The 60948-nt window shown below is 38.7% G+C and overlaps 2 protein-coding genes across 4 annotated transcripts; one reads left to right on the top strand and one right to left on the bottom strand.

Annotated features, from left to right (window-relative positions):
• Positions 1 to 36700: 36700 nt before the first annotated feature.
• LOC114355115 (protein kinase C, brain isozyme-like) lies at positions 36701 to 38476 on the bottom strand. The gene is made up of 2 exons (XM_028307794.1): positions 38161 to 38476; positions 36701 to 36812 (listed from the first exon to the last, which is right to left on the bottom strand). Coding segments are annotated over exons 1-2 (186 nt in total). The 5' UTR covers positions 38346 to 38476; the 3' UTR covers positions 36701 to 36811.
• A 534-nt stretch (positions 38477 to 39010) lies between these two features.
• Positions 39011 to 60589, top strand: LOC114355116 (rac GTPase-activating protein 1). Of its 3 annotated transcripts, none has more exons than XM_028307795.1 (13): positions 39011 to 39300; positions 40303 to 40505; positions 40713 to 40866; positions 41684 to 41862; positions 43328 to 43429; positions 44414 to 44534; positions 48499 to 48658; positions 49931 to 50060; positions 54466 to 54615; positions 55224 to 55474; positions 58058 to 58187; positions 59606 to 59730; positions 60205 to 60589. In XM_028307795.1, exons 1-13 carry the CDS (start codon positions 39189 to 39191, stop codon positions 60236 to 60238), a joined length of 1851 nt encoding a protein of 616 aa, XP_028163596.1. In that variant the 5' UTR covers positions 39011 to 39188; the 3' UTR covers positions 60239 to 60589. The 3 variants fall into 3 exon arrangements, with proteins under 3 accessions (XP_028163596.1, XP_028163598.1, XP_028163597.1); XM_028307797.1 differs by having other exon boundaries at positions 41684 to 41844; XM_028307796.1 differs by lacking the exons at positions 43328 to 43429; positions 44414 to 44534 and adding exons at positions 46223 to 46324; positions 47244 to 47364 and having other exon boundaries at positions 41684 to 41844; positions 60205 to 60588.
• The last annotated feature ends 359 nt before the right edge of the window (positions 60590 to 60948 follow it).

Below are 60948 nucleotides of genomic sequence, written 5' to 3' on the forward strand. Positions count from 1 at the left end.
TTTATTGCTTTGCACGGCTAATTTTGAAATACAGTTTGTGAACGTGTAAAATTTTAAGCGTGGTGGAAAGAGCAAATTAGTTTAAGACTCAGCTTGTTAATACATTCACAGAGATATTAGATTTTATGTTGAATGTAAATAAATGTATTCGGTGTTAGTCATTCTGTTTAATCTTTGCCTTATTTACAGAATAAATTCATTTTCAAATAACTACTATTTCAGTATAACTACTATCCCAACTATAATATTATAAATGCGAAAGTAACTCTGTCTGTCTGTCTGTCTGTCTGTCTGTCTGTCTATGTGTCTGTTACGCTTTCCCGCTTAAACCTCGCAACCGATTTTGATGAAATTTGGCATAGAGATAGTTTGAGTCCCGGGAAAGAATATAGGATAGTTTTTATCCCGGTTTTTGAAACAGGGACGCGCGCGATAAAGTTTTTCTGTGACAGACAAAATTCCACGCGGGCGAAGCCGCGGGCGGAAAGCTAGTTTCAGTATAAAATAAAATTTAATTTAAAAGTAAGTTATTAAAATTATCCTACTAATATTATAAATGCAAGAGTTTGGATGTCTAGATGTCTGGATGGGTGTTTGTTACTCTTTCACGCAAAAACTACTGAACGGATTTTTATTGAAACCTTTAAAGGTAGGTATTACTCATTATAACGCAGAATAACACATAGGCTATAATTTATGACGGTCTGTAACAAACTAAGTTCACGCGGGTGAAGCCGCGGGCAAAAGCTAGTACTTTCATAAAATAGGTGTGCTTTTTAAAACCCACTGTAGCAGCGTTACCTGCTACGAGCTACGCCGTAGTTTGCACTACGAAACGAAACTACGAGCTACGAAACGCTACAGGCAGAGCGGTTTTTACTACGAACTTTGTTGCGGACCATTTTATTACTTTTTAGATGCTTCGTTTTTAGTTTCAGAGCTTTTATGAAAGTTCAGGTTTTTTGCATTTTTATAAATTCTTAAGTTATACAGGGTGTTAGGTAAATGGGTATATGAGCCGAGACCAGCCCATGTTAACATACTCATATAAATACTATAGTGGTGTCAGAAAGTCTGGGAAAGGTACCATTATTGAGTAATCAGCTGATTCAGTTTTTGTCGCCAAATTGCGTCGTGACACCCCTGAAAATTAATAGTACGACAAACTAGCGTAGATAAAACAAATAACAGAATTCATTATAATTTTCTGCCTAAAAATTTGTCTCTGAGAGGCAAAAACCTTAAGCAATCCCCCAGGAAAATCAGTCCATCTAAAAAGATTTAGCACAAGTCAAATACCCCCTTACCTTATTTGATTCGATTTGGATTTTGGATAAGTAAAAGTAAACAAAGTGGTCAAGAATTAATTTTACTTCATAGACTTACTTATTAAAATAAACTGAATAATCAGGACCGTTCATTGTGGACGTCATTCGGCTGAAATGAATGAACGAACGAATCATTAAACTTGATAACTTTGATTAAGGAAAATGAGACATTGTAGGTAATCATTTAAATTTTATCATCGTAAATCACGATATTGTGTACTAAAAATACCTTAACTAAAAATAAGACACCATTGAAAAAAAACCTTAGGCATTAAAGAAATGTGTCCAACGCACTGTTTAATCTTTGAAGGACAACGAAATGTCTTTTGTTGACGAACAACGGAACCGGCACGTGTAGTGCGAGTGAGACGCAAGACGTATCGCACGGCGGCTTTCACTTGCAAGAAAGAGTCGGAAGATCATCGCGGCGCAGGAGTAGGGATGTGTAAGGAGGTGACATTGAAGGCAAAAAATCGATTAAGATTTTTCACGTGTTCAATAATAAATCGTTGAAGGATTTTTTTTCTACAAATAATCAATTTAGGTGCCATTAATTCATTTCCAATCATTAATGGAGACGACATGTGGTTGGGGTTAAGTTTTCATTTCATGATTGACTAATGAAGGTCGAGGTGCCGTAATTACAATCCAGTTGGTCAGTACAGTAGTCTTGCCGATTGTCTATCAATAGCCTATCGAAAGGCCACCCAATCACTCATACTATCGTTAATAAAATATCATATTTTCTAAGAAAAATAACAGCGTTTATCGCAAATTTAGCTAAAACATTTCCAAAAGCATGGCAGATTACGGTTTTCTTAATTTACCAAATAAAACTGTGTTGTTTTTTTTTTCAATGTCTTCTATCAATGCAATGGTATCGTTAAACTAATTTAGACCCATCGATAGTATGAGCGATTTCAGGTAGGTAGGATCTATCAATTAATCGATAATTGATTTTAAGACATTCCTATTGATTACTCAGATGGTTTTCAAACAATTTGATATTTTAATCGATTTTTTGTAATATCAATATCGATTACCGATTTTATGGAAAAAATAATGACCCCGCACTAGTTGCACCGCGCCATGCGGCCATGTTTATTTGTTTACATTATTTTGTCAGTAAATAATTTGCGTTCGTTGCGATGTTTTGTTGTTGACGTTCTGGATAATTAGATATTCAAATAGCTAAGTAATACAGTGAAATTATGGTGATGTGTGTTGAGTGGTGTTGGTGCAATAGGACTTTGTGTCTTCTTTAGTGTGATGAACGATTTATTTCCGGGAGACCTTCCGTTCCACGATGCCTTGTAAATGTTTTCGCGGGTGGGTGAATCGACACCACCATACCACCGAAGGGAGACCCGGAGATCCCGTTCTTGAAAATAGGATTTCACTACAAGAACCTACCCGGTCACTTGAAAGCGTGGGAAGGTGAATTAAGTGAGTGGATGGATGTGATAGATGTGTTGCGATTCGTTTTGTGAATTAGAGTGAAGTGTTACCCCCTGAATACCTTGGATTGCTTGCAGAGTCAATAAAAAGAGGTAAGTGAAGAATTGGTTCAAAAGTAATAATAAAAGTGGGCGGTGCCGACTCGCGTCAAAATTTGTGAATGAAATACCGTTTGACCACGTTTGACCTAGGAGGGAGTTGCGCGATCGTAGGGCTGTCCAAAAATTTAAATAATAATAATTTATTTAGTTTTGTATGGGAAAATATTTTTTATTAAATATTACGATATCCACTTTCTGACACCACTATAGTATTTATATGAGTATGTTAACATGGGCTAGTCTCGGCTCATATACCCATTTACCTAACACCCTGTATAATGTTTTATCTTTTGCTCTCTAAAATCTTCTTAGGTTTTCCTGCATGTAAAATGTGGATGAAATATAATTTTGCCTCTAATTTACATTGATTATAGGTAAGTTTAAGCTAATCAGTTTTTTTCTATCCACAACGAGGAACTTTTGGCCTCACCTGATTGTACCTCAGTTGTAGTAATTATGTTTTTGATTGTTACAAACATTAAATAAAACTAGCAAAAAGGCTTAGTTATCTTTAAATAATTAATTTCATCAGATCTTAAAACAACGTCAAATAAAATAAAAGAAATCTACAAAGTTGCCAATTTGAACGGTAATTTTCTTTAATGTACCTTTTATCTATGGATTACATTCACCCTATCGTTCCATCGTCTGCCATTGTGCGGGGCTCATCAATCTTCCATTTGGAGACTAAGTATCCTCGTCATCATGACCGGAGTTCATACTGTCCATAACATTTGTTTAGTTTGTTTTCTTTTTATCATCGTCACGCTAACGTTCACTAATTGCATCCCCAATATAGCCTAGACCTACAGTTTAGCTATAAATAAATCGACCAGTTGGATCCTGCAAAGTATTTAATCGGAAGAATAAGGAGTTTCAAGGTCACGCCTACAGCAGAATCTAACCGCCTACGATGGTTCGGTCATGTCACGAGACACCCCGAAGGCCATGTCGTAAAACCTTAGCACTGCCAATGATAGGAAAGGTAGAGGACGCCCACTAGCCACCTGGTGGTCCACAGTGAGGACTTAGAGCTTGTTCAAATAACCCAGGACAGACTGTCATGGCGCCGCAGTACGAGGAGAGCTGACCCCAAATAATGGGAAATGGCTAGGACAAAGAAGAATATAGGAGTTTGAAATATAATATCGACTACACGCTCTGCTACTGAAATCGACTAAATTGACTGTAACAATAACAAATATTCGAGCTAGAAATTAGCTCGGTTGCCGTCTGCGGTCTCACCACATTCAAGCCACAGCTATTATGGCAGACGTACAGGAACAACGCCTGGTTATCTACATCACACTCTGCCCGTGAAATCGACTAAATTGATGTAACAATAACAAATATTGGAGCTAGAAATTAGCTCTACCGTCTGCGGTCTCCCTGCCACATTCAGGCCACCACCTATTATGGCAGACGTTACAGGAACAACGCTTGGTTATCGACTACACGCTCTGCCCCTGAAATAGATGAAATTGAATGTAACAATAAAAAATATTGGAGCTAGAAATTAGCTCTGTTGCCGTCTGCGGTCGCCCTGCCACATTGCTTCTTCTCAGCACTAGCCCATTTATTGTCCCGAAGCAGTGGTAGGGTTAATACTTACTTACTTACTTCGTCGGCCGTTTGGTGTAGTGGTTCAGAACGGACTACTATGCCGAGAGGTCCCGGGTTCGATTCCCGGCCGGGCAGAAATTGAAATGATGAATTTTAATTTCTGTGACGGGTCTGGGTGTTACTATTTATAATATGTATGTATTTAAAAAAAAAAGTATATAAGTAGTATATCCGTTAAGCTAGCACCCATAACACAAGCATATTAATTGCTTACTTTGGGGCTAGATGGCGCTGTGTGAGATTGTCCAAAGATATTTATTTATTTATTTTATTTATTTATACTGGGACGTGTAAATGTGCTTTTTAAAAGCCTATTTGCAAAAATAAATGAGTTTTTTATTCAGGTCACAGCTATTATGGCAGACGTACAGGAACAAAGCCTGGTTATCTACATCACACTCTACCCGTGAAATCGACTAAATTGATGTGACAATAACAAATATTGGAGCTAGAAATTAGCTCTGCCGTCTGCGGTCTCCCCGCCACATTCAGGTCACAGCCCATTATAACAGACGTACAGGAACAACGCTTGGTTATCGACTACACGCTCTGCCCCTGAAATAGACGAAATTGAATGTAATAATAACAAATATTGGAGCTAGAAATTATAGGTGTACCAGAATCTCATGGCAAATAGGGAAAATAAACTTTGTTGAGAGCAATACTGGGGAAATTGGAATAAACGATCTTGATACTATTTAATTTTTTACTTTTATTACTTTAATATTAATGAACATGAAGTACGAATATACATTTTAGGTAGGTATGTGTATGAAGAATGTTGTTAGACATCAGATTTTTAACATAGGTAAATGTTTTGGAAATTGAATAAATCGTATATTACTTTAAGTAACTAATTTTATTATGCATCATACTTCTAACTTATCACTTCATTCAGAACTAGAAAACGATTCTTAAAACTCCACTTGCATTTCTTGTTTTTCAATAAACAGATGATCAAGATAAAGAGGTACTGTAAATAAATTGCTCTTCCAGCATTTCAATGGAGAAGTTCCTGATGTTAAAACACTATATTTCGCTGAATGGGATTAAAATATATACCAAAACTAAAAAGACGGTGAAGTTTTTATTTAAATCGATCAAGAAATGTCTGAGAAATAAATTATTTATATTACCTACATATTTTCGCGTGGAACTGAAACATAGGCGGTGCCGTTCTTTTTGTATATGGCTTGGTCTGGGATATTTTAAAAAAAGGTTACAAAATTTTACTAAGAAAGAATCTTGAGTGACCCTAGCTGAAAAATTAAAAACTGCTAGATTTAAAAAAAATAACCTGTCAACAGCACTGGCTGGATCAGGGGTGATTTACTGTTTGTACTCCGAATGACTGTCGTGAATACACCGATCAAAATGGCGTGAATAGTTATGCGCAACTTTAGGGCCCTGTAACTTATTTATTTGTAGAGATATTTTCATGATTATTTTACAATTATTATTAGTTTTACTTATATTTATTTCAAGTTTATTTAAAAGAAAAAAATTGGAAACTTCTTCATTATTCAATCTTGCTTTGATGAAATCTTTTTCAATTTTCTTTACATGGTCATAACATCTGCACCAATTTGTGAGATATACCTGAAAACCCCGATAAAGCAGCTATTAAGTAAGAATAATATAAAAAAACCCAACCCTCCTTCTGACGCAGTTGGGTAATAAACTAAATGTATCAAAACATTTCAGTCCAACTTACTGTCAACTCGACGACGCGCTTTAGAATCAAAGATTGACTTTGAATTATGCCTTATTTTACAATTCACATTGAAAACAATATGCTTTGCTTGAACTTTTTCGACTTTTTCAGAAAAATAACAAATAGTCAAGAAGAGATTACAAAAATTTTGCAGCGGCTGACAGATTTCATAATTTTCTTTGACAGGTGACAGTTAAACCATAGACAATTGCCATATGAAAAACACACTTTTCCAATATTTTTGTTTGCCATGAGATTCTGGTACACCTATAGCTCGAACACCGTCTGCGGTCTCCCCGCCACATTCAAGCCACAGCTATTATGGCAGACGTACAGGAACAACGCCTGGTTATCTAGCGCTGCACCGCGTTGTCGCCCGACAGGCTTTGTCTTGCGGCTGACGCGGCAACAAACGCTGCTAGTTTCGTTCCGAGTTGCCGTATTGAAATTATTATTGTCACGTGGCGGTGAAAGAGTTAATAAAATTATGAATGTGTCGTGTAACGTCTTGTCTTGGGACTCGGTATAGGCATGTGGTTTTATGTGGAAGGAAACGTGTCTTATGAGTTGAATGGTCATTGGTCATGAATGTGGAAAGTCAGCCTATGTTTTTAATTGACTAGTTCCTAGTTATTTTGTTTAGATGGTATTAATAGATACATTTGCCAGATTATTTTTTTTAATTTAAATCCAATGATTGATTTGATAGTGAGATTGTATTACACCTTTTATGAAAACCATTTTTTAAATGGAAAAATATGGTAAGCTCTATGAGAAATAGCGCGCGTTCATACAAAAACAGAGACAATTTTCAAAAATGACGCCCTGATTCGCCTAGCACTTGTCTATGCAAAAACAATTTCTGTTGATTAACATAATCTGCTCAAATCTTGGCTTTGTTTACTGTAGCTGATGAAAGAGCTACTTACTCTCATTCCTCGAGAACACAACGAGTAAACACGTAGTCGCCTCAATCAAATACGAGACGCGTTCAGGCTGAGTGGGATCAGTTCGCGACGCGTGCCACACATACAAGCGAGCAATCGTGTACGATTTACGATTNAGGGAATTTAAGTAAAAAATCGATGTCCCGTATTTATTTTTTTAATCCAAAACAAAGAGACGTAGCGAAAATTCAAACGTCACAAATGTAGTCCTTGAACTGTTGTATAACATATATTTTTTTCAACTATTTCTATGCAGCAGCAAAAGAGGAGTAGGCTTTACAAAATGCCCATTTGGCGCGGATTGAGGACACTAATCGCCTTAAAGCGCTTTCACATTTAGGCGATTTAGCAGCGTGACAAACGCGACAGACGCGCTGCCGAAAATTTCATACTATGGGGCCGTTCAAGTATTACGTAAGCACCAAGGGGGGGTGGGGGGTCTCTGTTTTGCTTATTTTGATGACATGGGGGGTAGGGGGNGTTACCTGCTACGAGCTACGCCGTAGTTTGCACTACGAAACGAAACTACGAGCTACGAAACGCTACAGGCAGAGCGGTTTTTACTACGAACTTTGTTTCGGACCATTTTATTACTTTTTAGATGCTTCGTTTTTAGTTTCAGAGCTTTTATGAAAGTTCAGGTTTTTTGCATTTTTATAAATTCTTAAGTTAAATAATGTTTTATCTTTTGTACTCTATATTCTTCTTAGGTTTTCCTGCATGTAAAATGTGGATGAAATATAATGTTGCCTCTAATTTACATTAATTATAGGTAAGTTTAAGCTAATAATTTTTTTTCTATCTACAACGAGGAGCTCTTCGCCTGTATCTCACCTGATTGTACCTCAGTTGTAGTAATTATGTTTTTGATTGTTACAAACATTAAATAAAACTAGCAAAAAGGCTTAGTTATCTTTTAATAATATTTTCATCAGATCTTAAAACAAAGTCAAATAAAATAAAATAAATCTACAAAGTTGCCAATTTTAACGGTAATTTTCTTTAATGTATCTTTTATCTATGGATTACATTCACCCTATCGTTCCATCGTCTGCCATTGTGCGGGGCTCATCAATCTTCCATTTGGAGACTAAGTATCCTCGTCATCATGACTGGAGTTCGTACTGTCCATACCATTTGTTTAGTTTGTTTTCTTTTTATCATCGTCACGCTAACGTTCACTAATTGCATCCCGTATAGCCTAGACCTACAGTTGAGCTATAAATTAAACGACCAATTGGATCCCCCAAAGTATTAAATCGGAAGAATAAGGACTTTCAAGGTCACGCCTACAGCAGAAACTCACCGAGAGCCGCCTACAATAGTTTGGTCATGCCATGAGACACCCCGAAGACTATGTAAAGCAGGCCTTAGCACTGCCAATGAGGACTTAGAGCCTGTCCAAACAACCCAGGGCAGACTGTCATGTAATAATTACAAATATTGGAGCTAGAAATCTGAAACAGACGAAATTGAATACTAGCATGTAACAATAGCAAATATTGGAGCTAGAAATTAGCTCGGTTGCCGTCTGCGGTCGCTCCGCCACATTCAGGTCACAGCTATTATGGCAGACGTACAGGAACAACACCTGGTTATCTAGAACACACTCTGCCTCTGAAATAGACGAAATTGACTGTAACAATAACAAATAGTCGAGCTAGAAATAAGCTCGGTTGCCGTCTGCGGTCTCCCCGCCACATTCAGACCACCACCTATTATGGCAGACGTTACAAGATTGACTGTAACAATAACAAATATTCGAGCTAGAAATTAGCTCGGTTGCCGTCTGCGGTCTCACCACATTCAAGCCACAGCTATTATGGCAGACGTTACAAGAACAACGCTTGGTTATCGACTACACGCTCTGCCCCTGAAATAGATGAAATTGAATGTAACAATAAAAAATATTGGAGCTAGAAATTAGCTCTGTTGCCGTCTGCGGTCGCCCTGCCACATTGCTTCTTCTCAGCACTGGCCCATTTATTGTTCCGAAGCAGTAGTAGGGTTAATACTGGGACGTGTAAATTTATTAAAATATTATGGCAGACGTACAGGAACAACGCTTGGTTATCGACTACACGCTCTGCCCCTGAAATAGACGAAATTGAATGTAACAATAACAAATATTGGAGCTAGAAATTAGCTCTGCCGTCTGCGGTCTCCCTGCCACATTCAGGCCACCACCTATTATGGCAGACGTTACAGGAACAACGCTTGGTTATCGACTACACGCTCTGCCCGTGAAATCGACTAAATTGATGTGACAATAACAAATATTGGAGCTAGAAATTAGCTCTGTTGCCGTCTGCGGTCGCTCCGCCACATTTAGGTCACAGCCCATTATAACAGACGTACAGGAACAACGCCTGGTTATCTACTACACGCTCTATCCCAGAAATGGACGAAATTGAATACTATCGTGTAACAATATCAAATATTGGAGCTAGAAATTAGCACGAACTCCGTCTGCGGTCTCCCTGCCACATTCAGGCCACAGCCTATAAAGGCAGACGTTACAATAACAACGCTTGATATCGACAACACGCTCTGCCACTGAAATCGACGAAATTAACTGTAACAATAACAAATAGTCGAGCTAGAAATATAAGCTCGGTTGCCGTCTGCGGTCTCCCCGCCACATTCAGGCCACAGCCTATTATGGCAGACGTACAGAAACAACGCTTGGTTATCGACTACACGCTATGCCCCTGAAATAGATGAAATTGAATGTAACAATAACAAATATTGGAGCTAGAAATTAGCTCTGTTGCCGTCTGCGGTCGCCCTGCCACATTGCTTCTTCTCAGCACTGGCCCATTTAATGTCCCGAAGCAGTGGTAGAGTTAATACTGGGACGTGTAAAAGTGCTTTTTGCAAAAGCCTATTTGCAAAAGTAAATGAGTTTTTTATTCCGGTCACAGCTATTATGGCAGACGTTACAGGAACAACGCTTGGTTATCGACTACACACTCTGCCTCTGAAATAGACGAAATTGACTGTAACAATAACAAATATTGGAGCTAGAAATTAGCTCTACCGTCTGCGGTCTCCCTGCCACATTCAGGCCACCACCTATTATGGCAGACGTTACAGGAACAACGCTTGGTTATCTACAACACACTCTGCCTCTAAAATTGACGAAATTGAATACTAGCAACACGCTCTGCCCCTGAAATAGACGAAATTGAATGTAACAATAACAAATATTGGAGCTAGAAATTAGCTCTGTTGCCGTCTGCGGTCGCCCTGCCACATTGCTTCTTCTCAGCACTGGCCCATTTAATGTCCCGAAGCAGTGGTAGAGTTAATACTGGGACGTGTAAAAGTGCTTTTTGCAAAAGCCTATTTGCAAAAGTAAATGAGTTTTTTATTCCGGTCACAGCTATTATGGCAGACGTACAAGAACAGCGCTTGGTTATCGACTACACGCTCTGCCCCTGAAATAGATGAAATTGAATGTAACAATAAAAAATATTGGAGCTAGAAATTAGCTCTGTTGCCTTCTGCGGTCGCCCTGCCACATTGCTTCTTCTCAGCACTGGCCCATTTATTGTCCCGAAGCAGTGGTAGGGATAATACTGGGACGTGTAAAAGTGCTTTTTAAAAAGCCTATTTGCAAAAATAAATAAGTTTTTTATTCAGGTCACAGCTATTATGGCAGACGTACAGGAACAGCGCTTGGTTATCTACTACACACTCTGCCCCTGAAATAGACGAAATTGAATGTAATAATAACAAATATTGGAGCTAGAAATTAGCTCGGTTGCCGTCTGCGGTCGCTCCGCCATATTCAGGTCACAGCCTATTATGGCAGATGTACAGGAACAACGCTTGGTTATCGTCTACACGTTCTGCCCCTGAAATAGACGAAATTGAATGTAATAATAACAAATATTGGAGCTAGAAATTAGCTCGGTTGCCGTCTGTGGTCGCCCTGCCACATTGCTTTTTCTCAGCACTGGCCCATTTAATGTCCCGAAGCAGTGGTAGAGTTAATACTGGGACGTGTAAAAGTGCTTTTTGCAAAAGCCTATTTGCAAAAGTAAATGAGTTTTTTATTCTGGTCGCAGCTATTATGGCAGACGTACAGGAACAACGCCTGGTTATCTACATCACACTCTGCCCCTGAAATAGACGAAATTGAATGTAATAATAACAAATATTGGAGCTAGAAATTAGCTCGAACACCGTCTGCGGTCTCCCCGCCACATTCAAGCCACAGCTATTATGGCAGACGTACAGGAACAACGCCTGGTTATCTAGCGCTGCACCGCGTTGTCGCCCGACAGGCTTTGTCTTGCGGCTGACGCGGCAACAAACGCTGCTAGTTTCGTTCCGAGTTGCTGTATTGAAATTATTATTGTCACGTGGCGGTGAAAGAGTTAGTAAAATTATGTATGTGTCGTCTAACGTCTTGTCTTGGGACTACGTATAGGCGTGTGTTTTATGTGGAAAAGTGTTTAAGAGTTGAATGGTCATGAATGTGAAAAGTCAGTCTATGTTTTTAATTGCTCGTGCCTAGTTGTTTTGTTTCGATGGCATTAATAAATACATTTGCTACTAAATCCAATGATTGATTTGAATAGCTGACATTATATTTACCTTTTATGAATACCATTTTTCAAATTGAAAAATATGGTAAGCTCAAATTTTTCAAATTAAAATTCAAAAATTTTATTGCATGAAACATTATCCATGAATCTGTGAGAAATAACGCGCGTTCATACAAAAAAAGCGTCTGAGCAGAGACAATTTTCAAAAATGACGCCCTGATGCGTCCTAGCACTTGTCTATGCAAAAACAATTTCTGTTGATTAACATAATCTGCTCGAATTGATCCTTTGTTTGCTGTAGCTGATGAAAGAGCTACTTACTCTCATTCCTCGAGAACACAACGACGTTTATGCTCAGAATGCCAACTTCTCAAAATGCCAACCGCTCGCAAAATGACAACTTCTCAGAATGCCAACTTCTCGAAATGCCAACTTCGCGAAATGCCAACTTCTCAAAATGCCAACTTCGCGAAATGCCAACTTCTCAAAATGACAACTTCTCATAATGACAACTTACAATTATATTGAATACTTACAATTATAATGAATGCAGGAGCAGTGAATGCTACCACAAATAATAAAAATAATTAAAAAGTCCATATAATTACAATATCCCAATATCTTTATTTATTACTATACAATCAATCAATACACTAGGGTCGTATCGCATCAATCTCTCATCTCAAATGTCGATTGAATGACATACACCTATATAATTGTTACAATCATTGTCAAAATCGGATAAACAAAAACCAGATAAGGTAAGGTTACAGTACAATTTAAATCATAAATAGTGCATGGCGAAAATAATGTTACATAATGAGGGTAGTTGTAAAAAATGCACAAGTTATACTTGTCAAAACTATATCGCCCTTGTAATGTGTTAATTTATATGGTAAAATAATTGTTTTGCTGTTACAGACCCTACCTGGTTTTTGTTTATCTGATTTTGACAATGATTGTAACAAGTATGTCATTCAATCGACATTTGAGATGAGAGATTGTTGCGATACGACCCTAGTGTATAGATTGATTGTATAGTAACAAATAAATAATATATTGAGATATTGTAAATATATGGACTTTTTAATTATTTTTATTATTTGTGGTAGCATTCACTGCTCTTGCATTCATTATAATTGTAAGTTGTCATTATGAGAAGTTGTCATTTCGAGAAGTTGGCATTTTGAGAAGTTGGCATTTTGAGAAGTTGGCATTTCGCGAAGTTGGCATTTCGAGAAGTTGGCATTCTGAGAAGTTGTCATTTTGCGAGCGGTTGGCATTTTGAGAAGTTGGCATTCTGAGCATAAACGCACAACGAGTAAACACGTTGTCGCCTCAATCAAATACGAGACGCGTTCAGGCTGAGTGGGATCAGTTCGCGACGCGTGCCACACATACAAGCGAGCAATCGTGTACGATTTACGATTNGTAGCTTGAAACCACAAATGGTAATGAATGGTTGAAATTCATTTCTCGATTTAAGTAGTGACATCGTAGGCGCCATGCAAATATGGAAGAGCGCTATTTTAATTCGCTAGTGATTAGGGGTCGCAAACCGGGATACCGAATTTCGAAAATACCGGAATACCGGGCCAAATTTAGGTCTAATTAATACCGGTATTCATTTCACAAAAACCGGGATTTTCGGTATTTTCGGTTTTAGTAAAATAAATAAAAAACAAATACAAATAGAAAAATTTACGCGCCGTTTAATTCAAAATATGCGCGCGAAAGTTCGTTTTGAGTTGATTGAGTGATAGTCGACGTAAACTCCGCCGCCAACGTCCTGACACCTCTCATCGAAAACATCTGGATGGAAGAGGAACTACCAGACGACTGGAATAAGGGGCTTTTAATTACTGTGCCAAAGAAAGGGTACCTAAGCCAGTGTAGCCATTGAAAGNGTCGCCTCAATCAAATACGAGACGCGTTCAGGCTGAGTGGGATCAGTTCGCGACGCGTGCCACACATACAAGCGAGCAATCGTGTACGATTTACGATTAGAAAACACAACAGAGTGGCTAGACTAAGTAAGGCGGTTATCACACTGCGCCGCGCTCCGCCGCGGAGCGCGTGATTTTCATATAAAAAATCACGCGCGCGGACGCTTTGTCAGTGTGAAGTGCCGCGTGTGTTTTCTATACAAACTGAGGTACTTGCATACAATGATTAAATCTGTCGCCCCGCGCTCCGCGGCGGAGCGCGGCGCAGTGTGATAACCGCCTAACATTCGTGATCGTGACAGATTCAAATTCGCGACCGCTTTAAGGACTACCTACACACCAATCCCGCCGGCTGGGTTTATTACAAAATATCATGTCGACGACATTCTATGACTTTTGACAGCATGGCAAAAGACGTCGGTTTTGTGTGCAGACTGCTATTTAAGTACAAAATAAAACAGAACGGAATGATTTCAGAGTTTACATGGTCATAACATTTGTGAAGTTGTTATTAAGTTTACTTTTACGTAGGTAGGTACGTGTATCCTTGAAATCACGATCAAAAAATAATAATGAATAACTTGGTTATTGAATCACCCACTGAAAGTTTTAAACCGTTATTGATGAAAATATCTGCGATTTCATAAGTAAAGACCTATTACAGTGGTGGTCCCGCGCTCAGCTCACAATTGCATTGTTTCCCGGATGCAAACCAAGCGGAGCCAAAACTGACCTACTAACAGTCGATCAATATGCCGAATGATGCCGAACATCAACGGGTGCTTTGATTCGTGGACGTTTCAGACCTTTTTACATAAGGTGATATGGCATTCCTGTAGATAAAACAGATTTATAAGAAGAAGAGGAAAAGCACACGATAACGTCTAATTCTATAGACATCACCAAAACGTAAGCAGCTTTTCTTACTTATGTAGGCGGTTTGCTACACTCTTATTTATAAGGTGTCTCACATAAGTACCTGACGAAATGTTTATGTTATTTTTGCGCAGCATCATCTAACCAATCCATTAATGTAACCAAACCCTTAATATTCATATAACAATTTAAGATATTCCACAATTTGCTGCATTTATTATCAAAAATTCATTGTTAAAACTAATTTTTTCGTGGTAGACTGTAAGTGTTCGTACGAAATATTCTATTCATTTAATAATTAATGGGTTCCAAAAATCATCGCTCCCATTTAACGACCCGAAGTCTTCTGTCCGGCACGATTCCCAACGATTCTTTGCTGAACTCCGAAAACTTGGATTCGGAACTTCCCATTGAAATTGTCCCAAACTTTGTCGAGAATTAATGGAGACAGCAAAGTTTTTGATTTACACTTGAAAAGAATTAACGACCCATGAAACAAGGCATCAGAGAATCCAGAACTTGCGACTAATTACAAAGACTATTCGTTTGTTTTGGATCACGCATCACGAAGTATCTTCGAGTGACAATGGAATAAAAACTACTGAAGACATTAGGGCGCCAGTCAATTGAATAGTTGGACCCATTAACCATTAAAAACTTCCTTGAAAAAACACTAGCCCTGAAAACGGAACTAGTTAATTTGTTGTAAAACCGTGATTTTAGTAGCTTGAAACCACAAATGGTAATNAATTCATTTCTCGATTTAAGTAGTGACATCGTAGGCGCCATGCAAATATGGAAGAGCGCTATTTTAATTCGCTAGTGATATTAACTACCCCGTTACAACTACATACGTAAATATTCATAACGCTGCAATGCGTATCAACTAAATAGCTGTGACATTTAACATCGCTTTTGAGTCCTTAGGGATACGGGACTGATTCCACCTCTTGTTCCCACCGCTGCAACTCCTGTGTAGCCAGGATCTACAGCTTGACCGCCATAAAAACCCAACCAATGAAGGTCAAGTTTGTCCTGGGGGAAAGTTAAACTGTCATTGGACCCGCAACGAAAATAATCAGAAGAACATAGGAGTTCGAAAGGTCCTGAGGGATACTGTTTCTGGGACATGCAGCATAAATCGTTTTATATCACGTTCCATGATGTATTCATGGAACATAGTTCAATTACTGAACTATGTTTATTACGAACTATTTCAAGGTAGTCGGCAATCAAGATACATATTACGACATTCTGTTAATTAAAAATGATGATTCGCAATACCTATTGTGTTTCGAGTAACATTTGACGCAAGCAAAAAAAATTACGCGTCAGCTTATGGCTCTAACGCACTAACACAAGTGTAGCTTAATATCCGGTTAGTTAACGTATCAATTAATTATTCTATGGTAAAACTTTTCTAAATAAACTCAATTATTTAGTTTTCATTTACGTTGTTATGAAATCAATAAAAATAATAGTTGTTATGAAACTTGTAGTACCTAGTCTGTTGGGTTGGCCTACGAGGATTAAATGTTGCTATCATCTGTACGAAAAACATAATTACAGTGTTGCCAGAAGGTTACTTTTGTAACCTTTTTGGTTACTTTTGAACTGCATTGGTTACTTTTAGGTTACACTAATGTAAAGGTTACTTTTAGGTGATTTTTCAGAAATTGTAGAATTAACTATTACAGGTTATTATTTAAAAAATATTAATAGTGACAATTTAAAAATTATATCATAAACTGCATTTCAACATGAATTTGATTTATTATAAGTTTTTCGATAATAAAACGCAAATCCATGAAACGTTTTTATACGACCGGTCAAATTTACAATTTAGGTAAACGATCGATGATCAATTATTATTGTATTAATTTTCCATCCACCGAACAACCTTACACAATCGCTCCGCACCCCCGAATGAAGGTTACTTTTCATTCAAAAAGGTTACATTTTTTTATATTCCTGGTAATTTCTGACAAGACCCGACTGGCAACACTGCATAATTATTTAAACTTCTTATAAAAATAAGCGATGGCAATTAGGTAGTTACCTAATTTGCTCTCATTTACTTTTCTTCTTATCTCAAGAAAACGAAAATTGTAGGATAGCTTTAATTAAACTTATAAACTTTTCTTTAAGAATCGCTCTACGCCTTGTGGTTATTTGTTCATAAAATAGATGTCGTCTTTTCCAATAGGTACTACTTTTAGTTAGGAAACCGCTCAAGGAACCTCCTTTGTGAAATACGAAAAGTTGATTTGAGTAGAATTGTTCCAAGTTTCTCGTTGAGCCCGACCTGCCAAACTTCAACTCTTGACAAGTCTTGACAAGTTCGTCCTTACGAAATATTTATTGCTGGGATTATAATCCTTGGATGTGAACGTATAGGTTATGAGACTGTCAATCAGTTACGCGTGTCTGTTGTTATGTTGGAGACACATTTCACCACAGTGTAATACTTGTTACAAAGTTGGTAATAAGAATACTATTAATAAAACATTTCAAACTCAATTTTCATGCCATTTCCATGCCATCCTAATGCATATGAGAATAACTTGGACCCCACTGTGACCTAGAAACGATTAAAAAAGAGCCGACCCAAATCTGAAATAGAAAAAGGCTGAGAAGTTGTTTGTAGACTTAGACCCGGTTTCTGAGTAGAGAATGTTAGGCTTAATCGTGCTCCTCTTTCAAGTATGAACTTTTCATACTAAATTAAATTCATCCTTGATTACATGAGCACGCTCAAGTTGGAAATCTCAATTAAGAAAACCACCTACGTTAATAAGTTAAGTAAGAGTAAGGAAAAATTTAATCAAAATACCTGTTTTTAACTGAAATCAAGATTAAATTTTAATTTAGTTGCGAATTGTTGTTATTTTTTATCATAAAAACTGTTATCATGAAGCAATTAAGGTTCTATTCGCCTAAACTATTTGTAGCAAAAACTTAGGAAACGTTTTTGCGGCTTGTTTACTAAGTAGATGCAGGGTTACGGTCGACGGCCGCCACTCACGGCCGCGCCAGGGTCGTGAGAATATGCTCTTGTAGTTATGATTATGAAGCTAGATGTAATTCATTATTATATACCTTCGTTCGTTCGTTCGTTTCAGCCAAAAGACGTCCACTGCTGAACAAAGGCCTCCCCCAAGGATTTCCACAAAGACCGGTCCTGCGCCGCTCGCATCCAGGCACCTCCCGCGACCTTCACCAGATCGTCGGTCCACCTAGTGGAAGGCGTGCCCACGCTACGTCTTCCGGCTATGATTTCCGTAGTTATGATTATGAATCTAGATGTAATCCATTATTATATACCTAAGTAACTTTGTAAATTTAGATCAGTCGTAGAAATATTTAAACACGCGCATGTCTATCTTTTCTCCTGGATTTGAACTCTGAATCCCTATAAAAAAATAATCTAAATCGGTTCAATGCTTAAAGCATGGACAGGTAACAACAGCTGTTATTTTCTTCAAACACATAAAAATAATAAAAGCATTCACTAATATTCGACCATTCACTGGTGAATCAAATCCCTTGTTTATTGTTTAAGAAACATACGCACATTACGCACTGTTCTCTTAGATAACAGAACAATACCTTAATCGCCATTCAATTAAGTATAAACAAAGGTGTGATCTCATTGAATAGTACTGTGATGTCACCTTATAACAATCAAAAGCGTGAATAAAAAAAACTTCCTTCGTCCAATTGTATTAACTTTCATTCTCTATTATTTGCGACAAAAACGGTCCAAAAAGGAACAAAAACAATACTTCAAATTGGATGAACAGTTTACGCCTATCAACTTTAGCATATAAAGAGTTCATTCTAGCATTTAGTTGTCTCATCCCAAATTCTATTAAGCAAAACTGATCTTTAAATACCTACTAACACTGATAGAAGAATCCAGATTAAATTTTGAAATGGAATTACTCGGATGAACACTGTTGTAATAGGCAAACACCAGGCAAAATTCAGACTGCGGCGCCGTCTGCCAAAGGAAAGTTTGCTAAATTAGTTTCGCAATATGGACACTGGACAGGACAGGACGAAAGTTGCACACTTAGCTGTACCTTTTAAACATTGTCATAGAGCGGCCGACTACTACCTATTATCTTTTATTGCATGCCATGTGGGATGCCTTTAAACTATGATCTCTAACCCGCCTGAGTTTACCTATAGCAAAACCCTCCGCTAAAGTGGAGGAGGCTTATAGTCCAGCAGGGCTGTTGATTATGTTGTGGATGGGACCTTTCGACTAATGATTTCATTTGGTTTGAGAATAGTACCGACATAATAGCATTAAGCCATGTATTCATTAGGCAACATTTGTTGATAAACACTGTTTATAAACTGTCCATAAACATAGGTGATGAAACATTGTTTATGATACATGTTGCCGTGCTCCCCGCTATGAGTGGAGAGCAAGTGTGGACGGCCAAGTTTCAGAAACCTGTGTTTATGGTAAACTTGTTTCACACTAGTCATAAACAGTTTATCAACAAATGTTGCCTAATGATTACATGGCTTTAGTTTCAGTGGCCGCTATTTTTAGCATCATTTACCTATCGAATCAACGTCACATTGTATTTTGTCAACAATTTGCTAAAAGTAATGACAATAATGGTTTTACAGCAACCTATGTTTAAAGATGTACATGATTAGGTAAATTTTCAAACACGCACCGAGAATGGAACCTTGAAGTTTGTACTTGTATTAATTAAACCACATCAATCACAATATCTCAACACACGTTAACGAGACCATCAGGCAGCCTTATCTCAGAGTCACGTCGGGTTTCAATTCTGTAACATTGTTACATACATCGTTATGTAAAACAAACAAAACCTTCCGCGAGTGATGAACAATAAAGGCAAAACCGTAATACTGTTGGTGTTGTTCCATACGATACGCTTTTGGGACTGGAATAAAAATGGGACATCATTTTGCGAAAACAATCCATCGCTGAGTAGATATGAACCCTATTTTCCAAGCTAGAGTGAACACAAGTGAAAGAAAAAATGTTCATATGGTAGTAACTAAATGACAAATTAAAATAAAATAAAAAACTGAAAGGACGATCTTAATTAAGGTTCGAGCGATTCACATTTTAAAATGTGGACATTTGGTCCGGAGTCCAATGTTTGCGCGGGTGAGACTGATGTCCCATAACCTAAAGAATCTGCATTAATTAATCATGGTAGGAAACCTCAAAGCAAAGGTGTCCCAAAAACCAAACAGGGCGGGACAATCCACCGCAACTGGGACGGCATTATTTCATAACAGTTACGTCACGCGTACGATATAACCCGAACAGTTTACGACTGGAGCACAATCGAATTTTACGAGCACAGACACGTGGCCGGGATGTGGCCGACTGACGTCTCTATCGGTCGCAGTCTGATGGACTTGGACGCTGGGGTTTTAGGGCTGCCATTCTATTGTGGGATAAAACTGAGGCTTCAAACTTCCAATTTTTCTGGACGACAAAATGGATATTTTTACACTTCTGTAGTGCCCAGTGAACCGAGATGCTGAGGGGTTCTACAGGGCTGCCGAAATCTTTCTGAAAACTATGGATATGAATGTTTTGACACTTCAATGTGGGCCTCCCACTCGTTGACCAACAATCTGGTAAAGGTCGCGGGAAGCACCTGGATGCAGGTCCCGGACCGGTGGTTGTGGAAAACCTTGGGAGACGCCGCTGTGCTTCAGTGGACCCCCTTTGGTTTAAACGAATTTTGTCAATTTTTTTTTTACACTTATTACAAAAAATTGTCTCCGGTTTAACTGAACTCTTGGTTTAAATTGACATTTAGTATGGAAATGACATTTTAAACCAGTGTTCGTTCCGGGCTTAATTTTTTTGTATAAGGCCCTTAGATTTTGCTATTAAAGGGTTTGATGAGGACACAAAAATATTATTCCGATCACCCAACCTGGGTCTGGTTAACCAGAACAGATGGCACCCCTAGTTTATATTAACTTTGAATGCCCAATTTTGAACGGCTAGTCTCCGTAATCTACTTGTTTGTCGCACGGATCTGTGGTACGTAGTTTGGATTTTGAACCTAAATTGGAATATTGAGACGGAACTGGTTGATCAAAATTTGGGAAGGTTCTGGAACAAATGAGGTAATCTAAATAAAGATAGGGTATCTAATAAATAATAATAAAACTAGAGATCCTTGGATTGATTTTCAGATAAGCAGCAGCATGAAGCTAAATGAATTTAATTAATGTTGGTTATCAATTGTAGGTACTCTAACTACGCTGCGAGTATTACCGGTCCTCTCAGTGCTCGCCTACTCAACCATAAATCACAATTTAAATTGCAATAAACGATATGGCCAAGCATATGTCAGGGTCCATTCATTATAATGACTCTGTTTTTCACTTAGGTATTTCTTATTCCTGAAACGCGTGAACGTCTAATATTTATTTCTCTAACATTTCAGTAGAACAATCAAAACTTTCATGTACACTTAATATTTGATGGACGTGCACATTGTTAACTGTTACTTAATCTTACACCTAGTACCTAATAATTCAATAATAAATATTTAATAGTAACACCGATAGACGCCTTACACCCAAACATTAACTTTAAATGATAAAAAGTGACGTCTAAAATTGCTGAGTAACTATTTTAGTTTCTATTGTAAGACAAGTCTGCTTGCACCACTTTATGCTCTTATATAGGTAGGTCTATACATAGAACTCTTAGTTAAGTGTAACTAACTCGATTTGTTTCTCAATGCAGGCTAGATTACGGATCACTGCTTGCAGTGTTGACGACGTGTTGCTAATCTGATTCACCACTAACAAGGTTTTAGTTTTCAGTTTACACTTGCCTGGACTTTATTGGATTTCGATAGATTTATGAAGGTGTCGATGGCTACAGTTTGTCTAGTGACGTAAGAAGAACAAGATCTTTTAGTATTACTTTTGCTCTCCCAAAAAATTTTGCAACGCAACGTCTTGCACCACATAATTTCGTATGCATGGACCTATAAAAAAAGTCGGACGGATTCTCATCAACTAAATACTGTGACATTAGGATATACCAGCTCGCCTGTACGTACAGGCCGGCACGCACACACCCTGATACACCACTTCGAGTGCAAACTTCACACAGTTGACACATTTACGCGGCGAAAAAAAAACACAAATACGACATGTCTTGCGTGGTGAAATTGTGTAAAAACCGTTCTGATCGAACGAACAAAAATCAAGGAATCACATTTCACAGGTAAACTAATAATCTAACACTTATTTCCCCGATTTTATAAACATTAAAACATTAAAATCAAACGTCAATCACCCGAAAAAATAATACGTCAAAGGCCAGTGTTCTCAGTTATTTACGTGGGAAAATTACCCGAAAAGTGGGAAGACTATAATTTTAAGACTTTTTAGGTGTTTATTACGCATACTATAGAAATAAAATAATTTATCATAATAACTGTGTTTTAATAGGATATATTTTCGTAGGCAGATTTGATCTTTCCCAAGGGCGTGGAACTGCGAAATTCAAATTTTCTTATATTTTTGCAAGTCAGTGTCAGGTTGTATGTTAAAATCTATCATAGATAATAATATTGATGATACATAAGATTATGATTACGTAGGTACACAAGATTGATAATTTGTAACTGCGTGAATCATATTTTGATCAACATTATGACCTGACACTGACTTGCAAACAAAGTAAGAAAATTTGAAAATTTCGGGTCTACCTCAACGCATTCATCTTTCATCCTTTTCAAATGGCACGATATAATTCGGTCTACATTTCCAAGTAACATATCTGCCCATCGATGTTTTTCTTAAGATAAATGGGTAAAATTTTTTGGCTAACATGGCATCCCTAAATTCACTCACACAATAGACAAACGCCAAAATTTTGCGTCACAGTTTTGTTGTAGCGCGAGTTCCGTCCGCCTTTTTTATAGGTCCATGTTCGTATGTTTTCAAATTATTAAATATCACATTATTAAACACGTATTGCAACTATTGACTTAGGACCTCTTCCACCATCTCCGAGAAAAATTCTAATTAGTTACTTATTGATTACACTACACTTACGTACTTTACTCGGAGATGGCTAATCACTTTTTTAGTTCATTTAATACTCAAAAATCTCTATCGGTTAAAATTTATTATTACTTATTTAAGCTTTAAAAAGAAAACGCTGTCCTAATAAGACTGAGTTGCACCTAACTTTGAACGTAACTTTAACGATAACCGGTGTTTTTTGTATGGAGATTGACAGATTTTTGACGTTTATCAAACTTAAAGTAAGATGGTGCAACCCAGCCTTAGAGTTAAGGGTAACGATCTGTTTATAGATTCAAGGTCTTGTATCCAGTAGTGTTATATCCGCTGAAGATAAGATTACGAAGTTTTAACAAAACGACATCGTAACCTACTTCTACATTATGTGGGTACAACAACAACATATTTGTATTCAGAATCTCAAATGCTGTTTATATTGTGGTATCCATGAGTGTTAATGTGTGACAATAAGTTTTACTGTTTTCGACTGCACATCAAGATAATTACGAGTACTGTACAGCATCTTATGTAATTTTGCTAAATGACGTAGGTATGTTAGCGGTAAAAGCCAAAATTGGTTCAGGTATTCCATAAATTACTTCTTAGTTCCTACAAACAAGCTTACAAACAACTGCTTTATAATGTGTAGATATATTATAAGTTTATATTGACAGCACATTTTGCTGCCCCAGAAGAGAAAATTTTTTTGTTAATGCTCTACCACTTTCAGTAGGTACTTCGTTAAACTAAAATGAAGGACGGTGAAAAAATTGCAAAACATTCTTTGTACGATTCTCTGGTTGCCCTGGGTGAAAGAAATAAGTCTTGTTTTCATGCAGTACATTAATCTTGATCGAACAGCTCATGTGTAACCATGGTCGTAACTAATTCATTTGTTACTAGGCCCTAACTACAACGGTTATGCGATTGCGGATTAGTTATGCATTTAGTTTTAGTTTTACGACATTATTTATGTCCGCGATCGGCTGCGAAAGAATCTTAATTGTCCGCATAAAACTTTATGACCGGCTGCACTCCAGTCTTGATATTATTACGCTATTTGATGATCATTTTCAATGAGTAATCATTCTTGCGACTCTGGCTCAATTGCTCTCAGTCACAACTTTCAGTGGTATATTCCCGGCTATGGCATCCAAATTGGTATCAAACTTTAATGGCCGTCTTTGGCGTACATCATCATGCGAGTTTCTTTAATTCACTGCGCACTTATTTTAGAAAACATTTATGATTTACAGCAAGAAAAACTATGACGACTTTTACGAATATTACCTCCGTCAGTCAGTTTTTTAATGGAGCAATCGCACTAGCATTTAAGCATAAGCAAGCATTTTGTTTACACACGTGGAATATCCCAATTTCCAGCACTGGAAGGTTCATTACACCAAATGTTTGGCAAGCAACACACGTACGATAGTTGGGGAGTTGGAGCCAACGTTGGAACTCTAGTGGGGCTGGCTCCAGCGTAATTAAAACTTCGTTGCTCAGAAAGACTCCAGTCAAGTTTGACACTCGCTAATGGGCCATTTCGTTGGTACGTATTTAACAAATATGCATTGGAGTAAATAGCACGTAAAGAAACTTATTTGCAGAGCAATCATTGCAAGTATAAATGTTTTAGAATTTGGATCTTACATCTTAGTTTTTGTCTTGAGCTGAGAATGTAATGTCTGATACTACAGTTGCTTAATTGAGGGAAAAATTAGTTCTGAAACTTAGCGCTTAGTACAGAAATATTTAGATTGAACTGTATGAAAGTGTTTCTTTAATCAAGTTAAGTGAATATAAAAAGGAGCTAAGGTTGTTGACACTGAAGCCAAATTTTTCAACATCAGACGAGCAATGACTAAATTAAAATTATTAAATTCTGTGCTCTTTTCGTCTTGTTTTAAAGCTCTCAATTTTTTAAAGTAGGTATTTTGTGGACCTATTTCTGTGTCTTTATATATTAATAAAACATTCCAAAACGAATTACTTTTTGCGATAATAAACATTAGTTTAAATTTACCCTAAAGCTAATTCAAAATTCACCGATGGCAACTCTATTCAAAGGTACTTATCAAGTCTCAATGTTTGAGTTGGCACGGGCGTACCAACTATACTGCCAACGCGTTACTTATGTTTTGAATTAAACACAGTATTGAGTTTCGTGATGAAACTAATACATTGATATTCAGCTGTTGCGAATTCGTTTGGCGCGTTTTAATTGAATAGAGTGAACGGGCGAATGGATATTGCCGCATTTTCATTTTTATTTGTGAAACCATATTGGATGCTGCGTTATGGACATTTTTATATGTGACACAATATTAAAATTTTATGAACACGATAAGTATTTTGGAACAAAGTAATAAGAATTAATTGTTCCGAAAAGTAGAGGTAGTGTAACTCAGTGGGTATGAAATTATATTACGAGGACCTGTTTCACCAGATTTAATGCTATTAAAATCCCTGTAAATAACTACAACGTTTAGTTTCACGAGGCTTGGGTGGAACTGGAGATATCTGACAGATAAAGTGTTATGGTAGACCTACGGTCTGTGGAGATTTAATTAAATAATACTGGCCTTTACTTACACATTCCTAATTTGAGTTATTGTATCAAGGGTTTAACGTTAACGCAAAGATCCGAAACTAGTAACGGTAAACAAAAATAATAATTTTAAATTAGTAATTTAAACTTTTTCAATAAAACCTAAATAAATACATACTTATACTGTATAAAATATACATAAGATACTGTAATAAATGCAGATCTTGTACGCTCACGTATCTCGACGAAACAAACGACAATCGGCCATTTTCAGCCCGACCGCAGCACGATCATGAACCTCGCCCATTATATTTTCGCTGAGATTTCACCTTCATTACAACCCAGCTCTACCTGACCTCGACCCCAACTAACTCCAAACCCTAACCCCCAAAATTTAAGACCGAAAATCGAGTAACGACCTACTTAATCGAGATTAACAAAGCACAAAACAGGGTTTGGATGAAACCCGTCGCACAACTGACTAATCAAGCGTCTTCCTTAATGACCAGCAGCTATTTATCCCGAAATACACTCTTAATACCAAGAAGGAAGATTAGATTTTGAATGCTCTACGTTTTAGGGAAAATTCGCCAACAAAAGACTAAATCGTTTTATTTTCAATCCACCGAAATATTTACAGGGAAACAATATTCCATTATCCGTTATCTGGCATGTACCTAATTGTATTGTTTGGGTTTGGTTAATTCTGTAAAATAATTTAGTAAACCTGATAGGTTATTTTATTTATGCCTTTATTCAGATTCTGTAATTTATGATTGCTTTGCGACCTGCCAAAAATACGTACCAAAACATAAGTAGGTACATAGGTAGATGTCAAGTACACGATACGTACTAAGTGTGTGAAGTGTGGTGTGACCCAACTAATATCATTTCTAATACAATTACGGTCAAGTCTGTCACCTGTTAATTGAGTTACCACATACATTTAGATTAGGCTTTGTAGGAATACGCTACTTTATTATCTATTGCGGTGTGTAGGGCTTCTTCAGGTGCTATAGACTGTAAAAGCTCATTATCTTCAATATACCCTCAGGTTTAAGAGTTCCGATGTTACGATAAACCATTGTAACTGCTGTAATAGATATATTTTAATCGAGGCAAACTGGCTTGTACAAAATACTCTAGAAAAAAAAGGAACCGAAAACTTTTTTCAGTTATTTTTTTATAACTCTATTATAAACAGAATGCACTGGCTGTTTACTTTTTTACTCCTTTGCCACAGATTTTCTTATCACAACGATGTTTGCGCAAAACTGAAGAATGGGGTCGACTACATACATACCTATTACCAACTTTCAACCTAGTCGAAGACCATCGACTTTTAGTTGGCCGATAGTCGGGTCGGGCTGTTAATCAGTATGGAGATGTAAGAAAGTGCGCNATGAAAGTGCACACATTGTATCGGCCGATTCTTCATACAAATTAAAATCGGGCCCAACTATCGGCCGACTAAAAGTCTGTAGTCTGTGATTTCCGTCCCGGACAACATTGCCAGCGAGTTTCATGGACTAATTTTATTCAGTTCACACGGTCAAGGCCCTAGCCCTGACTGGAGAGACTATCTGGAGCACACTCGAAGCGATGTGTTATGTGAAATGGACAAGACAAAAGCCTATAGACTAAAGACTTGGAAGTTTATTTTAGACATCACATTTTCTGTTGAGCAAAAACTTTACAACAACCTCTAAAATGACTCTATAGTCTATAACATCTTTACAACAACCTCTAAAACGACTCTAAAACAGGGCGTAACGCCCGTTTTCACCATCAATCCCTAATTTTAAAGGGCATGTATTTAAATGATCTTTTTAAATTAGCAAAAACGGCAAATAAAAAAATCTAAATGGTCATCTATTTTAATGATTGATCCTCTTTCTTTGAGACATAAAATAAATAAAATCGATCGATATTTTAATCTCTTTTGAACTACGCAAAAAAAATGTGAGATGTAAAAATTNTTTTTTTTTTTTTGAAAATTATAAATAAAAACTTGAAAAAATCGAACTGCCTAAGGCGGGAAGATATTTTTTAATTAAAAATATTAACCAATAATATTTTTTGTTAGATCAAATATATTTTAAAGTTAAGTTATACATAGATCGAAATGTATTTATTAGGTGATCAATATTAAAAGGCAAACTTGATATAAAAATCATCAAATTAACAAAATTAAAGATCAATAACTAAAAAAGAGGATGAAATATTATTTTTGTTTACCAAATATTAAAAGAGTATGTTAAACATAAATATTATGTTACCTTTAATGAAGATCATTCATAATTTATCCGTAGATCAACTAATATAGACCCAATAATTAATATAAAGATAAAATATAATAAAAAACATCATTTATTTTTAAAAGTGCACATACAAAAAAGATCAATTAGTTTTTAGAGGATCAAATAATATTGTCCCATTTTAAAGTGACACCTATGGGAACACATAACAGGAATTTTGTTTTCAAAGGGGTCACTTAAAAATTAGGGATTGATGGTGAAAATGGACATAAATGAGTTGATTATTATGCCTACGATATTCAGATTCGAAAGTCTGATCCAAAAAACACAGTATTCCACAGTATATATAAAAAGCTTAAGCTTATTATAGCTAAGCATAAAATAGTCAACATTGCAAAGTGAGTTCTACACATCTACCACGATCCACGGCTGGCCGTTCCACATCTAACTCCAAAGCTCCATACAATTCATTGTTTAAATGTGCTGCTTTCGTATATGCCATTGCCATGCCTGTGCAAGTAGCCTCTTTATAAGCCGGGACAAAACAAAGCACGTGTACACAATGCATTGCCAGCCAGCTTTCAAACCCTAAATTATTCTGCTTTATTCGGCCAAGCCGTCCTATCCTATCTCGAACGACCACAGCAAATTCAAAGCTGCATTTTCCTGTGCAGAACTAGAAAATAGACATGCGCCGTGAAAAATGTAAAAAGCCGTCTAAATTCTGCTTTGCAAACTTGAGTCAAAAGTAGAATAGTAAAGGATTATTCTGTAATATAATAGTCCAGAAATTTAATAAGATATAGAAGTGAAAGGACACTAAAAGGGTTGAAGCGACCTAATGATTCCAGATTAAATATTATTACCTAAAGGACCATCACTTAAACACATGTATGTCAAATGCCTGAAACCAAACCAGAGTTGTTGAATCATTTGTTACATCCCCCATGATAGAAGAATGCCAGAGGCACATAAATACAAAGAAACACGAAGATTATTTCTAATGAATTTTCCAAAAATGTTGTATCCTAAATCCGTCGGCCGTTTGGTGTAGTGGTTCGAAACGGACTACTATTCCAGAGGTAGCAGGTTCGATTCCCGCACAGTAAACATTTCTGTGCATAAACATATTTGTTTGTATTGGACTGGGTGTTTTCTATGTATAATATGTATGTATTTCAAAAAAAAGTATTTGAGTACATTATGTTTATATCCGTTGTCTAGTACCCATAGTACAAGCTTTGCTTAGTTTGGGACTAGAAGCGCAGTGTAAAATGTCCAAGGATATTTACTTATTAATTCTTAACATGGCTTATTTTAGAAACTCCCGGAAGTATTTCTAATGAAAAATCGTTCCAAGTTTAAGGTCACCTGACTCGCCCCACTTAAAAACCCATTAAGTAGGCGCCAGCAACCACCGCTACCTTCGAACAGCCAGCGAAATGTACAAGGAATATTATAAACAACCTTGATGACGAAGGTACTCATTAAATATGGATTTCGCAAATGCCTAATGGTCTCAGAGGGACAATATTGCTGTAAACGGTAAATTCCTCGCTATAACGTATTTCGGGCACGTACTAGGTCCTAGGTCAAGATGGCAACACCAGCACTAGAAGCTAGTTATGGTGAAGGAATGTTATCAAACAAACGATCAAGGTGTACACATGTAGGAGAATTTAGGACGTTGTTTGGAAGTAATACATTGAAGCCTCTACTTTCATAAATATAATTTTGCACAACGACAATGTCAGATCGAAACCCCGCCCTTTTTAGAGATCCGGGGATTTTTTCTCAGAAATCCGAACTCTTATAACATCAGAACACGTCTTATTTATCTGTCTTTATGAGCTGGGAAGATTTCTCAGAAACTGTACACGTGGCTGATACTGTGATCGTTTGGAAAGGTATCGAAGAAAGCCCGGCAGGATCCAAACGATAAAACAGTCATTACTCCAATGATTGCGTGATGTATGTGTATAAACGTATGAGAGTCATTTGAACGCGAGAGTAACTCACACTTGTCAGTTTCCTTTACTTTTTCCACCAATTTTGCATCTTATCTTTACAAATATAATATTCAGGGCACATTCTCAAGTCCTCCCAAAACGCAATCTCGATGCCATGAATACTGAAGCACTTCCTTGGTGATTTTGCGTCCTATATCGCCTTCTTGAACGAATATTACATACTTGAATTGGGGTTTGGACGCTCTCAAGTGTCCATTCATATGGACCAATTCTGTAGATGGCCAGACGACCCTTTTTTATGAGGCGTCTAGCATAATGTTCACACTGCAAAACATACGACAGGACGTTTTATTCATAACAGCATTTGGAGACTATGGTCTCTAAATTCAAAGCTTAAAAGTTCATTCTTCTTAACGTCAAATGACAGTAAAATTTTACTGCCAATAAAAGTAGAAGAGAACTCAATTGCAATCTAACTAACNTTACTAACGCTTATTCACTGCCATGGATTATAAAAGACCACGGGCTTCTTAACATATTTGAAGAACTCAAAGCTATATTTCTAGCTCAAATAACTATTATGAATGAAATATATCAGATTTGTGTTAAGTCAGATGTAACCCCCTATTTGTTATAAGTTTTAAGCAAGCAAGACAAATTTTCCTCTTTTTACCCGACTGCGCGACTCAAAGGAGTGGTAATGTGTTTATTGTCTCTCCTGGCCTTTGTCCCATTACGATTGTGGTCGGCTTCTTGTACGTCTGGGATATAGTGTCCTATTTTGTATAATGAGGTTATAATGGCGCTTCGTTTAAAATTCAATTCGTTGATACATTAGGAACTTAACACTTAATTTTATTTCTACTAAAGTCCAGACAATTTAGTGTTAACCAATGCGTAATTGAACCACAGTCGAGGAATCTTTATAATCTTAGATTTACTTTAAAATCACCTGACGCTGCCGTTAAAATGCAAATCACTTTCGTTGTGCTCACAAATATCACAAAGGGTCTGTAAGTAACGTTTTATTAGGTGCTGTTACTTTTATGAACCATTTTATTCCTTAATGATTCGCTATTACGCAGATCCCTCTGGTTCTTAAATAGGCTTGTTCATTTATTATTTGGTCTTGAGTCTACGCTTTGTAAGTGGTATTTCCACAAAAGAGTGCACTGAGATAATGAATAAGAGTAAACAAGCCTTAAAAGGCTCGATAATAATGCAAAAAAGTATACATTGCCATTTTTCATTTAATTTATAAACACAATTCATTGGGCTTCTCGTACAATAAGAACCTACCATCATGTGATGTTATTACGACGATAATGGTTAATTTGCATACATAGCTTTACAGATAAACTCAATTTACTCTTTAAAAATAAATGTTTCTTTGTACATGTGACATAGTGGAGCTATGTTACTATCACATCAACCCCACATACGCCTACAACACATTAAATACCAAATACCCCATAACGTACACGTACAAATTCTTCTTAACCCTCGATATTTAAGACAAACCACAGCGGTCCCTACATAAACAGAACGTAGGAACTTTTACTGCCGACTCGGAAGATCCTGATAAGAAGAGAGTACAGACATAAAAGTAGTTCCTAACAGAATAACAAGCCGTAAATAAATCTTAAGTTGGCAGAAATATGCGCACCACGTTGGGCGCCAATCTAAAAAAGTCAAAAGGAAATTTTGTTTTAATAGAATTGAAAGAGTTCAAATATTTAATCATCAAGTCGAAGGCGGATCGTAACCCTAATCAAGGTAACATTTCACCGAAAAGTACTGCCCAAACTTTTCCAATACGCACTACTCAAGATCAGGAAAGTTAAAGTAATAGGTTAGCTCTTTTCAAACAAGTTACAGAATCCTTTGACTTGTTACTTGTATTTGTTCCAGCTATTTAAACCAACTCGACTGAACTTCGAGAGGGAAGATAACCGCAGAAGCGTGGGCGACAGTGACGTAACAGAATTTAATTCCCGACATTGTTACTGAATATACATTGTTTAATAAGCCGTGTTCCACTTTGTGTTCAGGTAATTTAAATCCTAGTTTTGTTGCTCATCCAAGTTTGCTTCTGAATACAGTAGCAGAAACATCGTTAAAGAAATAATCTTAGTTGTTAGTCGTTTCAGATTGGTTTCTGAACAAAATATAATAAAAGTTTCATTCTACTGCAACCTTTGAAGCACCTACTTGGTTTATTTAGAAAAAATGACAGTAAACTCAAAGCTGAGTAAGATTTCATCCACTGTTTAAGTATAATAGTTAATATGGTTATTCTTATTATTATGAAAGCAATCTAAAAACTAGTTACCACAACATTGTGCTTAAAAACAAAGTGCATATGAATTAAGATAAAATGGTTACTTGTGTCGTCCGCTACAGTAACTATTACTAAATACAAATGTAACGTCATGTATTTTATATAGGGCTGTTCTTCGATATAATCTAATAACAAAGACATTAAAATGTTTACTTCTGAATTTACAGGTCGTTTCGGAATCGTATGAAAGAATGCGAAACTAACGGCCATTCCTGAAGACAGTTATTATAAAATATCCATGTGATTCAGAGGCAAAGACAAAAGTTTATGCTGTCTTCATAAACGTTTCAACATGTTAAATAACCATTGAAAAACCCAGCTGAAAGTCGCATGTAGTAACACAAAAGGCTTTTATCTCTCTTTGTGAAGGGGATGTAAACTCCCTGATAAAAGGGTGGGAATTGAATAACGAGCTACTTTACGGGTGTGTTGCGAAGGCGTGATTATGTTTCTCATCAACTGATGTTCCATTAAAATGATTGATACTTAGTGAACTGGGCCAATTTAAATGCATGGTTGATGAAGTATTTCGTAGTTTAATTATACTGACATGGGTTTAACTATGTTTATGTCTTATCGAAAATTATTACCCCGCTGAAAATGTGTTTACTATGGTATGGTTGCACAAAAATGAAGCTTATAAAAATCGTTAGTTCAATATTCGAAAGGCTTATTTTGATCCACAAGGTCGCTAAGGTCTTATACCACGCCTATCTAGTTTTCCGTGCAAATAAATTTATTAAGTCAAATTAATACGCAATCAATAAACTTTTGAATTCTCAAAATCATCTATGATGATGCACACGAGTTATTAGAACTGTTGGTATATTGCGTTCATTACAAAGGTCGGAATAACAAAGACCTGGAATCTCCGGGAATCCAAACAAGCCAGATGAGTTGGTGCCACCTGTGAAAACAATCGCCGCTCGCGAATACCTAAACGATATTGAGATGGGTGGTTACTGGTTAATGCGGATATTATACAGACAACGGCATAAAGCGGGGCATCTTATGACTAAGGCATCTTAGGTAGAAATTGTGATGATGACGCAGAATGCGCACTTCGTTATGTGAGCACTCGACTCTAGCAATTTTCTCAGTTGGTGCTTTCCCAAAAGGGGTACTTCTCATAATGTGCATATAGCTAAGAATTAATATTTAGATTAAATATAATAAGATGCTATTTCGTAACGCAACCGTTATTATCCAGAAGCCAGTGAGAACAACAATAAATCTGATTTTACTGTCAACTGTTCATGTAATCTCCATTGTTGCCCTTCTAATAATCTAGCTTACACTTAATAACACTAAGTACTTCATTATACTTACTAAAAATACCTAAATAATTTAATTTATGTACTTGTTACGAGATTACATTTGCAATCGTGGATACGGGCCCGATTGTGCCATATCGTGCGGCCACTAGTTGACAGATCAAATACTGGTTTGTTAACAAACCAACAGCAAACAATTGGCGACCTAAGCCCTTAGCACTCACAGTTCAAAGTCCTATTTGAGTCTGAGTATTTGGTCAAATATTTAACTGCGACAATGATGGATCGGGTCGTGAAAGAAACATTATGGCAATCAACATTCAAACAAGGTGACGTGTTAACGAATGCGTTGTTTTAAATTATGCGAAGTTTTGGACTGAGGTGATACCTTTTTTGTCTAATGTTTTTTTTTTCGAACTGAGTCAGGGTTCGGAAAAAAACCGTTATCAGAGTACTCTGACTCAGTTCAGAAAAAAAAACATTACCATACCCAATCGTTGACCAGTGTCAACCACTTTAGTGTATGCCTGTTCCCAATTTGATGCGAGACAAAATTAAATCACTTTGAATAGAAGCATTAAAATAGTCGGTCAGTAAAACTTTTTTGCATTATCCTTCAGGTTTTCACTTTAATCACATTTTTATGTTTTACATTTTTTTTTATGCAGCATTCCACTATAGTGATTTTCCAATTAAAATAATACAGTAAGATTTAAACTAGGAAAACTAACCAGATAGTATGTTGATTGATAGCGAGCGGATCAATATTCCCGTTAAATTGGCCCCTTTTTATCCAGATTAGATGCCAGTGACAAGCATACCTACCTAGATTCTATTTACGCTAGTCGAGCAAATAAAATCTGAAAAAACAGCAATAAAGTTCCATTTGACGTCTTCGCTCTGTGATTTTGCCGACATCGCTGGCCGTACGTCACTGATGTCTTTGCCATCATTTATCTAGTGCGAAAATAAAACGGTACCAACAATGATCACCGCGGTAAAAATATTTCCAGCTAAATGCTTTTGCCAAAGGTATGTCGTTAAACTTTTAACATAATTTTAGGTGAGAATTAAATTATTTACCTCCGGTGTTAACGTAAATATGGTGAAAATTTTTTATCGTCAAGCTAGAAATGCAGAATAGGTACCTTATATCATTATTACTTCAATAAATAGGTTTTTGTAAAACAGCTGATTCGTTTAACATTTACTACTTAAATTACATTTAAATTACATCAAGCAAAGTCAGAGGTTATCGGTCCGATTCAAAAAGGAATCTAAACTTAGGTCCTTCCTACTATTTATAATATGTATTTATGTATCAAGAACATACCTATCGAACAACTAAAAACGTACGAAATATTTAAACGCTTTTATAGCCTGACCAGGAACATAAAAACCCTCGCCATGTTGCGGAAAACTAATGGTACTAATTTCTTTTAATGGCAACAGTAACTGAAAACTTCATTGACATGTCACCTTGCATGTCAGTCTATTGCTGTCAAAGTGTAAACAAACTTTATTTTAAATGTGCGCAATTGGTTTTATGAATTAAATTGCTAAAATATTTTTATAGTCGTGAAAGAAAAGTGGTTCACAATGTGTTAAAGTATTTGTCGAAGAGAAATACTAAGGGTTCGAATAATATTTTCATTGAATAATGTTTCCGACAAAGGTTGTCAAATTGACTGACATGTTTATCGTATAGTACAGTCCACTATGAAAATTAGCTGTGGTTTGTTTCAACTACCTATTTTAAAAAAATTGACACTTTCTAAGTGTTGAATTTTATGGGATTGGGAAAGAAGTACCGAGTTTGAAGCGTTCATGAGCAGACATTGCAGTTGAATATTCAAGTTCTGAATTTATTATTGATGAATAATAAAATAAATCTACTAGCTCGATTGATGGTTTCATTTAATTTATTTAAATCAGGTTACCTATAATAATATTTTTTCGTTAATTTATGAAAATATCAAATTAGCCCGTAATCCTGAATCCTGATACATAAAGTTAGCCTATTAATTTAACACAGGTACGACTGTACTCAGTGTTGCACTATCAAATGCAATTGAGGCGCCTCTATGCCAGGGTTTTTATGTTCCTGGTCAGGCTATACCTAAGCTTCTGGTGCCTCATCTAAGTGAAATAGACTACAAATGTACGTTTAATCACCATCTCAGGCATTTATTCTATCTATGGTATTTACTCAGATTGACTAGATATCGGCATAATAAATTGCACATGATGAAGATTTTATGTCCAGATGTGCAGAGTCACTTCGAGATCATTTAAAACTGACGCGACTAGGTATATAATATTATACACATTACCTACACGACACATAGGCCTCAGAAGAAATGGATCAGTAGTTGCTTGTTAAGTGAAATGTTTTTTCAGCCAGCACTTTTCTGTTTTGATCTCATTTATGTGTATAAGGAAAATATATTTATAGAAAAGAGAAGGATTGGGCTTTTGGGAGATGTACTATTTCTTTTTCAGGCGTTTGATTTCGGAAAAATATTGACGGAATATTTTCGATGGTAAAAGAATATAGCTAATTACGATATACGATAATACAGATACGAAAAAATCTGCTTTGATCATCATGGCAGGAAATAATTCAAAATACATCAATAATAATAAAATATGCTGGCTTTTTCTGCAATTTTCTTGTTTTTTTGCAAGTCTCCCGTTTACATGGATACATAGAAGCCTATGAATATTCTTTCTATTCAATTTTTAACACATTTCATCAGTAATCTACTATTATACTATGGTTCTACTCTAGTTTTGCTGATGCAGAAATACTTAGCACTCAAAAAAAGCGCGTAGGTAATCATGTATGAGCCATGCGTGCATTGTTTTTTTTTTTGCTTAGTATTATTCATCAAACGAGGTCAAGACACCCAGTTCCGCAAATCTGCCAACGCGGGGATTTACGCCTCTCTCAACTTTGATTCATCGAAATTCCGACAAAATATTTTTTGGAATGGTACGAGAAATCGCAAGACATTTTAATAAGAATCGCGTAGCAGTGCCAATATCCTTGTTTAATTATGAACATTGCATTGCAAAAACGGTTAACGGTAAGGGCTATATTTTCTTTCTTTTTTTGTTTGTAGTCTAAACTGAATAAATATTTTAGATTTTGGTTGTAAAATCAGAATTGACTTTGAAAGAACGAGAAGTAATGGGCGTAACATTTTATTTACACCCATAGATTGCAAAAAAATACAGTGATATTTTAAACGATCGAGGTAGAGTTCTGTATTTTTATAATTTTAAGCTGCCGGTAATGAATAATGCTCTTCTCTAGACAAATCGATATCAATTCAATAAGCACGCCGATTTTAAAAAGGCAAGGAAATATTAATTTTCTATTTGATCTTTATTTATAAAAGCGAAAGTTTTGACTCATTTACTGACTACCTCACTCGCTCACTCACTCATCACGAAATCTCAGAAACTACAAGTGCTAGGAGTCTCAAATTTTGCATGGGGGTTCCTTTTAGAACGTAGGTGCTCACTAAGAACGGATATTACGAAACTCCACGCGTAAGAAGTCGCGGGCGGCCTCTAGTAGATAAAAATTACAAATTGTGAATTAAAACACAATATAACTTATTGAATTATATATTTTTACTTAAATCATATTAACACAAAGTCTAATATGATACTCTTCGCGCTGTTTTTCGTTTTTCACTCATTCTCAGAAATTAGAAAATTTAGAGAAAATTCTGACAAAGTAAGTCAACTCCTGGGATTCTGGGATACACAGGAACAACTTCAGGGAATTCTGGAATGGGAAAGGTACAGGATAGAAAAATAGTACAACAAATATCAAATATACCAGTTGTATTAAAAAATAGTTTTAAATTTTTTTAAAAAATAGTTTTGAAAATGTTGATTGTGTTTATCGGACTAAAATAAAAATCTTCAAAAAATTACATAACACTGTTTGTTTTTTATAAAAATTAACAAATTTTAGTTCCTTTGCATGCAGTTTTAGAAGTATTTCTAGGATTTAATACAAAAAAATATAATGACAAAATTAAAAATAAAGACAAAACCTTGTAGGTAACCAAAATTGTTGTTTTAGGTAGGTATTTTTTGTATGAATCATATTAGGTAATTAGGTACCTAATACAATTTATTTGAATAAATCACAAATATTTGTCTGTTTACCAAAGCAGTTAGGTGACAGGAAGGAAGGTGATCTCATATTACTATCAAATATTAAATAACTGCTCAGATTACAAATTTAGTTTCAAATTAACTGCTATCCTTCATAAATTGTTACTAAAAAGATTGCTCCTTCTTTTAAACTCCGGACAATATTTTTTCCCGGAACAACTCCGTTTTATTTTTATTTGAGATACATAATAATTCCTATTTAATAATGTTTTATAAATTATTGAAACGAAATACCTGTGTTTAAGTTAGATTATGTAATACCTAAATGTACAGTTTCAGTACTTGTGATGCAGTTTTAGATTTATTTAACTTGTAGTAGCTTATCACCGTTACACATAACAATGGAATTTTTGTGATTGTGGACTCCTGTTTAATGCCAACACTAACCGTCATGATAACAGTAATTAACTCAAATCAGGCAGGTACCTTGCAGTTAATTTTGGGTATATAAAACTTATTGAAACAGGAGAGCAGTACAAATTAAAAGTGCAGTAAAAAATTGCTGTTATAAATTTTTGTATTGTATAATACAAAATAAAATAAAATGAACAATAGGTTAATGAACATTTAGCTGTATTTTTTAAATTAACCTAATGTAATTTTGTAATTCCAATAAGATTCGTATTGGAATTTTCATACTTAGACAGGGAGTCTAGATATATCATATCGAGGCTACTCATTAAATACATCAGCAAATAAGGCTTGATGGAAAGTCAAGTGCTATTGTTAGTGCATACAATGCAAACGTAATGGGCAGCTCCATCGATAAATGAACCCATAACGAACGCTGTTGTTCCGCAGACCTAAGCCATCTGTTATCATACACGCACTGTCGAAAGCCGATACTGATCACAAGGCGCCTCCGCATTGTAAACAAACGATGTATTTTTAATTTCCTAACAAATCGCGCCCAAAAAATTAACGATCATTAAAAACAACAATGTCCTTACCATATGAAATCCTTGCAGTGGGAACAGAACGTCGGCTGCTTGAAGAACCTCGGCATGAACTTGTGGTCCTTCACGAAGTAAACATTCTTCTTCTTGAGGGCACCCTTCCGGCCTCGCAAGCGGAGCGCCTGATCCACCTTCATTTCACCACCACCATCGTCACAGTTATTCTCCTCGTCCGCCATCGCGACTCGCGGAGCCCGAGACACCGGTATACTCGGAAATAAATAATATTCTCACAAAATCGCCAGACTTCGCGACCCGCACGGACGAAAACCACCGTCCTCAGTCGAACGTCATTGCGCTTTGTCAAGAAATTTTGCCAGGGACCAATGAAATGAAATAGATTTATCTGTCAATGTCATGTCAAATTACCCCAAAGTGTTGCCACTCAATGTATTTATTACCCATCGTGCTTAGGTTTCAAAAGTTCAAATATTTTTTGATATTTTTGTGTTATTATATCATATAATAACTCATAACGTCTAAAATGCTAAGTTGATAAAAAAAACATTTGCCTCTATTTTCAATACTCAATTCTTTATAAACTGTTTACTAGGCCATAAGTTAGCGTAGCGGCTATGTCGCAACGAAAAATTCGAGATACTTTTGGACAGTAAATAAAAGAGGTACAATTCATTAATTTAATAAAAACTTGATTAACTTCTATTTTCAATTACTCATTTTCTATTTATTATAAAACTTATTGAAACAAAAAGATAACGATTGCTAACGATTACCGAAAATAACGTCGTTATTATACACTCTTTGGCGAAATGGATCGCTCGCTCATTCATTCTCTGTGGGGTGGTTGGATCTGTGGTCGTTCATTCTGATTCTGTCGTAGTGTCGTTCATTCATTTGTGACAGCTGAGTGCCGACTGACGGTGGCCGTTAAAAATTTAATTCAAGTTTTTGTACAGTTGTAATTATTTGTTTACTCGAATTATTGAGTTGAAATGTGAAAACTTGTTGAATCTCTATACAAAATAGTGTGTTTCTTTATTACTTTACGTATCAAAGTGAAAATGAGTTCGGAAAATTCAGATTCGGGATCGGGGCTAACGCTTTCGTTGGTGGCGCAGTTTGATGATATAAACCGTTTGAACGGTGTTCTCAACGACGGAGCCGCTGAAGAATGTAAGTTTTTATCTATTTTAGCGTAACTTTATACATAACTTTATGTTACAATGCTTGTGAGCCCCATGTAAAAGATATTTGCCATTATTGCCATGACGCCGAATGTGTTGCATCTACCCCCCTGATAGCAATGATATAATATAATTATGAAATTATGATTATACGAACCATGATGTCCCATGAGTTCCCTGATTGTATACTTCTATTTCTTTTCTACTTCTTTCTGAACCTTTCATAAAGAAAGTATAGTTTAATTTTAAAAGTTCTTGTCTTTATATTAGCCTCAATTCAGTGTGATGTCATCTTGGATGTCATTAAAATGCTAATGAATGAATATTGTAATTTTTTATTATAATCTTTATGAATGTACAAAAGTATCATGGTATTTTCAAAATGCACAAATCTGTAAAAGTTTTGGATAATTTTGGTCATTTTGACCCAGGCGCGGATCCACCGTTGTGGGCACTGTGGGCATGCCCACAACCCTAATTTGCTTGTTTTAATTATGATCTATTGATAAGATCGATAGGCATGCATGTATGTCCAGGCATGTAGTGATCCAACTCTCATTTGCTCAAAAATGAGCTGTGGCTGTGCCCACAACCTTTTTTGACGGCTGGATCCGCGCCTGTTTTGACCAGTCATAAGAGTAACAAAATATAATAAAATAAAATAAAATAAAATATGTATGTAACATCAGCACATCAGACTCCATTTTTGTTGCAAAATGGCCCTGTAACAAATTCATAAGATGGCTCAGACAGACTAGCTTCATTTGTTTTCTCTCTGACCGTCATTCATACTAATTCTTGTTCTGGCTGACAATAGTGACCGAGTTACTTGTGCTGCAGCACTGGCCCATTTGTTGTCCTGAAACAGTTTTTTAAAAGCCTATTTGCAAAAATAAATAAGTTTATGACTTTCGTCACAACACTTGCCAGAGTGGTCATGGTTGTACTAATACCACAACCTTTAACTTACGCATCAAACACTTCCTTCCAGGTTTCCTAGCGTTTGTAAAGCAGATGGAATGGGTGCGGTCCCAGTGGGCATCCGCTGAGGCTGAGGCGGCCCGACTTCAAACGGAGTTGGACGAAGCCCACAAGACCCTCTCTAAGTGGGAGGCGAAGTTTGCTCACGTGAGGAAACTGCTGGACGGAGAAAAGAGGGAGAGGAATATTGTCCTGAAGAAGTATAGTGAATTGGTAATGCCCTTTTCAATAAAATAAACTTATGTATTGGGAAAAAAATAGTTAACCCTTACCCATTTATACAAATTTTATTTAGTATGAATTATCTGTTTTACATCAATTAACTGTAATATGTTTTCTCTAAGAAAAATTCAAAACATGTTAATAAATGTAACTGTAATTTGTCAAAAATGTCTTATGTAGATTAACATTTAATTACAGAGCAAACTTCTGGAAATGGCACGTGATTTGCTGTTCAACGACAACAGAAACAAGCTGAACGATGAGACACTGCAGAAGCTTGCATTCCTCAACGGCACTGCTCAGCAAGACCATAACGCCAAGCTCAGTGGAGTGCCTGAGCTCAATTCCACTGGTAAACATCATTCATAGCAGATTTGATAATTTAAAACATGGTCAGATTAGGTAAATAAATAAAATTTTAATTACACACACACTTATCAAGTAGGTACATATAAAATTTTAATGACACACACACTTATCATATAAGTACATACAACACATTAAGCTAAAAACTGAATAGAAATGTGTGTCAGAAGGGCGCAAAACAATTTCCTGACACTGATTTTTTTAACAACAATTTCTTTTTTATTCTTAATGCTGAGGTGAAAATACTAAGTTAAATTAATTGATATTCAAGACAACTTACAAGAAGATGTAAAATACGATAATATAATATAATAATATAAGCCTTTATTACTGAATTACAAGGTATTTTTTAACATTAACATTTCATTTTACAATTTAGTTGCACTCATCTCCAGTTTGTCCTTGGACATAGGCCTCCTCCAATGATCTCCATGCTTCTCTGTTTCTAGCCATTTGTGGCCATAATGGCCCTGCTAATTCGCGGATATCGTCATGCCATCTTTTTGCTTGTCTGCCTCTGCTTCTTATACTTTGTTTTGAAGATCATAAAAAGCAAATTACCCAGGCAGTATTATAAATTACTAGCAGCCCGTCCGCGACATCGTACGCGTGGACTTCGTTTATGGGAAAAAGAAAAGGGTTTTCCCGGAATTTATTCGAATTTTTCTCGCCCTAAAACCATCCTTGGACTTCAACGAACATAATAAAAAGAATTAGGAAAATTGGTCCAGGCATTGTTGAGTTAGATTACAAACCAGTGTACATAAAATTCAACCCTACATCAAGTGGTCTCTTTTCCACAGGCACTCTCCTATCCGAGATGTCATACTCCCGTTCCGAGGATGATCTCGACATATCCTTGGCCTCGACTCGCCGTTCGTGGGTGCAACGAGGCGGGTGGACTGCGAGGGACAACCCGCCTGCGACCAAGAAACGAAGGTCGTCTACCTCATCCGCTACCAAGGTCGGTCGGCATGATAAGGTACTGTGTGTGAAAGTTTTACGTAGAGTATTAGAAGATCTAAGGTGTGTAAAAGTTTAAATGGGAACCAAGGGCGGAACGGCCCGTCTGCTACTAAGAAACGAAGGTCGTCTACCTCATCCGCTACCAAGGTCGGTCGGCATGATAAGGTACTGTGTGTGAAGGTTTTACGTAGAGGTTTAGAAGTCCCAAAGGTGGTGTATAGATGTTTAGTAGAAACTTACATTGTGTTGGGTGTGGAACAGCCCGTCTGCTACTAAGAAACAAAGGTCGTCTACCTCATCCGCTACCAAGGTCGGTCAGCATGATAAGGTACTGTGTGTGAAAGTTTTACGTAGAGTATTAGAAGATCTAAGGTGTGTAAAAGTTTAAATGGGAACCAAGGGCGGAACGGCCCGTCTGCTACCAAGAAACGAAGGTCGTCTACCTCATCCGCTACCAAGGTCGCTCGGCATGATAAGGTACTGTGCGTGAAAGTTTTACGTAGAGTATTAGAAGTTCTAAGGAGGTGTGCCACGTTGTGTATTGGGCGGGACAACCCGCCTGCGACCAAGAAACGAAGGTCGTCCACGTCATCCGCTACCAAGGTCGGTCGGCATGATAAGGTACTGTGTGTGAAAGTTTTACGTAGAGTATTAGAAATTCTAAGGAGGTGTATAGATGTTTAAGTAGAAACCTACATTGTGTTGGGTGTGGAATGGCCCGTCTGCTACTAAGAAACGAAGGTCGTTCACGTNTTCCACCTCATCCGCTACCAAGGTCGGTCGGCATGATAAGGTACTGTGTGTGAAGGTTTTACGTAGAGTATTAGAAATTCTAAGGTGTGTAGATGTTTAAATGGAAAGCAACACTATGTATTGGGGGTTGAAAGGCCCGTTTGCTACTAAGAAACGAAGGTCGTCTACCTCATCCGCTACCAAGGTCGGTCGGCATGATAAGGTACTGTGTGTGAAAGTTTTACGTAGAGTATTAGAAATTAGAAGGTCAAGCACAGGTGATCTCAACCAGTGTTGTCCAGGACCGGCCTCTGCTGGCTGCATCCAGGTACATTCTGGTAGTATGTAGGTAGACTGTAGATATTTCAATGGAAATTATCACAATGACATCATCATCATCATGAGATAATTTGGGCCCCATTGCAGGATTGCATCCTCTTATTTTATTTACCAGAAGCAAGGCACACTCATGTAAAAGTCAACTTATATTAAGCAAACTTACTAAACTACCATCCATTGAATTTTCCAATTTAAAGACCAAGATGCCATGCTGGGTTTCTTTTCTTATACACGTACAAGTAAAAAAAAAAAATCTTTATATTTCCCTATTTCTCGTTGCCCAGACTTTAGTCTTATTTCACATGTTTATAGTTAAAAATAAAGCTGCAACTATTCAATTACCTCGAACAGTATAACCAGCCATACTTTCCCATGAATATTGTTTGTCTGAACTTGGTATTTCCCCACAGACGGTTGAACTGCAAGGTGGTAAAGTGCTGGCCACTGCCACCACCACGCTGACTTTAGAGCGAGCACCCACCAACCACGACTTGAAACCGCCGACCAATTTCGTAAGTGTAACTTAGGGTAAAATCTGATATCTTCTCTGTAAAGTAACTTCTCAAAATAGACAGCAAATTAATGAGTGACAGTAAAAAAGAAACTTGTACCATTTTTAAACTAGCCTCTGCCACGGCTTTGCCTTTTGAATTCGCGAAAATTTTACAAATTTTCCACGAATATATGAAAAAACAAGTTGCCGAATCGGTTCACCAGTTATACTCAAGTTTTTTTTTTTATAGACAACTAGCGGCCGCTCGCGACTTCATTGCTGATGCCATTTTACCCCCTTAGGGATTGAATTTTGCAAAATCCCGTCTTAGTCAGCACCTATGTTTTAAAAGGCAAAATAAAATGCAAAATTTTAAACTTCTAGCACTTGTAGTTTCTGAGATTTCGTGATGAGTGACTCAGTCAATCAGTGACCTCTCGCTTTTATATAAAGCCCGGTCTGCGAGCACGTAGAATTTTGTCCAATGACCCCAAGCTAATTATATTGCTGTCGCGACTGAGCGACGGGCGCCCGCAGTGAGTGTGCGAGCGCAAAAGCAACATAATTACGCGCGAGCGAATAGGATGGGTAGCTTGGGGTCATTGGTAGGGTTGCCAACTATACTGTTTTGAACAGTATTATACTGTTTTTCACTAAATTATACTTTTTACTGTTGAACAAAAATAAAGTATACAAAATACTGTTTTCAGCTAGCATCACTAGTATCCATAGATATTTTTAAAAGTAAATGCCCAACACCACATTTAAGTACGCGTTGTAGAGCTATACTGTTTGTTTTTTTTTATACTGTCTGTTTTCCTTCTCCGACCTCTGATATACTTTATATTTTGAAAGAAAAGTCGGCAACCCTAGTCATTGGACAAAAATCTACGTTCTCGCAGACCAGACTATAGATAGATTTCTTGTATTGCTAAGCGCAAATCTTGAGGACAACAGGACCATTATCATTTTTTAAAATGATTAACAATCGTTTGTTTTACAGCAACCTATATCGGAGAGTAGCGACGAGGCGCCGGCGCCGACGCCGACGCGCAAATCCTCGGGCCGCGTGTCCGGGATTCACATCCCGCAATTGCATACGCCGTCAGCGCCGCCGCGCACTGGTAAGTCTTACGCTTATGTAACTATAATATACGTAAATAGGTGTATGCTATTCTGCCAAATGAAGTTTTTTGTTTCCTACCATAAAATCTAGCAAAACTGACAGTTGCTGTTTTTCAAATAACCCTTCAATTTTTAAGGAATTCATTTTAGATACATTGAAGTTTGAAGTGATTTTTAAGCTTCTCGTTTTGGCCGTGTTGGACAGAATGAAACAAATATTAGAGGTCTTTGAGACAACGCAAAAAGATTATTTTCAGTTACATTTTTATAATTTACCTAATAACCTCTTAATTTAAACACCCTCTTGATAGCAAAGTAGACCGTAAGGCGAATATCACACTGCACCGCGCTCCACCGCGGTCCGCGTGGCGACATATAAAAAATCCCGCGCGCAAACGCGTTGTTAGTGTGTTATGCCGCGCGTGTTTTCTATACAAACTGAGGTACTTGCATACAATGATTAAATCTGTCGTCCCGCGGTGCAGTGTGATAATCGTCTAAAGGCTTTANTTAACATTGGAAAAGCACAAATATAAGCTGATGGACCATAGAAAGGCACAAATATAAGCTACTTATTGAAAAAAAATAATCTGGCTAAGGCTAATGGGTAAAAATCATGTGGCTGCAGTAACGTTTCCAAGCATTACTGCAACGGAATCTTATTTTCTTCAATTACTCCGAAATCTTATTGGGCAAAAATGCTAGATTCTCGGCATATTTACAGGATTTAAGGCTCTACCTTTTCCATGACATAAGCACATCTTGATCAGCGTCACCATATCGTCGCTTGCCTCTCTAACTGACGTAACTGACATTTTGCAAAATTTTCAGGCGATTAGATAGATCGATTCGTCTTGCGAAATTAATTAAGATGGTGTAGATAACTCAGTTTAGAAAAAAATGTCAGATACGTCACTTAGAGAGGCAAGCGACGATATCTCTGAGGTAACGCACACGAATGAATCTGCATTTTGATTTTAAATAAGTGAAATACAACTTGATGCAGACTGACATGTATTTGGGAGAGAACTTGCTTAATGATAATTACCTACTGTCTACCGTAACATTCGCTGCCTGCCGCTCGCGCACCCTGCTTCTACTTTCAATAACGCAGGCCTGTTCATCTCCGCGAGTTTACATTGAAAACAAAACACGCACGATGGCCCACCTACAGGACACTATTCGACAAGGCCTCACATACGAGCGAACATTGACTGACGCACGCGTATTCTTGTGTATGATGGAAGAAAATAAAGAAAATCGTGTACTAAATACTGTGCAGTATGTAACTGCCTAAATAATAATAAAAACACGGAATTTACTTTTTTAAGTTGCCTCAAGACACTGGGAGGTAAATAAGTAGTTAATATTATTCATGATAATTCATGCTAAATCATGTATTTCCTCCGCCATTTTCCGCAGTTTGGCACCTCACGTCACATCATTTTACCGAAGTCAGCCCTATAGCTTCGGCGCAGTGCCGATCACTGACGTTTGTCAACAAAATGGTGCTTGACTCTTGAGACAGGCTAAATTACACCATATTGTTAATGACATTGAGCATACATTTGTTTAAATACCTTCGCGAAGTAAAACTTCTGTACGTAGTACTTATTATTATTCTGTGGTATAACCAGCCATACTTTCCCATCAATATTGTTTGTCTGAACTTGGTATTTCCCCACAGACGGTAGAGCTGCAAGGTGGCAAAGTGCTGGCCACTGCTACCACCACGCTGACTTTAGAGCGAGCACCCACCAACCACGACTTGAAACCGCCGACCAATTTCGTAAGTTGCTTTTAAAACTATCGCTTGACCTCTTGACCAATATTCTTTAAAAACGGTGATGGAGACATTGTAAAAAAATTGGTAGTTTAAAAAAAATCTGAAATAAAACTCATAAAGCATTTCTATGGACATGTAAAGCTTGTTCGAAGCATCTGATGCTACCCCCCATGTCAGTGTGAACTGTGACGTGCTAATTTTGAGACATCTGTATGTAATATTTAGTTATACCTATATTATAGTGCGGAAATAACTTGCCAGTGGACGTTTTCCACAAGTCCGCAGTAAATGAATTTCGCTGATGGAAGATTTGGATCCCAATGTATATCCTAAGGGCCACAGCAGATCTTTCAGAATCGGAGATCCATGATTTTGCGACTGTATCGATGCAGCATCACGATTCCGCGAGGCGCGACTTGTAATGCGTTCGGACGCGGTATCAGAATCGCTGCGACGCGCTAAAAGCGAGTAATCGTCGTGTTTGGCGTTTTTAAATGTGATATGTCGTCGCTGCATTCAGCTTCAACTATGTATAGAGACTGCACTGCAATAAGAATATAAAGAAATTACCAATAGTATTAAGAAAAGAAACAAATAAAAAAAATATTCCTCAGAAATCTAAAGGACTTACTAATAAAAAAATGCTACTACATCCTAAATGAGTACTTCAGTGACTTAAACTTAAATTAAAAATACTATCTTATTAAGTATGTATTCGTTACACGTTGATTACTAAATCAGTCATTAAATTGCTAAGCCTAAAGGGTAATATGATGTACTGGATAATATGATAATCACATCTTGTAAACATTCATGAAATGCAATAAATACATTTTGACTTTGACTTCTAAAAAGCCGTTAAATCGCCGTTGCTAAAAGTAGCATGTGTGCTGTTGCTTTATGTAAATTAACTATTTTGCAGCAACCTATATCGGAGAGTAGCGACGAGGCGCCGGCGCCGACGCCGACGCGCAAATCCTCGGGCCGCGTGTCCGGGATTCACATCCCGCAATTGCACACGCCTTCAGCGCCGCCGCGCACTGGTAAGTCTTACGCTTATGTAACTATAATATACGTAAATAGGTGTATGCTATTCTGCCAAAGGAAGTTTTTTGTTTCCTACCATAAAATCTAGCAAAACTGACAGTTGCTGTTTTTCCAAATAACCCTTCAATTTTAAAGGATTTCATTTTAGATACATTGAAGTTTGAATTGATTTTTAAGCTTCTCGTTTTGGCCGTGTTGGACAGAATGAAACAAATGTTAGAGGTCTTTGAGACAATGCAAAAAGATTATTTTCAGTTACATTTTTATAATTTACCTAATCACCTCTTAATTTAAAAACCCTCTTGATAGCGAAGTAGACCGTAAGGCGATTATCACACTGCTCGGCGTTCCACCGAGGTCCGTGTGGCGACATATAAAAAATCCCGCGCGCAAACGCGTTGTTAGTGTGTTGTGCCGCGCGTGTTTTCTATACAAACTCGAGATACTTGCATACAATGATTAAATCTGTCGTCCCGCGTACCGCGGCTTAGCGCGGTGCAGTGTGATAATCGCCTAATACCAAAAATATCGTAGTACCGCGAAGTAAAAATACACTCAACATCAAATAAACCGCACCTTCCGCGACGCGAACTTTAAAGATTTTCTTCTGACACAATTATGGTACCCCAACAATATTGGTGTTATTTGAAAGCCCAATAAATATCCTTAAAGAAAAATACATTTCATTTCTAAATAAATGATTAACATATACCATAAATGTGGCTTGAAAATAGACCTCACTTTGGGCTCACCTCTGGGATCAATTAGAGCAATTTTTATGGTTATAAAACCAAATAAAGATCTCACGTGTCCTCTTTAACAGATGGATAGCGATTAATCCCAACTTAACAGATTTATAGTCATAAAAAATGGCTATAGGGTAACTACCTATTTTTTGAAGAAGTGACTCTGGATCCTTGTAAAGACACATTTTTGGGGTGAAAACCTTTCCTCTAATGAAATGAAGTTTAGAACTAGGCTTTCAAATGGTACCAATGTTGGTGGGAAGTGGGGATGCATACGTTTGATTAGTGCTTGTCGCGGGAGGTGCGATTTATTTGAAGCCGAGTGTATGTGACAGCGCCATCTCTTGGTCAAATCCAGAACTAAGTTTTATACTATCACTATAGATTCGGACAGCGTGTCGGACACGCCTCGCGCGCCGCCGCAACGCACGCCGTCAGTCGTATCGGCGGCGTACGGCGGCTCGCCGCGCGCGCGCCCGCGGCAACACAACTTCGTCGCCAAGAACTTCTACAAGCGGGAGACCTGCGGCCCTTGCGGGAAGACGTGAGTGCTCGCAGCTTTTTAGGTCTTGGTTGTGTTATTTGGAGGAGAATAGTGATCAGACGGCGGACGCAATACATAAATCTATACAGTACTCAAACTTCATACTAGCGCCTGAATTCGCACGCGCACATAGACACGTAATGAGGGTTTTCGCGTATAAAAGATCCGCTAGATGGCGGGACGTGGATGTGGGGTCTGACTGCTGCGTGATTGGTGGATTTTGAAATATCTGTCAATGTCATGTCAAAAATAACCAATCACGAGGCATTTGGACCTTGCGTCTACGTATTGCCATCCGGCGGATATTTCATACGCGAAAACCCTCATTTATATGGCTTCCAATGTAACTGTTTAAAGATTTTGAAACGTCAAGTGACAAAAATCAAAAACTAACAACCTAGCATTGATAGTAGCGCCTTCCCGCTAATGTCACAATAATAATTATGATTGTCCAACGTGGCAATAATCGGAACTAATAATCCAGCATTGATAGTAGCGCCCTCTTGACAATGTCATAGCTGAGACGGTTTAATATAGGTCATCTATATTTTCAGTAAACAAAACAAAGTGTCATGCTGCAGAATTTTTCTTTGATTCTATCCTTTTGTAGAAAAAGGCAAAGGCATACGATATACAGCCAAGTCTTCAGTTGAATGTCATTTTGTCGATGAATTTTGACAGCAATCAACCCTAAAGCACACCCAGCCTAGCCCATCAATCCCTAATTTTTATGTGACCCCTATGAAAACAAAATTCCTAATAAGTGTCACTTAAAAATTAAGGGTTGATGGTGAAAACTGAGATTAAGCTCTTGGTTGTGTTAACTGGTGGAGACTGGTGATTAGAAAGAAGGTGGAAACGAGCTTCATCCGGAATTCTCAAATATGTCAACACATCGATTGAAACACTTTCTTCATTTTCGAAAGAGTCTTGTACACTTTATGGAGCAGCTATGGACTTTAACTGCTTATATCTATAAAAATACTGTTCTGTAGTCAACGAACTCCAGTTTGTTTCTCGAATTTTTTAACAGTCCTAGTTAGGATATTATTTTTAGAAATCACAGATTGTTAGATGATTCGTACGCAGGATTTGGATACAAAATTATAAGTGGAACTAATACTGCTTACCGCCTCTGCTAAAGTCCAAGGCTAAAGTGGTTGTGACTTGACAATGTTCGAAAAGGTGTATCTGCTAATCTCGTCCAATACTCCTTAATTGATTGTAAACCTTAAACAAAGATAATAAAGTTCAAATTCCATTATCCCACAGCATAAAGTTCGCCAAAGTGGGCGTGAAGTGCGAATCGTGTCGCGCTCAAGCTCATCCCGAATGTCGCGCGCTGCTACCGCTGCCCTGCGTGCCGCCCGGCCCGCACGCGCGCCGCGCCAACGGACACCAGGTATAATAATAATGGCCTTTATGGCGTCGGCATAAGGTTCAAGGTGGAGCGCAGTGGCTACTAGGTACTCACGCGAGCCGCGCAAATGACACTAGCCCTTGCGGCTTCGGCATAAGGTCCACAGTAGCGTGCTGCCGCAGGCGCACCCTTGGTGCTGATCCAACGAACACCAGTTACTACTGGCTCTTATGGCGTAGGCATAAGGTCCACAGTGGCGCACAGCTCACCTCGAGTGCCGCGTCAACGTCATCATATACGCATGATTGACCCTTGCGGCCCCGGCATAAGGTCCATAGTGGCGTGTCGGAGCAGGCGCACTCCTAATGCCGCGGCGACTGACACCAGGTACTTGCCTTTGTGTTTTCGGCATAAGGTCCTGAGACTAGCTGCCTGATGAGACCCAGCGTCACCATATACGCATGATTGACCCTTGCGGCTTCGGCATAAGGCTCATAGTGTCGCGCGCTGCTGCCGCTGCCCTGCGTGCCGCCCGGCCCGCACGCGCGCCGCGCCAACGGACACCAGGTATAATGGCTCTTGGGGCCTTGGCATAAGGTTCAAGGTGGAGTGCAGTCAGAGTAAATACAAATGAGTAGGTCAACTTCATAGAAACGCCCGAGCGCGGTTTGTATGTGAGCGCGCCAATACGTATGCGGCGCGCACGCACACACTGACAAAAATTAGCGTTGATTAGCGGTGAGTTGCCCCGAATTTACTCTGGTGCAGCGCTTGCTAGGTATTCACGCGAGTCGGGCAAATGGTCTTGGTCACCAGGTCGGCCCTAGCGGCCCCGGCATAAGGTCCAGAATAGTGCGCAGTACGAGACTAGCTGCCTGATGAGACCTAACGTCACCATATACGCATGATTGACCCTTGCGGCCCCGGCATAAGGTCCACAATAGCGCGCAGTACGAGACTAGCTGCCTGATGTCTGGTTCTTATGGCTTCGGTATAAGGTCCACAGTGGCGCTCAAGCTCACCCCGAGTGTTGCACGCTTCTGCCGCTGCCCTGCGTGCCGCCCGGCCCGCACGCGCGCCCCGCCAACGGACACCAGGTATAATGGCTCTTATGGCATTCGGCATAAGGTTTCATAGTCTAGTGTCGTGCCGACGCAGGCGCTTCCCGAGTGCCGCGCCAAATGACACCAGGTACTGGCCTTTGTGGCTTCGGCATAAGGTTCACAATAGCGCGCAGTACGAGACTAGCTGCCTGATGAGACCTAACGTCACCATATACGCATGATTGACCCTTGTGTCTTCGGCATAAGGCTCATAGTGGCGTGCTGCCGCAGGCGCACCCTTGGTGCTGCTCCAACGGACACCAGGTACAATGGCCCTTGCGGCATTGGCATAAGGCTCATAGTGTCGCGCGCTGCTGCTGCTGCCCTGCGTGCCGCCCGGCCCGCACGCGCGCCGCGCCAACGGACACCAGGTATAATGACTCTTATGGCATTGGCATAAGGCTCAAAGTGGCACGCAAGTCAGTGCCCGTCTGGACTCACGCGTTTCGCGTCACCGGGCACCAGGTACGCACAACTGGCCCTTGTAGTCTCGGCATAAGGTTCAAGGTGGAGCGCAGTGGCTACTAGGTACTCACGCGAGCCCCGCAAATGACACTAGCCCTTGCGGCTTCGGCATAAGGTCCACAGTAGCGTGCTGCCGCAGGCGCACCCTTGGTGCTGATCCAACGAACACCAGTTACTACTGGCTCTTATGGCGTAGGCATAAGGTCCACAGTGGCGCACAGCTCACCTCGAGTGCCGCGTCAACGTCATCATATACGCATGATTGACCCTTGCGGCCCCGGCATAAGGTCCATAGTGGCGTGTCGGCGCAGGCGCACCTCTAATGCCGTGGCGACTGACACCAGGTACTGGCCTTTGTGTTTTCGGCATAAGGTCCTGAGACTAGCTGCCTGATGAGAGCTAACGTCACCATATACGCATGACTGGTTCTTGTGGCTTCGGCATAAGGTCCACAGTGCCGCGCGCTTCTGCCGCTGCCCTGCGTGCCGTCCGGCCCGCACGCGCGCCGCGCCAATGAAGACCAGGTATAATGACCTTTATGGCGTCGGCTTAAGGTTGAAGGTGGCGTGCAGTACCCGTCCGGCACCCACAAGCGCCATGTTCAAAAAAATTGACTCTTATGGCTCGGGCATAAAGCTCAAGGTGACGTGCAGTGATGGTTCAACAACCACGCGCGTCGCGTCAATGGACACCAGAATGGACGACTGACCCTTGCGACCCCGGTATAAGGCTCATAGTGGCTTGCCGTGCGCAGGCGCACCCTTAATGCTGCTCCAACTGACACATACCAGGTACACACGACTGGCTCTTATGGCATCGACATAAGGCTCAAAGTGGAGTGCAGTACCCGCCCGGAATCAACACGCGCCGCGCCAACGGACACCAGGTATACTGGCCCTTGTGGCAACGGCATAAGGTTCAAAGTGAAGTGCAGTGCTTGTTAGGTACTCACGCGAGCGCCATATTCGCAAAACTGACTCTTATGGCTCCGGCATAAAGCTCAAGGTGGCGCGCAGTGATAGATCAACAACCACGCGCTTCGCGTCAAGGAACACCAGTACAGATGACTGGCCTTTGTAACTTCAGCATAAGGCTCATAGTGGCGTGCCGTGCGCTGGCGCATCTTTAGTGCCGCATTAACAGACAGGCTTGGGACCCAATGTTACCAGGACTGGCCTTTTTGGTCTTGGCAAGATCCAAGGTGGCTCGAAGATTGACTTGAAACCTTCAAATAAGTTATGTTACTGCCATAGAAACAACAGCAGTTTACGACGCGACGTTATGTGTTACTACCATGGCAAGTATCGAAATCATACTCATCATTTTCACTCATTATTCATAATAAAAAAAGGAAAACATAAGTTATACACAACCTTTTCTGCCCCAAATACCAAGTCCAATACCAATTCAACACTTTTCACCATTGAATCCTTATCACACGCGCGTAATTATACAGGGTGTTTCTTGTAAGGTGTCAAGCCGAAGGCAGGTGATAGGTGAGGACTAGACCTATCGATTTCACCCCCATGTATGTTCTACGATTTTTCGTAGTTTAGATGTTATCGTTAATTTTGTGATTTTTTCAAATTTCATGACCTAGTGGCTTAATTTCTTTTTTATCTTTTTTTTGGGTTGACTTTTCTCAGATTTCTTTTTTTTGACAGATTGCCTATTAGTTGCAGATATTTGAAAAAAATAATCACCTTCCTATCTTTGATGCAAGATACAAAATTTTTGCTAGAAACATAAAAAATATGCTTTTAGCAGAACATTCTAAAATTTTCAACTGAAATGTATGAGAAAAAAAAAGAATTTCCATAGGTCCAAAATAATTTTAAAAACTGCGCAGTTTAAGCCACTAGGTCATGAAATTTGAAAAAATCACAAAATTAACGATAACTTCTAAACTACGAAAAATCGTAGAACATACATGGGGGTGAAATCGATAGGTCTAGTCCTCACCTATCACCTGCCTTCGGCTTGACACCTTACAAGAAACACCCTGTATTGCTGTCGCGCTCGCACACTCACTGCGGCCGCCCGTCGCACAGTCGCGACAGCAATATCGAGCGATAAGGATGGGCAGCTTGGGGTCATTGGACGAAATTGTATCTGCTCGGCGACTGGACTTTAAACAATATACTCGTACTTATTGCGTGTCATTTGTAAGCTATAAATTGCTGTATTTATTGAAAAATAGGCTGCCAAAGGTGACTGAGTTTCTTCCGCCACTTCTTCTTAGCACCAGCCCATATGTTGTCCCGAAGTGGTGTGTATAAGCGCTCTAGAACAGGGCCTATGTACTGAATTATCATCATCATCATCATCATGTCAGCCATAGGACGTCCACTGCTGAACATAGGCCTCCCCTAATGCCTCTGTGGTCTAGTGGTAAGACCACCTGCTTCAGACGCAGAGGTCCCGGGTTCGATTCCCAGTGGGGGCAGATTTTTCTGTTCGGTTTGGTTGGTGGTAGGGCTTGTTCTAAGCCCGCCTGGCTAGCTACCACCATCTTACCTAAGTCTGTCGCCATAACAACAATGTTAACAGCATTGTTGTGTTCCGGCAGTTAGAGATAAGATAGCCAGTTCCTCCGTGGTTGAGGATTCCGGGTGAAGCTCGCTTCCACCTTCGGCCTGATCGTCACTTACCATCAGGTGAGATACAGGCCAAGAGCTTCCTCGTTGTGGATAAAAAAAAAATGCTTTCCACATTGATCGATTGGTAGCGGCCTGCATCCAGCGCTTCCCTGCTACCTTCACGATGTCGTCGGTCCACCTTGTAGGTGGACGTCCCACGCTGCGCCTTCCGGTACGCGGCCTCCATTCCAGAATGTACCATGTACGGAATATATAATTTGAATAAACTGCCGTTTCCAGGAGGGCAGCATAGCGGACTACGCGCCGAGCGCGCCGCCGATGGTGCCAGCGCTGCTGGTGCACTGCATCAACGAGGTGGAGAAGCGAGGCCTGGGAGAACGAGGCATATACCGCATCAGCGCTGTCGATAAGGACGTTAAACGACTCAAGGTTTGTCGCATTCATTGAAATTAGGCACTGCATTACGCTCTTGTGGAGGTTATAGTCATAAACCTAACAGTACTCAACAATACTGAATTATTTTAATAAAAAGTACCTATGTAATACATATAAAGCAATAAATATCTGACTGATCTGTCAACACTCAAACCACTAAATGTATCTCACTGTGGCACTCCATAATAGTTGATGATTTTCCAAAACTCATAAGGATAAAACGGTTATTTCGAAGTAACAAGAAGTAAGCCAGCAAGAGAAACTCTTGCGGGCTTACTGGTTTATAAAATTCTTTCATTTAGTGGCCGTTTGCTATTGTCATGAAATTCAAGTAGCGATTGGTTTAGAACATACCTAGCCCTTACTAAAGGGTGCTAGGCTCACACTATTGGATTTTATCATATCACGTTTAACTTTACGTAGGTAAAAGTGTTTTTTAAAGCCTACTTGCAAAAAATAAATAAGTTTTTTTTAACTATATGGCATCTTGTGTAGTTGTAAATATCTGTCGAATAAATCTACAGTCTTGGAAATTCTGTAAAACAAAACTACACAATCATCGTCCTTCAACAATCACTTAACAATTCACCTATGCCTTCTAGGAACGTTTTCTCCGCGGCTGCGGTTCCCCCCAACTGGCCAACGAAGACATCCACGTACTTTGCGGCTGCATCAAAGACTTCCTACGATCCCTACGCGAACCGCTCGTATCTAATGCATTGTGGAGCGACTTTATGGACGCAGCCAAACTAAGCGAGCCCAGTGACGCCACCGCTGCAGTTGTCCAAGCAGTCAGCCAGCTGCCTCAGCCTAACAGAGATACCCTGGCTTTCCTGGCGCTGCATTTGCAGAAGTAAGTCTCTTACCAACACATAGGATCATACATCTTTACAGGAACACCTTCACTGAAACTCTTTAAACCATCTTCGTTTGTCGCAGCCTTATAGGACCTCCTTGGTCCGGTACATCCAGAATTAGGTACACTCAACCTTTCTTTAGAATAGCCTCAGGAAACTCGGTACTAGTTCCCTACGCGAGCCACTCGTTTTATGGACGCACCCAAACTAAGCGAGCCTAGCGACGCTACCGCCGCCGTGGTGCAAGCGGTCAGCCAGCTGCCTCAGCCCAACAGAGATACACTGGCTTTCCTGGCGCTGCATTTGCAGAAGTAAGTGCCTTAAAACTCTAGGATGCACTGCCTTATAGGAACAGTCTGGTCTAATTATACGTCGCTTCAAACAAAATACGTTTACAGCTGGACAAAATTTCTGGTGCTGCATCTACAGAAGTAAGTCACTTTAGGATACACATTTTTATAGAGACACCTTGGTCTACAGCTTTACCAGTAGAAGAAAGCATCTAAGATTGACCTGGGAACCTTCCCGTTCATCAAACTCACTAGTCCAACTCATGATAGTTCCCACGTGCTTTGCGGCTGCATCAAAGACTTCCTACAGTCCCTACGCGAGCCACTCGTGTCTAACGCATTGTGGAGCGACTTTATGGACGCGGCCAAACTAAGCGAGCCCAGTGATGCTACCGCCGCCGTTGTCCCAGCGGTCAGCCAGCTGCCTCAGCCCAACAGAGATACCCTGGCTTTCCTGGCGCTCCATTTGCAGAAGTAAGTGCTTTAACTGACTCTAGGTTACATATTATTTCAGAGACACCTTGGTCTTACCAGCAGAAGAAAGTTTTCAGCCTCCAGGATTGGTCTTGCAGATTTCTCATTCGTGCANAACCAGAGTCACTGACATAGCCCGCAGAATCGCTAAAATCAAGTGGCAGTGGGCGGGGCACATAGCTCGGAGAGCTGATGGCCGCTGGGGCAGGAAAGCTCTTGAGTGGCGACCACGAGCTGGAAGACGTAGCGTGGGCAGGCCTCTCACTAGGTGGACCGACGATCTGGTGAAGGTCGCGGGAGGTGCCTGGATGCGAGCGGCGCAGGACCGGTCTTTGTGGAAATCCTTGGGGGAGGCCTTTGTCCAGCAGTGGACGTCTTTCGGCTGAAACGAACGAACACGATTAGATTGAAACATAATAAAGCAGGGTACTCACCTGCCTTGTAGCACGTAACTTAGCATGTAACGAATCCAACCTTCAAGTTCACTTGACACATTACATGCTACACGGCTGAGTACATGCATGAGTACCCAGCTTAATATAAGNTGCAGATTTCTCATTCGTGCAACTTTCTGGACAAGCTTATGCTTATTGGCCTTAAAGATTCACTTTAACTTGCGAAGTCTTGCGTCTTGATTTTTCGCAGTCTTTATAGTCTTAATAATCTTCCTAACGAACTGATATATGTGTCGCAGGCAAATTGTATGATTCCGCATTTTACAAACGGCGTCGTCAGTTCACAAACGCTCGCTGCTCTATGAAATGCCGAAGGCAAAATGTAAATTGCGCGGGCACTTTATAATATGCCAAAACATTTGATAGCCAATTCAATTGCTGTTTATAAAATTTATAAAATGCCACGGCAAATTGAAGTATTTAGTTCTTTTTCTTACCACGCGAGGCGCTGCTAATCAAAACAAGAAAAATGGCGTCGAGTCTTGGTGTTGTGATACAGAAAACAGTGCAAATTCTACGTATTCAAAGGACTTTTCACAAAAAAAGACATTTATTATACTTAGTGAATGAAAAATATTTTACGATTCACAAATAGGAGCAGTGAAAAAGCTATGGAAAAATGAAATAGTTTTTGAGGTTATCCGGCACGTAAAAAACGCTAAGGTGACAATGGAATCAGGTGCTCGGACTGGTGGAGGACTGCTGCGGAATATTATTGGTTTAAAAAAATATTGTGTTGTCTTCTAGACTTCTTCTAGGTATAATTAAAATGTAAGACTTAAAGGACTGACTATCGAAACTTATTTTATGTCGTAGTTTTATGTACCTACATATAGGTACGTCAATAATAGTTTAAATTAGTTTAGTGTTGTTTTTATTACGAAAATATTTTAATTGCTTTAGGAGCAGCTAGTATTTTAGGTTTGTCTTACCTGACTAGATACCTACCTGATTTCTGAAATTAAGTCTGATTTGTCCAACATGTTTTATGATGGTCACCCTATTGCAACAATCATAGTCGAAATTTTATCAATTGAACGAGTCGCCAATTTGCCTTCGGCATTTCATAGAACAGCGAGCGTTTGTAAGCTGACGACGCCGTTTGTAAAATGCGGAATCATACAATTTGCCTGCGACATATGCACTGTGAACTGGTTCATCGTGATGGTTTATTCCACTTTGTTCTAAAAACCTAGGTGATATCAACTGGGTGAACAAAGTAGATTTTTAGTGTCCTCATTTCACCTTGGAACCATTTCACCCAACTTTATTTTTCAGGTGAATTAAGTCGACTAAAGCTGTTGACTTTGTTCACCTAGAAAGTTATCTCTAAATAAATAAATAAATTCTTTATCCACAGAGTGGCCGAGAGTCCGGAGTGTGAGATGGGCGTGGAGAACTTGGCCAAGATCTTCGGGCCCACCATCGTGGGATACGGGCTCATGACGCAACCAGCTGAGATGTATACCGCTACTGCGCAGATGTTCAATGTAAGACTTTGTTACTCATCATCATCAACAGCCCTTTACAGTCCACTGCTGGACTTTGAGCCTCCTCCACTATAGTGGAGGGGTTTGCCATAATCTCCACGTTTGACAGGCGGGTTGGAGATCGCAGTTTAAAAGATTGATGTTTTTCAGAGAGCGCTGCTGCCCGTTCTCTGTTTGATGTGTAGTCCCTAAGTCGCCTCTTACGACACACCCGTGGGAAGAGTAAGGGTTGGTGACAAATGTATTCTACTCTGCCGTCACCACACGGCTTTGTTACTACCCGAATATTTCTTGTTACTTATACTTTTTGCTACTTGTACTTCCCTGTACTGTTGCGTATACCCCGGGACTATTCAACCTTACCGGATTAGGCCTGGATGAGACACAACGATAATCGCGCGATTGCTGGGTTTTAGTACATTTAAAAACCGTGCTGTTATGGCGCGTGTGCACAGGGACTAATGCCCGTTTTCACCATTAGTCCTTAAATTTAAGGTGACCCCTATGGTAACACATAATAGGAATTTGGTATTCATAGGGGTCACTTAAAAATTAGGGATTGATGATGAAAATGGGCATAAGCTCCGTTATTTTAATTAAAGAATTTACAATGACTCATGGCACCTGTTAAAATCAGTTTCGGGACATTGTGTCTTGATTTATACTGAGTAGGCACTTTTTTGGTACGAAAGCACCTTCATTTCAGCCGAATGACGTCCACCGCTGGCTAAAGATTTTCACAAAGACCGATCCTGCGCCGCCCGCATCCAGCATCTAGGAACCTCCCGCGACCTTCACCAGATCATCGGTCCACCTAGTGGGAGGCCTGCCCACACTACGTCTTACAGCTCGTGGTCGCTACTCGAGAACTTTTCTGCCCCAAAGAAAGCACCTATTCTTGCCTATCTATGTGAATCAGGGATGTTAGGGATATGTAGTTTCGGTTATAGATACGGTTACGGATATAGGAATAATATTATACCGGTTTCGGATATTTTTTTATTTCGTATATCCGAAAATTTCGGTTACCGTTACGGATATCCATAACATCCCTGATGTGAATAAGATTTTGTATTTGATTGTGTCAATAGGGATGATGACTGGGTAATGAAATCGAAATCCTATTTAGTCCGTCAGACAGATAATAAAAAAGTTTGGACACATTTTTTTTTTCATAATCGAATAATTACAGTATTATATTGAGTTGAAATGTCGCGTGACGTCACTTTTGAGTAAAAAATCTACTCAAGCGTGACGTAACGCGCCATTTCAACTCGATGTAGCACTGTTATTATTTAATTATGAAAGAAAATAAAAAATATGAGTCTAATATTTTCTAATTATCTGTCTGACGGACAAAGAATTGAAATTTTTTCATCTAGCCTATTAAAGCCTTCTTATTCTGTCGTGTATACCAGGTGATGCAGCTGCTGCTTCGTCTGCCGGCGGAGTACTGGGCGCAGTGGGCGTGCGCGGAGCCCGCGTCGCCGCCCGCGCCGCTTGCCCGCCCTAAAGGGTTCTTCTTCTCACCTGCCGATACCGGGTCAGTACACGATTATACAGGGTGTTAGGTAAATGAGTATATGAGCCGACACTAGCCCATGTTAACAAATGCATATAATAACAATATACTAAATAAATTACACTTCTAATATTGTGTGGCTGGCATACATTTAGGTATGGAAGCTGGAAACATTGAATTTTCGGATAGTTCCAGTTTATTCTGTAACCTATTATTGGTACCGTTTGAAAGAACTCGTGAAGCACTTTCAGGATCAGCAACTAGTTTTTCGATATCTTGTATAGTTTAGAAATAATCGAGTGAGATCACCTATCGTTTCCACCCGTATTATTTTGGCCACCAGTGGCTGTGGTCGGTGGCCCATTTGCGTCGAGCCTAAGTCGTAATGTTAGTTACTCTTTTAAGAAAAAAATTTAACTGTGACTGACTTATCAATTTTTCATAAACATTCTGTACCTACTCACTTCATATTAATTTTATTTTTTTATTTTACAGTATATCGAGAAAGAAGAGAAACTATTTCCAGTGACATTGAGTAAGTTAACATTAAATAGATATTATAACTAATTTACGTGTTACTAATGTTAGAATTAATTTTCTTTTGGTTCAATCGGAACAGTTAAGTTAACCATTATATTTTTTGTAGGTATATAACTTTGTATATTACATTACAACTTACACTAGAAAAATACATTTGATTTCTACTATACATACAGGATATTGTCCATTTGGCACAAGTTTTGTTTTACAAAAGAAGGAATATCTTGTCCATGGCACATCCTGTTTATTATGTGTGTAAAGTTATTTAATTTATTAGTATATTGGATACAATAGGACATAGTTTATACTCTTTTAATTTTGCACTTTTCATATTTTAAAATCACTGTAAACTTACCCTATAGCAGGGGTGGCCAACCGGTCGATCGCGACTATTAGTCCAGTCGATCGTGGCAAGGCAAAAAATACTACATGATTGTGTACTAAACTATGCCGTTTCATTTAAGATTTCAAGAAGTATCTAAGTGGTAGATCGCCCAGGCTTTCGTTAGTAAACAGTAGATCTTATGTCTAATCAAGTTGGCCACCCCTGCCCTATAGCAATATTGCACAACAGTTATTTAGCTAAATCAGTCAATTAACACATTGTTCAACAATTTTTTTGAACTGTTGTGCATCAATAGCTGCGCGACATTTGTTTAAAGGTGAGTATAGACTAAAGCATTTTTATGTAATGTAACA

This window comes from Ostrinia furnacalis, unplaced genomic scaffold (genome assembly GCF_004193835.3).
Source record: "Ostrinia furnacalis isolate ACB-3 unplaced genomic scaffold, ASM419383v2 OfSCF2341, whole genome shotgun sequence".
NCBI classification, from domain to species: domain Eukaryota; kingdom Metazoa; phylum Arthropoda; class Insecta; order Lepidoptera; family Crambidae; genus Ostrinia; species Ostrinia furnacalis.

What these genes read in the sequence shown, in the direction of transcription:
- LOC114355115 (XM_028307794.1), bottom strand. Translation starts at nt 38,345, where the DNA reads ATGGCGGACGAGGAGAATAACTGTGACGATGGTGGTGGTGAAATGAAG.
- LOC114355116 (XM_028307795.1), top strand. Translation starts at nt 39,189, where the DNA reads ATGAGTTCGGAAAATTCAGATTCGGGATCGGGGCTAACGCTTTCGTTG. An exon ending in AGGTCGGTCGGCATGATAAG is followed by an intron (nt 41,863 to 43,327) that starts GTACTGTGTGTG and finishes ATTTCCCCACAG; the next exon opens with ACGGTTGAACTGCAAGGTGG. An exon ending in AGGACGTTAAACGACTCAAG is followed by an intron (nt 54,616 to 55,223) that starts GTTTGTCGCATT and finishes TATGCCTTCTAG; the next exon opens with GAACGTTTTCTCCGCGGCTG.